Here is a 72,089-nt window from a genome sequence, read left to right as displayed (position 1 = left end):
TATGTTTAGAAGTGGTCAATTCAATTTGTATTTAGAAGTGGTCAATTCATAACTAGTGTAGATATAATTGTTGAGAAGACAATACTGAATTAGTCTCATAGTGATGTTAAAATCGAATTTGTGTCATTAATTATTCAATTCGGGATTCGAACAGTGAGTAGAATGTATTGAAATTTGATTATTTTAGTATGTGTAATCCTATTATTTCTGTCTCTTATTCAAACTGATGGAAAACTTCATAATAACTTGGTCATTCTTCTATGATTTGGTTGATCTTAGTAGCCTTATGTTGTTGGCATGTCTGTTAATATGGATATTTTGCTACATTTCTACTTTGTAATAAAAAAACTTTTGACAGTTTTTCTGATTCAATCTTAATTGAAAGTTTACAATCTGAATAAAAGAGCTCTTCAAATCTAATGTCAGTTTTTGCTTTGTGTCTACTAGGAGATGAACACAGATTCGAAAAAAAAATGATCTTTCTGTTTAGCTTGGAACAAACTAATGAATGGTTGTTGGTAGAATGATAAATCGCATGGACTGGGTTATTATCGGTAAATCCGATATTGACCCAACTCAATAAGGCCAAGTCTAACCCAATCTGAAACGATTGGGTTCTTATTGAGTCCCAACCCATTAATTTTGTGTTTGTTCACGTCGGGTTATCGTATCATGTCAAAAATTGACAGCCTTACTGTTAGTAAGTAGCTATACGATTTAGTTTGACACGATACAATAATGACTTTAAACATGATATTACACAATTAAACTATGATATTCGTAATCTTGATACACAGATCCATTAGAGAATGCTAGAATGTATCTGATTAACATACTTATGTTATTTATCAAACAACAAAAATGTTCTAAACCTACGATTCTAAATTGGGTCCTGAAGTTCTACACGTTCTTAGTTTTTTCGAGAAATATATACTCCTTCCGTCCCAAGTTACTTGAGTCGTATTCCATTCTGGGTTGTCCCAAGTTACTTGAGTTATTTCTTTTTTTGGCTAAAAACAAAACATCTAATCACACTTACTTTATTACTCCCTCCGTCCATGAAATGTTGTCTAATTTGGTCATTTCGGTCCGTCGGTGAAATGTTGTCCATTTTGTTTTTTTTTTCCATTTTTGGTAAATGGACACTACTTTCCACCAACTCATTACACTGACATTTTATTATAAAACTAATATATATTTTCCTTTACCCTCTCTACTCTATTACTTTATTCTCTTTTCTACTTTATTTTATTCATTAAACACAACTTTTTTAAATCTCGTGCAAAAAATAAACGTCTCAAGTAACGTGGGATGGAGGGAGTATATACTTACACCTTTGACTCAGCCATAAACTTACTCTTTAATCTATATCATTAATCTAGTTCATGTTTCTTTCACCAAATCCTCCAATTCAAATGCAATGCAATATTTTGCTGCTCGAGTCTGACTATAAATTAGTAAGAAGTAAAAGGTCACATATTCAAGTAGATGATATATTAGTCATGGAGGATGTAATCAAATGATAACTAGCTTAATGTGATAATTTTGATAACACGTTAACTCAATATATTAAAAATGTCAACACGATGACATGATTATGTCAACTATGTCATTGTGTTGATATTTGTATATTTATATTTGAATGTGACCAATACAAAGACATATTAACATACCCATATCAGTATATTGACATTTTTAATATTCTGAATTGACGAGTTATCATAGTTATCACATTAGCTAGTTATCATCTTAACACGACCCTAGTCGCCAAAACATATAGATATATTATTATGTATTATAATTGTTAATCCATATTTAAACTATTCATCGTAATAATAAATATAATAATATAACTATTATTATTTGTAATTAATAATTTATTATTTTACATTATTATTTTACATTATTATTTTTTATAAAAAAAATTATTATATTTTTAGTTTGGTGTTTAAATTAAATATAAATTTAAAATCTTGATATTTTCCAACACGGGAAAGTAAAGTTACTAGGAATCATATTCCTGGGATTCATTTTCACAGAAATTTCCTTGACAACTTTACTTTCCTGTCAACCAAACATGGCATTAAAGTAATGCGCGAGATTGAAAACGAGCACAGATCTATTAGGGGTAATAGATGTCGATTCCTTCTTATTTTGAAGAATTCAAATTTTAAGATATCTTAATATTTGTAACACATAGTATCACTTAGAGTTAAGTTTTTTTTAATATTTATGTCATTTAAATCATAAACTTTGGTTGACTTTTAGTAAGTTTCACATCTTATAAAACCAGCTACTTAAATTATACTCCTACTAACTTTTACTCCATATAATAATTTCCTATACAAATAAAATTTGAGTGAACTACAGTAATCGTCCCTAATCTTGTCGAAAAGTGCACCAATGGTCCCTAAAAAAGTTTTATAGCCTATTTGGTCCATAAAAATTACATTTTTAGTACCTGTCGGTCTTTTATACCCCTCTGCATTTGAAAAATCTCCTAAATTCCATGGAGGGCATTTTTGGTATCTGGAAATTACAATTTTTGTACCTCTTCAATCATGCAATTATTTTAGACATACATAAAAGCACATTTTACAACAAAAATATTTTCTTTTGAATTAATTCACTTAAAATTTTTAAATAATTACTTGAATAATGTATAGATTAAGCTTCATAATAAAAAAAATTACTATAGTTCACTTTAAAAATTTTAGTAAAAAAATGTTACTTGCAAGAGTTTGCTTTAATTTATGTTAGATATAATTTACTTTTAATTATTATATTTAAAAAATATTCTTCACTATACTATATTTAAATATTTAAGTAACATTTTTTAAATAAAAAATTACTATAATTCACTATAATATTTTTTTCTCAAATTTAGAAAATTTTAGTAAAATTTTAAGTAAAAATAAATCCGACAAAGAATTTTCTATAATTCACTTTAATATTTATATTTAAAATGTTACTATTAAATATAATATTTTCTTCGCAAACATGTAGATTAATATGTATACAAAATAATATTTAATTTTAAAAATAAATAAAGCATAATTAAAACATATGGTTTCTTATTAAAATTTTTGAAATCATAAAGCATCAAATATTATTTAAATGAAAGTATAATTGAGTTTATAAAAGAAAATGGCGATGGAAGAAAAAATGAAAAAAATTAAAAGGAAAGTAGAAAGGTCCAAAATGCCCCAGAACTTTAAATATTCACACTAGTGGTGCCTAGGGTTACTTTAGTCTTATCGTACCAAAAATGATATAAAACTTTTTTAGGGACCATTGGTGTATTTTTCAACAAGATTGGGGACTTTTAGTGTAGTTCACTCATAAAATTTTGATGAAATTTGTTATTTAATTTTTTGTTAACTTCTAATTAATTTAGCATTGTTCTACATTATGGTGGTCTATTTTTAGATAATTATTACTTCCACCGTCCCAACTTAGTTGGGATGTCCCAATTAAGTTGAATCATATTTTTTTTTGCTAAAAACAAAATATCCAATCACTCTTACTTTATTCCATCACCTTCTTTACTCTCTCTTTAATTTTCCTATTTTATTCATCTCTCCTACTTTTCAACACAATTTCTTAATCTCCGTGCCCAAAAGTTGTGACTCAACTTAGTAGGGACGGTGGGAGTATGTAATAGATGGAGATATAATGACAAAAAAGTATAAAAGTCACAAAAAAATTCATCAAAAATTTAGTTGTATGTGACAATTGAGAAATATACAAAACTTATGATTTAATTGGCTAAAATTTCAACACATTGTCAACACAGGAGTGAGATCCAATGTTGTGTATTAAACACAGCAGGAGGTGCTGTATATCAAAACGCATGAGAAAAGGAATGAAACGCAAGAATAGGCTGAACACTATTTCTTTTTCTTTTTCTTTTTTGTATTATAACATTATAAATCCAAATTAGCCTATAAATTAAACAAAAAAATGCAAACATTACCTAATATCTGTAGTTAGAGTAAGAAATAATAAGTAAAGAAAAAAATTTGTAATACCCGCCCCTTTATTACCCTCTTTCGTTATGTTTAATGTCGAACTAGAGATTTATCGCTCTCTTGTTTCGTTGAATTAAATGGAAACTCATTGCCCCTTTGTTGGTACTTAATGTTGTTAGTTCACAAAACTAGAGTTAAAGTAATAATCAAACGAACTAAAACAATTTAACGAATGTTTAGGAAATAAAATAGACGTAGTGAAAGGAAAACGATGATTAGTATCTCAAACTAAAAGTGCTCGAAAACAAGATACATTAATCTATATGATCGTTTCACATGTGATTTATGAACGGAAAGAAAAAAAATGTGGAATACTATTGTTCATGAATGGGCCAAAGGACTAGGAAGCTAAAAATCTTATGCACAACTTTGGGCCTCTTTTTCTCCTGAGCCCAACTCACACCACCGCGGCCCTACCGATCGACCTGTCGGCCCAGGACAGCGGGCCCACGTCGCGGACAGCAGCGGGACAGCCAAGTTCTTCCCCAACCTGCAAGACAACAAATTTAAATGACTAGAGAACAAGAGAAATAAAGAGACTTTTCTAGGAGAGAAGAAACAACACCTCATTTCCAATAAGGCAAGTCAAACCTGCCACCTCTCCTCCACAACAGCCCCTGCATACCACCGATTCACAATCTACACAATCAACCAAAAGGAGTAAATGAGTAGTCCTTTAAATCCCAAGCTAAACACCAAGATACATTAAATTAGAAGTGCTGCAGAATCATAGAAAGGGAGATATGCTGCATATAGAAAACAAAATGGGAAATCAGCCCCATTTAATTCTCCCAAAGTACACCAAGACTTGTCTATAAAAACCTCTTCATACTCATCAAATTCCCCTCCCACACACTTCGAAAATTTTAGCACTTGAGAGTTAAATTCTGGTTTAGTGCTCGAATAATTAATGTTAAGAAATGGTACGATAATAAATTCAGAAATGATTAATAGACCCCAGATTTATCTCAATGCTTGAATAATTTGCATATGAGGTAACGCTCTCTTGACTACAAATAATTTTGTGAGTCTCCACATAATTGAATCTCTCGATTTAATTAATGCTCAAGGACTTTCTATGAGATAAGAAAAAAGAATAAAATGATCATGCATTTAGGATGCATTCACGATAAGTTACTTGGCTTCTTAAGCCTAATTAAGTATTATTTGTTTTTTTTCTAAAGGGGCGTCTTCGCACGTCGTTTAAGACCAAATCAAGAAACTTTTCGGCTAAGGAAATAGCTTTTGAGGTGGGCATTCTTTTCAAAACGTGATTTTTAGTACGAATATGTGAATCTTTCCTAAACATGTTTGTCATGCCATGTTTTGTTTTTACGATTACCTATCTGCTTGGCTATGCCAATCATGTTAAATCGAATTCGGGTTCCAGTAGGGCTGCAAACCCTACTCGGACTAGTGTACACATATGGGGATCGTGAGCTAACTTTCGAGTTGGCCGGTCCAGTGACCATCGTGGAATGTGGCCACATTCCCGGTTCACATACGTTCAGATATGGCATCTATGTTTATGTGATTGCGCAATCAATTTTATGAAATAAAAGGAAATTTTAGTGACTCGGGCCTTTTAAATAAAACCCTGTGTTCACTCAACTGTGGCTGACAAATCTAAATGAAACTTATATTTTGGCACTGTGTCCACTGAGTACATTAAAGTACTCAGCCATGCATGTTTCTTTTCTAACGTGTAGGTTGAGCGTGAACGAGGAGGCGAAGGTGTTGAGCAACGGAAATTAATGGGAAATTTTAGGATGTCCAAAGAAGTGTGTCTTCACACATACTTCTTTGTCTTGGTCTCTTCCGCTGCTTTAGGATTTTGTACTAGGAGTTTATGAACCTAGTCTTTGTACTCTGACTACATTTTGACTGTGTATCACATTCGTCTTTGGAACTAATGTTTTGAATTTGACTTATTCATTATGTTTATCCCTTTATTTTTAGACTATTTATTCACGTTATAACTACGCTCACTAGCACTAGGGAGATGTGGTCGCGACAAAAATATAAAAAAGCAATATAGTAATTATAAATTTTATTTAATATAGAAATTTAAAATGTCATAATATCATTAAAAAGGGAAAAAAATGGAAATCGATGCTTATAAAAATTGTAATGAGGATATCAGATATTGTATTTATGTTTACTTTACTTATTAATTCTAACTACTGATATTAGATAATGTTTGTATTTTTTTTGTTTAATTTATAAGATAATTTGGATCTATATTGTTATAATACAAAAGAGAAAAAGAAAAAGAAATATTCAGCCTATTCTTGCGTTTCATTCTTTCTCTCATGCGTTTTGATTACACAGCACCTCCTGTTGTGTTTAATACACGGCAGAGGATCTCACTCCGTCAACACAACACCGTTGACACTGTGTTGACGATTTTTGTTGAAGTTATTTGTCATTTGTTGATATTTGCTTACAGTCCAGATCATAATTTATAGTTTGTACAATATATAAATTTGCATTTGATTACATCCATAGTATACTACTATCTCTGTCCCTGAAAGTTTGTCCCATTTTTTCATTTCCGTCTGTCCCACAAAATTTGTCTCATTTCACTTTTTACCATTTTTTATAGTGGACCTCATATTCCACTAACTCATTCTTACTCACATTTTATTATAAAACTAATATATAAAAGTAGGATTCACATTCCACTAACTTTTTCAACTCACTTTTCATTACATTTCTTAAAACTCGTGTCAGGTCAAAGTGAGACAATATTTGAGGGATGGAGGGAGTATGACTTAATTATTTAATTTATTTTTTATTTATATAATTTTGAGAGTGTGTGTGTTAGACTTGAATCCTTGAACTTGTTAATAATAAATTAAAGTATACACCTTTTAAATATTCCTTTGAGAACATTAATTATTTCTATTTAACTAATTACACTAGGATTAACTTTGAATATCCTTAAAGACCTTTTCAGTAAGTTACTTGATTTATATTGGGATGAAAGTGAAGAGTCACGTTATTATCATGAGTGAACTGGTTATTAATCTTTAACGTTTTGGGTAGTGATACCACATATTTCTAAAAAAAATAAAAAAATAGCGCCAAAATGTCCTAACGTTTAATATAATCACGAATAATGTTTTTCAGACTAAAACACTCTCAGGTCCTATAAGGGCATTTTTATCACTTTATTATATTGCTGACATATGATTTCTGCCACATTTCTATCAGCAATTTCTTATGTGATTTTTTAATAAGTTCTGGTACTTCATACGTAATTAAAATTTTATCATTATTTACACTTTCTAATTTTTTATAATATACAGATTTATCATTATCTGCATTAATTAGTATGAAAATAATAAAATGAGACCATTTCTTCCTCATAAAACTCATTTTCTAGTATTTTTCCGTGTTTTTATTTCCTTTAACTTTTCTTTGTTTTTTACCTTGCTTTACGGATTAATTTTATTTATTATTAAAATATCATAATTTTGCGGTATTAATTTGTAAATTTACATTCTCTTAATTTCAAATACTATTATTAATAAAAAAAATTCATCAAGGACTAAATATGCTAATACCACATGCTTGAATATTTTCAAAATGTTATTCATATTTCAATTTTATCATAAACAAAAAACTATACAAATTTATATCTAAATATTGAATTTTCATATGATGTTAAAAATTTTAGTTTGAGCTAAATTAAAATTCTCAATAAAATATCAATCATATAAATTATCTTAAAGTTAGGCTTAGAGTAACAAATTAGTTTGATGATATATAATGAAATAATATTTTAAATATCAGTGTTTTCAAGAAATTGTTACTGTATCATTTAATTAAATGTGAAATATTTTTTATTCTATGTAATATTGATTTAGATTTTATTGCATAAATAACTTCACTTTTCCATATTTTTCGTTGTTTCTCAATTAATTTCCTACATGATATAACTAGTACTCCCTCCATCACGGATTTTACGATATGTTAAGAAAAGTAGGTAGAAAAAAATTTGTTCTATATGGGTCTCAATTGTATATATTAGTTTTAAATGAAATGAGAGTGGAATGAGTTAGTGGATGGTGGGGCCTATTACCATTTAAAGTAAAAATGAGCCGGAACTCCTATTCGTGGACGGACCGAAATGAAAAAACGAGATTCATATTTGCGGGCAGAGGGAGTAAATTGTTACCATTAACTAGAAATAGAGAGATACGAGAAGTTTTTTTTGTGCAAATATTGATAAAACTTTAACCACGTATGAAGTACCACAACTTATTAAGAAATCACATAAGAAGTTGCTGACAGAAATATGACAAAATTCTTATGTCAGCGAATCTAGGGATCGCCAAAATTGCACTTTAAACCATTTAGGCATTTTCATCCGAAAAGTGGCTAAAAACACTACATTTGTGATTAATATTAAACATTAGGGTCCCATAACACTATTTTTTTGTTAGGGGTCTATGTTGTCATAACCAAAACGTTAGAGACAATTGAGGCAGTTCACTCTATTACTCCATCCGTCCGCCATTAGGAGTCTCATTTAAGGGCGTCAGGGGTTTTAAGAAAGGTTAAGAAAAGTGGGTGGAAAAAAGTTAGAGCATCCACAGTGGATGCCCGATCGCCCGAGATCGGGCTCGGGCGTCCTCGGGCATCCACTGCAAGCGCCCGTGCCCGAGTCGCGCGACCGAAAGATCGGTAATGCATTTTTTATTAGCACTATAAATACCAGCAAGTATACATAATAGGAATAGTATAGCTAAAGGTCAGTACCGGATATCGATCACGGGGAAAACAATCACAAATTGGCTACCTCCTACTAAAACTCAATTACTATTTGGAAAACCGAAAGATTTTGAGAATTTTGAAAACAAAGAACAATTTGAAAGCAATAAACAACTAGATGCAAATAAATCACGGAGATAAAAGTATAGAGATAAGGGAATTTCAGGGATGTCCGTTCACAGTTATGGTTATACAAGGTCCAACTACAATAACCTAGCACAGTTCTTACTTTGATAGGACGAGTCACCTAGTTTATGCTCATGCGATACAAACATGGATTACTAACATTAGGGTTGTCAATCCTAAATATGTAACTTCTAAAAGCTCCTAAGACCCTTGAAAAGTCCTCGCTCTCAATTAACAGTGTCATTTTAAAGGAAGCTAATTGTAGTGTCTACTAAGTGGATCTAACTCGCCAACCTCCTCTCACGATTATGTAGCAAGCTATATTAAATCATTCAAGATTGTGTCACTCAATCATGAAACATCATTGTTCACTTAGAGAAGAAACAAAGTAAAAACAGAACGGATATTAAATATAAAATGAATGGTATAACCAAAGTCGTTACTAACACATCCCTAGAATCCTATGAATTTAGTTACACATGATGTAATAATCTAAAGACATAGATTTAAGGGAAAACAATTGGAACATAAAACTAAAGGAAATAAAACCCAAAGGTTGAATCCTTTTAGCTTTGATGCTCTTGAATCCTTCTTCAACTCCTTACATAATGAAGCACTCTAACTTTTAATCTCTAGAAAATATGTTGCAAAAAGAGGATACTAATAATGAAGCTTGAGGGGTATTTATAGGGGAAAAATCGCCCCTCTCAAATAAGGAAAAAGGTTGCAAAATATAGTAAATCTTGGAGAGGAAATTAAGGTAAATCTGCTCAACGCTCTTTTGTGGCGGACCGCCGCACCATAGCCAGCGGTCGCCACGCATTTCCCGGCGATCGTCAGGCGTGTCTTCATTCCATGCTACAGAAGTGGCGGCCGCTGAGCGCCGGCGGTCGCCGGCAGTGTTGCGGCAGTTGCTGGACGCTACCTGAAACTCCAGATTTCCTACTTCGCTTTTTGACTCCCTTTTTAGGCTCAAATATGCACATTTCTCACAAAACATGTCAAAATACAAAAATGTATAAAATATGCACATAATGGACATGTAATACAACTTTGACATTAAAAACGGTCCAAATAATTGCCTTAAAACCGTGCAAAATCCGAGTGTATCAACTCCCCCAAACTTACATTTTTGTTTGTCCTCGAACAAAACAATAAAGACACAAGAATAGACGCACGAAATGCACAAGGACTAGACGTCGTAATTGCCTCAGAAGATGAAAGAAATAGATCAAGCACGAATTAACGCAATCAAATCAAGCAAGGCTTATTAGTGCACTTTCATTACTAGCTTGTAGAACATCTTGAATTCATGCACTCACATGTGGCAAACTTCCAAAGATGAGAAGTGTTCTCTCACTCTCAAAGTGTATAAGGTAATGTGTATAAGCACTCAAATCATGCATCATGCAAAGTTTACCATAGGCTTGCTCAAAGTCTAATCTCTCATCTACTAGATGTGATTAAGCATCAAAAGTCCAAAAGGTCTTTATTTTTTGTTGTAATGTAGGCTCTTTGATAGGTGAGAAATATTTGGCTAAAAAGTAACTTCAAAAATAAAATTATCCCAAGTAGAGTAAAAATAACTCCACTTTTCTAATAACCCAAGACACTTTTCACACTTTATTTTTCTCCTTCAACTCACTTTCCAATCCTTTGATTTTTTTTTCTTTTCACAACCTTTCTTTCTTTTTTCTTTTTCTTTTCTTTCTCATAAACATCATTTCTAGATCAAACACACATTTTGAATTTTTCTATTTCACAACTTGCACTTTTCTATATTAAGCACACTACTTTTTACAACTTTCCTCCTTATCTCTCCAATTGCTTTACAAAAGATAATAAAACTATACTAACCCAAGGAATTGTCCCCATTTAATTTGGCTTCCAAAGAATAGGCTTAAAGGCTCAAAATTGGCTCCAAAGGGAAGAATTTGAGAGGGTCGAAAATTTGGGAATAAAAGTAGCTAAGAAAAGATAGCCTAACATCCTCCTAAATCAACTTAAATACTATGTACACTTAGGCAGACTAGGAGCAAGTTCTAGAAACATATACATGCATGCAGATAAATCACACATGAAAGAAATTAGGCTCAAATCTCACAAGGTATAAGCATGATTAAAGGCGAACAAGCAATTCACTAATTATGCACCTTTTTACCAAACCATCAAATCCAGTCGTCAAGCCATACTTAATCAGAGATGAAAAGAAGTTCATATCATTGGCAACTCGGTCTAATGTGTCCCTACGCATGCATGTTTCTAAGTTCTTCATGTTAAGTTCAGGACATGGATTCACCTTTGGGATTTTTAAAACAAAAACTTAAACTAAAAGAAAGCTAAAACAAAAACCTAAACTCACGGTCCACCACTTCATCCCCCCAAACTTATTTACAACAAATTGTAAAATACGTTTGTAGAGTAAGTAGGGACGTGAGTAAACTACTAAAAATAAAAACATACCTTGAAATTTTCGCGTAGTGGCTGGACGAGACAAAAATTCAAAAATATCAAAAAATTGCGGCTGGAATGCGGTGAATGGCCAGCGGTCCGCTGGACGTCTTCAGCGGTCGCTGGGATGAAGTCAGAACAGTTCCAGTGTGTGGCCAGCGGGCCTCTGCGCAAGCGCCAGCGGTCGCTGGCCGGAGTCCAGAAACTGCGAAAAATTTCAATTTACACAAAACAAAATTAAACTAAAAAATAACTTAAAAGCTTAAAATAAATGGTTGGGTTGCCTCCCAACAATTGCTTGTTTTACGTCTTTACCTTGACGTTCTTTGAAGTTCATGAGTTATCCCTCATCGTTAGGATTCCTTTGGATGCCTTTGTACCAACACTCTTAGTCTCGGCCACAGCGAATGGGACCAACTTGTTGGTAACTTTCTTCCACCATTTGAATTTCCCATTGCCGGTTTTGATGACATAGATTTCAAGGTCGACTAGAGGTGGAGTCTTCTTCTTATTTTTCTTGGGTTTTTCCTGCAAGGGAGCCTTAGTTAACATAGGCTTGCTCTTTTTAGGAGCTTGAGGTAAAGTATTAACAATGAAAATAGAAGGGTTAGAAAGATCTTCCCCTTCTAGTGGCCAATAAGGCTTCGACATGTCAGTCATCACGACCACCCTGCATTCATCTTCTTTCTTTGCTCTCCTCGTCTCTTCATCTTTTAGCATTGCACTCTCGATGTAGTAAGTTGACTTTCCTCCATGGTCACTTATTGTGATTTCTCCTCTACTTACATCAATAAGAACTTTGCACGTGGCTAAAAAGTTTCTGCCTAAGATTAGATGAACTTTTTTGTCAACTTTCATGTCTAAAACAAAGAAATCGGCGGGGAATATAAAATCATCAACCTTTACCAATACATCCTCAATTACCCCTACCGTCTTTGTTGCAGTATTGTCAGACATCCTTAAGCAAACATCTGTGGATTTGAGTGGCCCAATGTTGAGCTTCTCGTAGTACTCCAAAGGCATTATGTTGATGCTAGCTCCAAGATCACAAAGAGCCTTGTCTACCTTACCATTCCCAATGGAACAGCGAATGATGAATTGGTCAGGATCCCTCTGCTTGACAGTCCTTTGTTTTTGGATGATTTCACTACAGTGAAGAGGTAGCTTTAGATCAGATTTCTGGAGCTTTTGCTTCTTCATCACCGCCTCTCTCAAGAGCTTGGCATACCTAGGTATTTCCTGCAATGCATCAACGAGAGGGAGGTTAATATGACATTTACAGAACATATTCAAGAACTGTCGAAATTGCTCTTCAAGATTGAGTTTCTTTTTGGGTTGGAAGGGCATGATGATTCCATTGTGTCGCACAAGCTGATCAGATGCTGACTCGTTCTCAGTGGCCTGCTGACTTTGTTCCAGCGGCCCGCTGGGCTGCGCATTCTCCTTGGTTTTTGTGCCCGAGGTACTGGCTTCGGACAGTGACTTCTTTACATCCCAATCCTTGTTGATATCGGCAACCTTGGCAGCAGCCTTAGCTTTATCCTCTTCTGCCTTCTTTTGGACTTGATCCATTTGTATCTTAATGATGGACACAGTGGATGCAATAGTGTTTAACCCAATTTCGAGCTTGGTCAGTCTTTCCTCTGCAACTCCAATCTTGGCCTCATTATTCTTTCTATCCTCAAGCAATACCTCCAAGATCTTTTGGATTCCAATCTCATATTTTTCTTCTTTTGTATGCGGCTCCACTCCTCATTCGTTGCTGATTTTGAATCCTGCATGAGATTAGACAAAATTGTGATTATTAACATGAGATACATTTGGATGTGGGTGATTTCCACAAGAATTATTAAAACTACCACCCCCTGATTAGGGCGATAATTAGTATTATAAAGCTTGTTGGGATCACCCCCATTTTGGACATATTTGACATATTTGCTTCGAGCTTCTAATTTTTCAAGTCTTGCTTTGATGAATGCCAATTCCTGAGATGTGTCATTTCACATGGTCTCTTCACTGCATCTACCTTCTCAGCTTTATGTTTTTCCTTGGACCAACCCCGACTGTTGATGGTTAATTCCTCTATCACCTCCATAGCGGCAACTCCTCATTTTCTCAAGAATCCCCCATTCGCCCCTGAATCCAACAAACTAGAATTTTTTTCGTTAAACACATTATAAAGGATTCCTACCTAATGGTCTATTCCAAAACCATGGTTTGGGCATTTGCAGAGAAGAACTTTGAATCATGCGAGAGCTTCATATAGAGGTTCGTCGTATCCTTGCATGAATTGAAAGATCTCACACTTCAGCTTTAGGATGGTGTCAGGCTGGTAGTACTTGTCAAGGAAGAGTACCACTAAATCCTTCCAATTGGTGATTTTCTCTGCAGGTAGACAATCATACCATTCTTTAGCAGCATCAATTAAGGACAAGGGAAAAAAGTCTTACCCTCACAATATCATCATCAACACCGTTGATCTTGGTTGTATTAGCTATTTCCACGAACTTGGTGAGATGTTGATTTGCGTCCTCAGTGTTCTCTTCCTGCGAAGGAATTTTGTTCAACCCTATTGATCAAGGGTATCCCCAACTTGAAGTTATTGGCATCTATCTGCGAACCTGCATGAATGTCCACAATGTTACCATGACTAAACATATTCATAACTAGAACTACCTCCCTTGCACGTTTTTCTTTTTCAGCCTTTGCCCGAGCTCTCTCTGATCGCATCTCTTCCTCCTCCTTTCGGAGAGCAACGATAAGATCATGGTTGGTAGGTTCCCCCATCTTGTTTCCACCACAATTTATTTCTCAAAACGTGCAAGTATGCACAGCCTACATAAACTACTAAAAGAAAAATATAAATGAAAATAAAATAAAATAAAATAAAATAAAATGAAAGCAGTAAAATCCAAAGTAGCAAAATAATCCTTTCAAAGATATCAATCACGTAGTGAATGTATTCTCCGGCAACGGCGCCAAAAACATGATGCACTTTTTATTAGCACTATAAATACCTGCAAGTATACAGAGTAGGAATATTATAGCAAAAGGTCAGTACATGATATCGATCCCGGGAAAAACAATCACAAATTGGCTACCTCCTACTAAAACTCAATTACTATTTGGAAATCCGAAAGATTTTGAGAATTTTAAAAACAAAGAACAATTTAAAAGCAATAAACAACTAGATACAAATAAATCACGGAGATAAAAGTATAGAGATAAGGGAATTCCAGGGATGTGCGTTCACAGTTATGGTTATACAAGTTCCAACTACAATACCCTAGCACGGTTCTTACTTTGATAGGACGAGTCACCTAGTTTATGCTCATGCGATACAAACGTTGATTACTAACATTAGGGTTGTCAATCCTAAATATGTAACTCCTAAAAGCTCCTAAGACCCTTGAAAAGTCTTCACTATCAATTAACAGTGTCGTTTTAAAGGAAGCTAATTGTAGTGTCTACTAAGTGGATCTAACTCGCCAACCTCCTCTATGTAGCAAGTTATATTAAATCATTCAAGATTGTGTCACTCAATCATGAAGCATCATTATTTACTTAGAGAAGGAACAAAGTAAAAACAAAATAGATATTAAATAGAAAAGGAATAGTATAACTAAAGTCGTTACTAACATATCCCTAGAATCCTATGAATTTAGTTACACATGATGTAATAATCTAAAGACATAAATTGAAGGGAAAACAATTGGAACATAAAACTAAAGCAAATAAAACCCAAAGCTTGAATCCTTGTAGTTTTGATACTCTTGAATCCTTCTTAAACTTCTTGCACAATGAAGCACTCTAACTTTTAATTTCTAAAAAATACTCCCTCCGTCCCAGACTACTTGCACTTATTTCCTTTCTGGACGTCCCATGTTATTTGCACTCTTTCCATTTTTAATAAAAATTATCACCTACAGCCGCAATTGTTGACTTTGCTATACACTCATTCCTTAATCTCCACCGAAAAGGAAATGTGCGAGTAGTCCGGGACGGAGGGAGTATGTTGCAAAAAGAGGATACTAATAATGAAGCTTGAGGGGGTATTTATAGGGAAAAAACGCCCCTCTCAAATAAGGAAAGGGCTGCAAAATATGGTAAATCTTGGACAGGAAATTAGGGCAAATCTGTTCGCCGCTCTTTTGTGGTGGACCGCCGCACGTTGGCTAGCGGTCGCCGCGCATTAATCCGAAGCTTCTGACTCTTTGGTGGCGGTCGCCGAGCGTGTCTTCATTCCATGCACAGATTTCTCGAAATGGGCTGCTACAGAAGTGGCGGCCGCTGAGCGCCGGCGGTCGCCGGCAGTGTTGCGGCGGTCGCTGGACGCTACCTGAAACTCCACATTTCCTACTTCGCGTTTTGATTCCCTTTTCAGGCTCAAATATGCACATTTCTCACAAAACATGTCAAAATTCCAAAATGTATAAAATATGTAAATAATGGACATGTAATGCAGCTTTAACATTAAAAACGGACCAAATAATGGCCTTAAAACCTTGCAAAATCCAAGCATATCAATCGGTTACACCTATCTCGAGCCCGATCCATCGGGTGCCTGATCGGGCATCCATTGCAGCCCCGCGCCCGAGCCTGATCTCTTCGGTTTTTTGCATTTTTAATTTTTTAAAAAAAATTCTTTAAACCCTAATTAAACCACTATAAATACCCAATCCTCATTCACTTTGCACACACCAAAACTCTCTACTCTACTCTACTCACTTTCTCTTCTCTTTTCTCATTTTCACACTTTCAAGAATGGATCCGAGCCAATTCCCAAACCCCCATGGTGTCGACGATGATATGCCGATGTTTAGCAGTGGCGGCGGCGCATGGTGGCCCGGCCACGAAGACTACCGGGTCGAGACCCCTGGATCTGTAGGATCCTCTTTCGTTTCGGACTATGAGTTCGATCCGTTCTTCAACACCGGCGTGTATCGGGTTGAGGACATGGAGCATAGTTGTGGGCAACCTCCTTCCCCTAAGCCACCGAGGAGGAAGAAGAAGATGGCGCGGAAGGAAAAGGCGCCATCCATCCCAGTCCCACTCCCATCCAACGAGCCCAATGAAGAGTACGCAACAGGGCATACTAATTACGAGTTGGAGGAGTACGTGAAGATGGCTCAGTGTTGGGTTGATATATTGGAGGATTCGATATGCGCCAACAACCAGACTTCGTCCAGGATGTGGGATCGCATTGAGGCCAGATACAACGAGGTGAAACCAAGTTGGGCGTACAAGCGGGCCAAGGTTCAGCTGCGCAAGTGTTGGGATCGGATCAAGCTCCATGTCAACAATTTCTGCTATATCTACAACAGGAACAGGGACGAAAGGGGCAGCTCTGAGAGCATGGAAGATCTACTCAAGAAGTCGATGTCTGAGTACCATTCGCAGTTCGGGCATTTCAAGATGTACAACGTTTTGCTGATCATGAAGGACAAGACGAAGTTCAACGGAGGGATACCGGTTGGATCCTTAGCTGCAAGCGGATGAAGAACACTGCCACTGGCTGTTACACGAGCAGCGGCCCATCTCCTATGGATCTGAGCGCTGAGCCGGAAGGGAGTTCCGGCATGCCTACGTCTACTTTTATACTCCCATTGTCACCAAGGCTGCCAAAGCCCAGGCCAAAGGGAAGGAGAAGACGGTCGTGTCTGGATCGGCTCCCACGCAGGCTGCGCCTCTTCCGTCTGCTCAGTTCATGGCCTCAGCGATCGAGGAGTTCGGTGATTTTCGCGAGGTGGCTGAGTATAGGTTTATACTTGACGCACTAAACAGCCTTCATCAGGAAACCGATCCGGAAAAACGACAGAGGACTGATAGGATGATCAAGAATTTGAGCCAGAAGTTAAATTTAGATGGCTAGTTAGGTTTTTTTTAAATTTTGTAATTTAGTTTAATGTAGTTTTTTTAGCTAAGTAAGATGTAGTTTTTTTTAATTAAGTAATGTAGTTTTTTTTGCATTTGTGGTGTTAAATATAATATATTTTAGTATTTTAGTAATTAAAAAAAATAGAAAATAATAATATTAAAATTAAAATGAAAAATGGATGATGGATATGCCACCACTAGGGCTCCACCATTGCAGAAAGAAGGGGCATGCTGATGTGGAAACCACTAGGACTCTCTCTCACTAGGGCATCCATTGTGGATGCTCTTAGTGGAACAGGGGTCCCACTTGTATATGTTAGTTTTAAATGAAATGTGAGTGGAATGAGTTAGTGGAAGGTGTGACCCTATTACCATTTATGGTAAAAGTGAACCGCTATTCGCGGACGTACTAAAATGGAAAAACGGGACTCCTATTCATCTACAAAGAGTGTATTATTTATGTTCCTTCTCGTTTATCTTCATTTTCGACGGACAAATTTATGGATAACAACCTTTGATCTATACCTGATTTTCGAAACTATTAATACTAATTACAATACGATTAACATATCCTTAGGGCATCCACAGTGGCGCGAATGTCCCGTCGGACATCCCCGCGAACATCCCAAAAACACCTCCTGCCACGTTATAAGGACTTCCCACTGCACAGTGGCGGACATCCCCAAGGACATCCCGACGGACTTTCCACAATAATAAAAATTCACAAATTCACCAAATTACGGAATTAAAATTTTGACACGAATACGGAAAAAATGCAACCACTTTATTTTAAAAAAAAGTTACATAATTATTAAAAAAAACATACATAATTTCTAAAAAAAATACATAGTTAAAACAAAAATACATACTTCAACGAGCCGTATATATTGTTGGTTATTTTAGTGTCATTGGATTAACTTGATTGATCAATATTGTCATAATGAGACATTATATAAGTTTGGAAGTGCAGAGTGCACGCTTGTTTGAATTCATTATGATTAGACGGGAGTTCGGGGGCAGCGCCCCCGAGTTGCGGGGTCCAAGGGGCAGAGCCCCCGGCTGGGGTCGAGCTTGGAAATTTTTTATTTCCATCAAAGTTGTTGTGTAGAAAATTCATCCGAAAATATAATTTCTGATAGTCGAAGGACTGATTTACAATGTTCGAAACTCCTTAAAAATCTCTCTAACATATATAGAGTTTTTTAAAAAAATAAAAAATAAAATAAAAAATCGAGACGTCCTTCGTGTCAATGCAATGGCGGACGTCCCGGGAACGCCGCGGAACTCCGGTGTCCGCAGCGGACGTCCGTATCCGTGCCTCTCTCGCCTAATGGCGAACGTCCCGCGCGGACGTTTGGCAAGCGGGTCGGACGTCCTCCGGGACGGCCGCCATTACGGATGCTCTTAAAGACCTTTTCAGATAATTTTGCCGGTCGGACGTCCTTCGGAATGGCCGCCATTGCGGATGCTCTTAAAGACCTTTTCAGATAATTAGTTACTTGATTTATATTTGGATGAAAGTGAAGAGTCACATTATTAATATTATGTTCCTCCTCGTTTATCTTCATTGGACAAATTTATACGGATAATAACCTTTGATCTACACCTAATTTCGAAACTATCAATATTCCTACCCTTGATCTATCGATCAATATTCTCATGCCAGATTTTGCAAAAAATTCCAAACCAATTAACCATATTATTAAAAAGTTAGAAGAGGAACAGACGACTACTGGATTTCCTCAGCAGTTTAATCGACTCCATTTAATAGTAGTAGTACATAGATATGTAGATGCATGCGAATTAAAATTAACAATATTCTAGAGTCTCAAAATTCAATGACTTTCTATTCTAATCTTTAAGGCTCTCTTGCTCTATATATATGCTTATTGTATCATTTGATTCTTTACTTAAGCATAAAAAGAAGCATATATTAATTTTACTACTAATCTACTATACATTCATCATCGTAAAAAGGGTGGAAAAGGCGGTGCCATTATTCTCAACTACATGAGAACGGTAAAAAAAATGAAATCCTCATTCGACCCTCATTTTCTTGATCTTTACTATAATCTCGAATTAACCTAACTCAAGAACCATGACACCCTTGTGAACTAACACTCAATCAACATTAACACCCTATAAATACAAAGAGAAAAACACCAATTATTTCAACAACAAAAAGAAAAAAAGATGGCCCTCAAATTGGTAGCAGCCACCATTCTCCTCCTCCTCCTCACCCTCTATCCCACCTCCCCACAAGCCCAATGGCTCCCCCGCCGCTCCCCCTCGCTCCCGGATCCCCCGAGGCCGCTCTGCGTCTCCCAGATCGCATTGGTGAACCGTGCGTGCGGACAGCTTCCTTACGCACAGCTCCCTACACCATCTGGGGAGGTGGAGAGCAACCAACACCGGCACCACCATCACCACGAGCGGGAGGAAGGGCACGTGGAGACGGAAAAGGAGGAGGAGTGCTGCAGGTGGCTGAAGGAGGTGGACAATGTTTGTGTGTGTGATATGCTGGTGCATCTGCCGCCGTTTCTGACTAGGCCCGTGCACGAGTACAAGGTGGTCGTCGACGACGGCTGCGAGGTCAGCTTCGGCTGCGCCTCCAGGCTGGTTGGTTAACTTCTGATGGTTGATCAACAATTAAAGCTTTCTTGTTTCTATGCAATATTTATATAGTGTGTCTTCATTTTCTATCTTAATTTTAATAATGATAGTAATATGTACCAACAAATATTCCACTTATATCGTAGTATTTTCTATAATTATCTCGTGTATTTGACAACATACTACTCCATATTACCAATGTAGAACATGCACGAGTTAATTGGATGAGATCTCATTATCTCATTGCTTTTGTATGCGGCGATATCCCACTAATATGTCTGTCTCTATCCGTGAAAAAATGTCACATTTTAAAAATGTCCTCACAAAGCTAAAAACCTAAAAAAGGAAAAAAAAACTAGAAAAAAAAATCATGGATTCCGCCACACCCTCCACCGCCATGGTATCCTCCTTCCCCACCAACGCTGCCACCACCATGACATCTGATACGAGCATATTCCTAAATTATCTTCATATCTTATTATTCATTTAGCATTGATTTATCTTATCTTTTCCATAGTTAGTTATTGATTCTCCATATCTTTTGTTTAGGATATTATTATATTTGATTTACTAGATTTTGATAGGATATAATTGTATCCCCACATATTATAAATATGTGTAGGAGACCATATTATTCATTCAAGAAATAAAATACTTTCTCTCATTCTCTTTCTTTTCAAACGTGCAAAACGCACAAAACTCTAATTTTGACGCCGGATTGATCAACGGGTAAAAGCTTCCGCGACGTTCGACGCAAATCTCCGAGTTAAGGAACTTCATCCTTAACAAGTGGTGCTTTCATTTGGTTCTCATCTTCCGAATTACTGTTATCATGTCACGTTATGTGAGTAATCACAAATTAGGCATGCCGGCTTTGGACACCGCTCGCACGGCGGAGTTCCAACATGTTTATCATCCGCAACACTCAAATTGGAGTGACTATGAACTTAGTGGTCAGCCACGGTCATCTCAAATTGAGTATTATCGTTGGCAGCCATGCCATCCACCCTCGCAATTGGAGTCGCACGTGGGGGAACTTCCGGTGCAGCCGCGACCTCCACCGGACCCACCCAACGGACAGCTGCCGTATGCGCCGTCCTACCAGGCGACAACCCACTTATTGGGACTAGCCATGGCTGCGCCAGACCACCTACACCGCCTACCACCATCACCAATTCGGCCAACCTCATCCGCGCCCCGAAACAGACCCATATCAGTGGTCATCGTTGTACGCTGATACGAGAATATCTCTACGAATATCCCCAAATCTCTCTTATTTAGTTTAGTATTGATTTAGCATATATTTCTCATATATTATTAGGATCTTTATTTTCTTGTTCTCTAAGTTATGGTAGTCTTATAAATAGGAGGCATTGTATTCTTCCCATTCAATCAAGAAATATCAATTATCCTTCTATTTTATTTTCACGCTTTTATTTCAATTTCGTATTGTTCTTGGTTTGATCGACGGGCAAAGCTCCCGCGACTACCTTTAATCCCTCCGATGATTGCAATCGCGGCGCCGGAATCTTGTTAAGAGAAATCATCTCTTAACAATTAGTGCTTTCATTTCGTGCTCATCCTCCATCTAATAATCTGCATCCTTCATCCATGAATCCCAACGAGGAAATCCTTCTATCTTCACTATGCGACCGGATAATGGCTTTCTGCATCAGGTTAAACAAGAGGTTGGATGCGGCTGATCTCTGGGTTGCTGAAATCCAAGCATCGCGACAACCCGGGCATGAGTCCTCAACTTATGAACAGCCATGGATGCCTAGTTACTGGGAGATATGACCACCTCCGTTGCCTGATCCGGACCTCCCATATAATCTCGTGGCACCCGATCAATTGGATGGGCAGCAGCACTCCTACAATCAGCCGCCGCACTTGCCCTACAACGAATCATACGGACAGTCGTGGTACCATCCCTACACCGACACTGATCCGTCATGGGGTAACTCTTTCAACTACGGACTTAACCCTTATCAGCAACCAGGCAATGTCGGACAGCCATACCAACAGCCCCACAACCCTCATTGGTGTCCGTCGGCGTCGCCTCAACAACTACAACTGTCTCATACCCGACGCCCGACCTGCTAGGATCCACCACAGGCGCGACAGCCATACGGTTGGGAACCGCAAGCTCGTCCCCTCAAAACTTTTGAATGGCAGCGTCACCAGCATCCCTGCAGCCAAGATTCTGAGCCCTTCCGGCAGCTGCAAAACTCACGCCCGAGTGCACATCCCTGGTAACTTGATTGCACGGTGTTCTCTCCACCGAGTAACCACCACTCAGTAGCGTCGCTGCCCGCTGCTGTCCCACAGCCATGTCAGCTATCCTGCGGGCCTCCAACGAGTCCCCACCATTCAGCAACAGCCCCGCTGTCTTCTGCTGCGGCTGTCCCTCCACCAGTTGCTATTTTCCCTTGTGCAGCCCCGATGTCAGTGGAGCGGAAGAGGAATTGTTGGAAGATGAACCGCCCCAACCCGATTACACCCTTATGCAGCCGATATTCGATTCCGTTGAGATGAATCGAAAATCTAAGATTTCCAATATTGAGTTATTTGCTATAATTTGTGAAGATCGGGAGGTGGATCAATCGGGAGTTACTAGTGATGATGTAGCTAAATATATGGAAGAGGAGCATTGTGACAATCTGGAAAGTGTGCTTTCAATGGACTCTAGCTTAGAGACAGAAATGGATGCACTTGATCATGATGCGTCTGATGTATCGCGTCCTTCTTCCATTGCTCTGCTTTGTGATAATCATGGAGTTGAGGAGGATAGAGATGTAAGCCTTGACTACCGACAAGTTCCATCTTTTGAGAAAATATATCCATTGTGCGGCTCTGATGCTTTCTTGCCGGTTATCGAAAGGGATTTCAAGGTTTTGCTTCAAGGAAATGTGCATGATAGGTTGGATATTTTGAAGTTGAGGAAGATGATGAACTCTTCTTTGTTAAAAGAGGACAAAGATGGTTTCTATGTGGAATGTGGATTTGCATATCATAATGTTACAAGTATGAATTATCGTTCAGCATTGCTCGACGCAGATGCACGGTTGATCCCTCCCCGGATGGACAAGCGTTGTTTGAGCATTCGTGGTTGCGTTGACGAGATCCCCGTTTTAGCGTTGAATTATCGCTAGCCCGCCTTGGTAATTTTTTATGGAGATAATGAAGGGAGACGCTCAGCTGTTCGGTGTGCGTTTGATCCAGGAGGAGATAGATCTCGTCAAGCTTATGTTATCAACGACTCTCTTCTGTGCTTCTTCATGTTTCCACCTCGAGGACAAGGTGGATTTTAACAGAGGGTGAGTTGATACGAGAATATCTCTACGAATATCCCCAAATCTCTCTTATTTAGTTTAGTATTGATTTAGCATATATTTCCCATATATTATTAGGATCTTTATTTTCTTGTTCTCTAAGTCAGGGTAGTCTTATAAATAGGAGGCATTGTATTCTTCCCATTCAATCAAGAAATATCAATTATCCTTCTATTTTATTTTCACGATTTTATTTCAATTTCGTATTGTTCTTGGTTTGATCGACCGGCAAAGCTCCCGCGACTACCTTTAATCCCTCCGACGATTGCAATCGCGACGCCGGAATCTTGTTAAGAGAAATAATCTCATAACATACGCCGCCCCAACTACTGAATATGGACAGCCACAACTACCGCCCTTCTCCGACAGACCACACCCATCCTATGGGCTGCCATGGTTTGGCTCTCGAGACGAGCAACCACCATACACTGCAGCGAAGACCACCGCACCGCCGCGATCCACGTTCGCTGGTCAGGATCTGTACCGCCATGTACAGTGGCAGCCGCCCGACCATGTAGAGTGGTCGCCGCCATGCCAGACCCGCCCACAACAAATCCACTACTACCAGCCGCCGTTGTTATATCCACAACCTCCCGATCAACCGGATTGGCAATGTCTCCCACGTGGTCCAGTGACGCCGGAGTCTGAACCGAACCTAACGGTGGCTGTCTTGGCTTCACAGCTCGAGCGTTTGACTGCTACTGTCAAGCAATTGACGTCTCGGATGGATGCAAACAAACGCTGCCTGGGCGATCCACACGCCGCGACACGACCTCCACCAGACCCTACAGCCAGTGTCATGTACACGGAGCCGGTATCGTGTCCCCTACCACAGATGACCGCCGCCGCCCCAGCTGATCTCCATCACGATCCATCTAGAAGCTCGCTGCCTGTTGTCGTTGCTATCCCGCCTCCACCAGCCACAATATCTATGTCGTGCGACTCCAATTTCGGGTATGACTCGATGGAATTAATTGTCGTTGATAATGATGAAGAGGAAAAAGATGTCATTCATTCTAGTGTTGATGTTAGTGGACCAATTTATGGTAGTAAAGATGGCATAGATGATCCATGTAATGTTGTTTTTACTTGCCGGGAACCTATACATGTGGTGGAGCATAACAGGTTGGATATTACAATGTTGAGCAACAAGATTGATTCTTTTTTGTTGAAAGAGGACGAACATGGTTCCATTGAGGATATGAAGAAGGTAATTGCTTGTGTATATGTGGTTTGGCATGTTGGTGATGTTACAAGTATTAATCATCGATCAACTTTCCTCGACGCTGATGCACGGTTGATTCCTCCGTGCAATGACATGCAATGTTTGGGCATGCATGGATGCGTTGACAAGCTCCCTATGTTAACGGTAAATAGTCACACGCACTATCTTCGGTCGAGGCATAAATCTAGTCAACTAATGGATGACTTCTCATATCTCAGCGGTAAAAGAAGCATGGGAGTAATATTAAAGATGACAAGAGCACTTGTATCCCTTCTTACAAATGTTGCTCATCAACGAATTCATGGAGTATGTTCTCATGAGGGGAATGAAGGGGATAATGATACTTTGTTCAAGGTCTGGAAGGAGTTTTCTGGAGTGACCATCATAGGTGCTGCCAATGCAAAATCTTGCATTCTAGAGGAAATGGCGAAGCAATTAGCTGCCAAACCAGTCACTCTAAAGCTGATTGGAATTATTGAGCTTAGGATGAGTGGGAGAGTTAGCGGCGTTACTAGATATATTGATGAGTTTTTGGAGTTTTTGTGGATGCTTGTCTTGATGTGCCGAGGAATGAGAGAGTTCGTGGGTGTATGTATACATTTGATCCAAGTGGTGATACCTCGCCAAAGCTTTTGGTCGCAACACTCTTCGTTTTGTCGTGGTTTCCACCTTGAGGACAAGGTGAATTTTAACCGTGTGGGAGTTCATATGAGCATATTCCTAAATTATCTTCATATCTTATTATTCATTTAGCATTGATTTATCTTATCTTTTCCCTAGTTAGTTATTGATTCTCCATATCTTTTGCTTAGGATATTATTATATTTGATTTACTAGATTTTGATAGGATATTATTGTATCCCCACATATTATAAATATGTGTAGGAGACCTTCATATTATTCATTCAAGAAATAAAATACTTTCTCTCATTCTCCTTCTTTTCAAACGTGCAAAACGAACAAAACTCTAATTTTGACGCCGGATTGATCGACGGGCAAAAGCTTCCGCGACGTTCGACGCAAAATCTCCGAGTTAAGGAACTTCATCCTTAACAACATCCCTCATCTCCTCCACACACTAAAACCTTGAAATAAAAGCATATGAAAACTTACGCTATACTCCAGATGAGAGTGTCTTTTCTGATACACTCTTTGACAGATATCAAGTTATATTAATGAACTGATAATTACTATTTTTAGAAAAACAACCCTAAAATTTTAACCTTTATTTCAGTTTGCTGAAAGAAATTTTCACCTTTTCTATTTTTTTATTCTCAAACTTGAAAAGTGGAATTATATATTCATTCTATTTTAATTTTTTTTGTTATCAGAATGTACCAGTTTGAGAAAAGAAATTTTCATCTTTTCTATTGTTTTTCTTCTCAAACTTAAAAAGTGGTATATTCATTCCATTTTAATGTTTTTTTTTATCAGATTGTATTAGTTTGAGGAACGAAATTTTCATCTTTACTATTGTTATTCATCTCAAGCTTTAAATATGGTAGTTATATGAGTTTACCTCTTCATTTACCTCTCCCCTTGGAGATGCTCTTATCAGATTGTATCGAATGAAATTTTGGAGCTAAAAAATTCATCTCACTAAACTAATACTCCCTTCGTCCCATTAAAGATGACTCATTTTCCTTTTTAGTTTGTCCCACCCAAAATGACTCATTACTAAAAATAGAAACCCTTAATTCACCCTCTTTTATTTTATTCTCTTCACCTAACACAAAATAAAACTACATAAAATCTCGTGTCGTCCAAGGAAGGGATTATCTTCCTTGGGACAGAGGAATTACTATTAACCAAAAAAGGAAAAACGATAAATCATAATTAACATTTTTCATTAAAGAAATCGTAATTCTCACCAAGAAATATGGTAGACAACATCCAAGCACCGGTGAATCGATCACTAGAAATAAAACTAATTGTGGAAAACAAAATTTTGTAATTTAATATTCCAATTTGAAGTAACGAAAATGGAAGAAGTCAATAAAAGATATGATTTGAAAACTAGAAGATCGTGCAAGGGCAAATTTTGGGCCAACACAACTCTATGATATTTATCTTAAAGAAGTGAACACTACATCCAGGAGTATTTATACACCACAAGTCAACAATGACAAATTACAATCAAAAGTTGGCATTGTCTTGCTGCTAATTACAAACAATCAAAAGTTGGCACAGTCCTGATGCTAATTACAAACACAGTCCCACCTTCATAATTGATTGGAACAACGCACAAATTACAAACAGATGTATGTATAAGACTCTAAAACCACCCTTTATAGATCACACGAAGGGAGAAGATACGAAATCATAACAACATTTACAGCTTGCATCAAACTATGCCGCAGCATGAAACTGATGCTAATTAACCCTAATGAAAAAACCTATGCCAATTTCTCTCATCTGAGCTATTTGAACCTACCGGGTAATTGCAACTTATGTTAGTCTTTGCTTAACGCGTCTGCCATTGGCATCACTTCCGTCTAGGGCATCTTCAGTTCCTTGCTTGCCTGTGGCTATTGAGTGTTCGTTCATCCTCGCAACATATTCCAATAAATCAGTTAGAACATTAGGACAGCTTTCTTTCAGGTACTCAAACCCATCTGTCTGCATTACAGCTGCATTGAAGGGAAACCAACCCATTAGTTACATTAAATAGAAGAATACCCAAACTCAACTAAAGCACACAGTAAATTTCAATATCTTGATAAATGACTGCATATAAGAGCTATAACAACCCAACAAGATGAGGCTTATCATTTTGTGAAACCATATCCAACTCAATTCCTTCAAAAACTATTTTACTACTATGTTTTATGAGAATAATGAAGTGGAACCTGCGGGCTAGTAAATTGATGCAATGTGTCAATAAACAGCGGATCTTAGTGACTCAGACAACAACTATCAATAACTTCCTACCAGCAAAAAGGAATAATATCTTTTCTGCATTCCACAATCCACATATATAGGATATTCACAGCTCACAAGTAAAATAATTCATACAGCTCAAATTGATTCACAACTAAGAGTTGCATGTTCAGAGCATAACAAAAAAAAGGCAAGGAAATTAAAATTTGATACCAGAAGAAGACCAAAGATAAGCAATTAGAACCATTATAGCAAATTAGCAATCCTCCTGCACTATTTAATCTGGGAAACTAGCATGCACTTCCTTAGGCTCAGACTCGACACTAAGGCATCGTTTGAAAGCTATGTTACAGCGAGATAGTGAGACTTATCCGGGTTAAACTGTGTGTGTGATAGCTACGTTACGTTTCTGTGTGGCCCGTGTCTTATATCTAGCCCGCATAAAGCCCACTCAAAAGCTTATGTTTCCACAAGAAATGTAACTACCACATTTGTTATGTTACAAATCTGTTCTCGATTCTTGTATCCAGATAGTAATAGAAAAATACATTTTTACCCTCCATTTTTTAGCCTTAATCAGAAAATAAGAAACGCCTCAACGTAAAGTCTTATTCTCAAACTCTCCGCTGGTGACAGAGAGTTCGTCCTCTACTCAATCTGCTTCTCTACCGACGGCTATTCCATGTGACTCCATCTCTAAATCTGTGAAGGTTATGGTGTTCTACAATTTTTAAAACTTATCTTCTTCTTCTAAAACTCTTCCCAGACAGAGAGCTCTTCGTCTTCTCAATCTGCTTCTCCACCGACAGCGATTTTCGGCGACTCCATCTCTCAATCTATGACAAATCTGCTCTTATCTTATTCAACTGATTCAATTTTTGGCTTCCATTCTATTACTCCAGCTTCTTAGCAATACCCACTATCCATGTGTGCATTTCAACAATCCGCCATTCCATTACTCCAATTTCTTAGCAATTCATAATTTGAGCTACTGATAACAAACCCCAGATTGTTTTGAGAATAGAAGATTATGTACATGTTGTGAATCCCTATGGATTTAGCTAAGTCCCTCAATTTTCTAGCAACGGTTTGATAGAAAAAACTAGCTAAAATACAGAGACAAATTTGGGGATAATCCTCTGTTTCAGTGGAGAAGGCAATGAGTTTCGGATGTCCTTTAATTATATCTCGAAAACTCTTTGTATCTATTACTATATGTCAAAGGAAACATTCATCGAATTCAAGAACACCAAAAAATTTAGTATTTTGTTACATTTGCAATATTACATTCTTTTCGCTGTGAACTGATTCAATTTTGGTTTTATCTATTATACATCATTCTACTCATTACACTGATTCAATTTGTGTTGAATTTGCAATAGCTCATTATTTTCGCTGTCAACTAATTCACTTTTGGTTGTATTTGCAATACCTCATTCTACTCATTCCTCGTTCAATTTGTATTTACTTAATTTTGGTTGTATCCACTGCTCCATGCCATAAAGAATGGGGATATTTTTGTCATTAAGTAAAACTAATGAGGATAATTTAGACAATCATAACTATTTTCCTTAATAGTGACTTATAGCACCAAACACCTAAATGGGATAACTCACATTTATCTTTAGTTACCAAATACAAAATTAAAATAAGTTAACTAGTTGAAACTATGATAACTATCTATAGTTGTATCATGTCTAGTCAAAACATAACATAGCTATCAAACGATGCCTAATTAGTTACAAATAAGCATTTTCACTTATGTATAAAGCTAAAAGCAAATGCATGGGAAATACATACCTCTGAGATTTTCAGGCAATGCAACAAATTTGAGACAGACGGCTTTTAGCTGGAAACAATGGTGCTGTTCTGCCAGTGCCAATGTTGTTGCAACAGTATTAATAGCTACATCCTCACAGAGTTTAGCCTCGCAGAGCAACCTGAGCCTATCTAAACCATACCGATCAGCAGCAGCAAGTAGGTGCTGAGACATCAAGGTTGAAGCCCATTTTGGGTTCATTCCAGTAAGCTCTTCCATATCAGGTAGTGAGTCCCAGTACATAAAATGAAGCAACGCCTGCAAGGTAGAATGACATAGGGGTTACAGCATAAGGACAATTAACACAAGGGGCATATACCCAGCTCAAATGGTAGTTAATTAAGTTCATTTTCAAGAGCTGGCAGAAAACACGAGGCAAATACCCAAAATATCATGTTAATAAGAAACACAATCCACAAGTATCCTCAAAGTTCTTACTATCTTCATAAGGATACAATTCTCCCAGGCCAAAAAGAAGCAAATCAAATAATTTACCCATTACAGGAACTGCCTCACAAAAACTATGTTGAAGCTATTTGAAAATAGAAGAGCTTCATAGGTATGTAGAGAAAGATAAGCTACTCACAGACTCTACACATCTATAGAGTTAACATATATAGCTGCAAAAAAAATAAGTAGAACTGCAGCACCTGAAATCAAGATGAATACAAATAAAAGATGAATACAAATAAATAAACAGATAGAAACGCTAGTTAATGAAGCTTTAGGATACCCTTTTTTAGCTTCTAGGGTATTTGAAGACCCATATGACAAAATTTGAAGTAGACAAATATATGGAAACACATTAACACAAAGATATTGAACAGTTTTTGGGTGTGAGAGAAGTAGCAAACTACCTTAAAAACTGGTGCCTTCATGTCCTCAACTTTTATACATCGTGTGCTCAGATCTTTCATTGGACCATATAATTGAGCCCTGAATACAGGAGACCGGCCTGCAAGTACTAATTTGTGAGCGGAAAAGGTTTCTCCATCGACTTCAAAATTTACATCAGTTCCTTTCCACTTTTAAGCAGCTTCCCGAATTGCTGACCAATGTCTGATGGGGGTAACGGGATACAGTAGATCTTAGGTCCCTCTGTGCGAGACTTGACAACACCAACACAACAACGAATTTGAAGACAATTATCTTTTAGGTAGTCGGAAGTTTCCAGAGCACTTCTTTTGAAAAAGCGCTTATAACCCCTGCAGCCAAAAATTATAAATGTATGTTAGACTGACTATTTCCCTCATTACTATTCAATTTATGAGTTTAAAACAAGAAGGTTACATATATAACTATATACAACAGAGAAAATATGCAAGAGGGAATTCAATTACAGCTTTGCATAAGATACTTAACTAGATGATGCTTGTCAGATAGAAAACCAAATCAGACAACTTATGACTCTTCTCCAGGTGTGCCCCATAGCTGCGAGCAACAGCTTGAGCAAAGTAAATACAAAATAAAAAGAACTAAACAAAAAGACTAGGCTAAATTAAAGCAAGAATAGAAACATAGGCAACTATGCTTAGATAGACAGCAGAGACATAACAGCAAAGAACAATGAATGTATGGCTATGAAGCTCAGAGACTGAAACCTTGCATCCCTAAGTTATAATTTCACCAATAATCAGACAGAACAATACACTAAGCAACTGCATCTAACGTATATTCTGGTAAAAAATTCTTAAACGCTAAGTGCTACATATGTTCTTCTTTTCAAGGCGACTTGCACCACGAAGTTTCATATTTCAGCAAAAGGCCTTACAGAAAAACCTTCACGTGTTGCTTCCAGCCCCACATCAATGAGAGGACACATGTTCAGCATTTTCCTCCAAGGCAAGACCTTTCACAAGAAAACAAATTGACACCCCGAAATAAGGAGAAAACGTTGTGAATAAACCACCAACCATATCTTCATATAGGAAAATAAACCACCAACCATAACACCAACATCTAGTAGGACTGCAACAAATTAACACAGGAGACTACACAAGCAAACGTAATTCCAGCGTGAACAAGACAATTAAGCCAATGGATATAATAAACCAAACACGAGAAATAGGAAAGAAAACCCACCACATGCTGCCTCGATATTTAAGTGTGTAAGGCCCGCTCTCCAACGCCCTGCTAAAATGGCTATGCACCTTGTGCCTCTCTCTCCCACTCTGATCGAGCAGAGTAAGCTCAAAAAGCGCCCTAACATCGGTTCCCTCACTCGCCAAAGCGATGAAAAGCGAGACGTAGGTGGAATTATCCTCCGCGCTCTTCCCATCGGGGTAGAAATAAATCGCCCAATCGTATCCGCCAACCATAAACGTATCCGACGCTACGTACTTCCCAATCCCGATTCCCTTAGAAAGCGAGTACCCCGCGATCATGAACTCGTGGGACCCGTTAACGGTTTCCGATCTCGACGTTGACGTGGTCAAAGCCGGCTCCGACGGTTTCGATATCTCCAGATTAAACCTTCCCATTCCAAATAGGTAGAAGAGGAATGAATTAATCGGGGAACTTTGGGTTGAATAAGAATTGTCAATAAAAAAACAATTTGGGGAAATAAGGACAGATCTGAGCTGAATTCGGATGATTTCAACAGCGCTTAGACTAAATTGGTGGATACGGATAAGGGTAAGTGAGGAGGGAGGCGATTGAGCGTGAATCTAGCGTCTTGATCGTTCGAATTTAATTGGAATTTGGCAATCCAGATAGGTGGGATGAAATTCTAGGGTTTTGGGGAGCTTATTAGAGAGAGAAGATTTAGCTGACGAGCTCATGCCAAAGTATATATTAGTAGTGTAACTTGTGGTATAAATTTCAGTTTGTTTACTTTATATACTCCCTCCGTCCCGTGCTACTCGCACGTTTGCTTTTCGGCTCGTCACAAAGTCCTTACACTATTTATAATTAAGTTAGAATTAATGCATTTAATTAATATGTTAGTTTAAGTTAAGAGCTCTTTTATTAAGTGATGTCTCATTACACCTAAAATTCTTTTTTAATTACACAAAAAAATCAATCCCAAATTTACGGCCTAAAATGAAAAGTGCGAGTAGCATGGGACGGAGGGAGTACATGTGTACTTCAAAAATTTGTTGAAAATAAAAAAAATTATAAAAAAATACTATAATAAATTTATTTTATAATTTTCTGAATAATGTTAATCTGAATGGAGTCTCATTATTCACAAATACAGTCTTAAAGACTGAACTAGAGACCAAATTTGGGCCCTTAGATCTTAAATTTGATGGATTAGATGAAATGATGTAGTGTTAATTTTCGCAGTTCATTATATACACAAATTACTTCAACACGGGGGTACTTACGTCATTTTGCAATTGGGGTAAAAATTTTAGGGTTAAACACATCCAAACAATTTACTCTAATTCACATTCACGCCTCTTCTTCTCCCCAGAATCTCTAAATCGAGAGCTGATTCATCTCATCTTCAAATCTCCAAATCGAGTTGCCGAATTTGATAACAACAGTCGCTGAGTTCAACAACTACAGCAGCGAATTCATCTCCATCTTCAAATCCTCAAATTGAGTCGACGAGTTCGACAACTACAGTCGCCGAGTTCAACAACTACAACAGCGAATTCATCTTCATCTTCAAATCTCCAAATCGAGTTTCCTGAGTTCGACAACTACAGCCGTCGAGTTCAACACCTGCAGCAGCGAATTCAAATCTGACACAGATTCAAAAATGGCTAAAACAAACAACTCGTCGAATGAAGGCACGCCGATTAATTTATTTTCCGGTTCTATTCAATTAGTTTATAGGCATTCAATTGTGATTCGAGCATGAAGAGACATAGTAGAAGAGGAAGGCAATCTAAGGTAAGAGATGGTTGCTTGGAATTGTGTCTTTGATGTGTTCGTAGAAATGTTTCAAAGAATGTAGAGGTTTGATGATTAAGTTGTGTGTTTTTTTTGTTATTTATGTCAGCTGTTCTGGCCCTCCAGTACGATAAAAATATGGCTGCATATTAATTCTAATGTTTATGATTTCAATGAAGATGAAGTGGACACAGAGAGTGAAGATGATGGTATAGCTTATCATTCATGTTTTTTGCTTTATCACTTTGTGAGCTTTGCTTTTGGTTTCTGACATGACTACTGTTTTTGAAAGCTTGCTCTTGTAAAAATGAATCTATTATGCTTGATTAAACATGCCCACGGTTCACGAACCGGCAGTTCCGGTTCGGAACCGCCGGTTCCGGTTCGGAACCGCCGGTTCCGGTTCGGTCGATGGCGGAACCGGAACCGAACCGTGAGGCTATTTCACGGTTCCGGTTCCGGTTCGAAAACCGGCGGTTCCGGTTCCGGTTCGGAACCGCCGGTTTTCCGGCGGTTTTGGCGGTTCCGGTTTTCGAACCGGCGGTTTCGCCGGTTCAATTAATTTTTTTTTTTTTTAAATTTGAAATTTGGCTTTATACAATAAATCGGAACAAGACAATGCATAATTCAAGCACAAATAAGATGAATAAGGAGAAAATGAAATAAATTTTATTGATTTTGAGTTGTAACGGACAACGATACATTACAATTTACAATACATAAGTATACAATACAACAGCATACAACAATATAATATAATTTACAAGTGTCGTCGCCTCGTGGGACTCGGAAGGTAAATAAAAAAAACATGAAATGGGGGGGAAAAAGGAAAAATTGAAAAGGGCTTGGGATCAACTTAAACTTTCAAAGTTAAACTTTTCAAATTTAAGTTGAGTTGCCTACGTATCCACAATTTTATTGAGGAATCAAAGCCCACGTAGTTCTCTTACCTTAGGATCAACCATTTTTTCTTGCAAAATGTTGCCCATTTTCTAAGCAAACACATATCAGCACGCCATATACACATTGCTGCATTTCTAATAGGGGCAATTTGATCTTCCAAAGCAATCAATGCATCTCGAACACACATAGTCAGAATATTATTCAAGCATGGAAAAAATTAGCACTAATAGATAGTTTGTTCTGATTTTTTCCATGATAGATGCTTGAATAATGTTCTGACTATGTGTGTTCGAGATGCATTGATTGCTTTGGAAGATCAAATTGCCCCTATTAGAAATGCAGCAATGTGTATATGGCGTGCTGATATGTGTTTGCTTAGAAAATGGGCAACATTTTGCATGAAAAAATGGTTGATTCCGAGAAGAATTGTACTTGAAGATCATTAAAATATATTCCCCATTTGATAAATATCTTATTGGTAAAAAAGTGGGTATCTTTGAGGCAGATGGTACTGGAACACAAATGTATATATGGAATCTGGATGATACTTCAAGATCATATATAAATTTGTGTTCCAGTACCATTTGCCCCAAAGATATCCACTTTTTCACCAATAAGATACTTATCAAATGGGGAATATATTTAATGATCTTCAAGTACAACTTAGCCGCAACAACGATACATTACAATTACAAATAAAAAAACATGAAATGGGGGGAAAAAAAATAATTGAAAAGGGCTTGAGCTCAACTTAAACTTTCGAAGTTAAACTTTTCAAATTTAAGTTGAGGTGCCTACGTATCCACAATTTTATTGAGGAATCAAAGCCCACGTAGTTCTCTTACCTTGCTTACCTTTTTGGTCGGCTGTGCTCGCCGTTCACCGCCCCCCGTCGACTCATTGCTAATGTTGAGTGCCCTCGCTTCTGACCTCGTCATCGCCATCGGAAGAAAATTCTTCACCATCACTCTCTACACGGAAGTCGAAATCCGGCTCTTGTGCTCTCATGTCCGCCTTTGCCCAATCGTCAAGTAACATAGTGGCTTCCATGTTCTTGGCGGAGAGATTGCTCCTTTTGTCGTCTAGGACACAACCGCCGACACTAAAAGCTTGTTCAACGGCGACGGTGGAAGCGGGAACGGCGAATATCTCCTTAGCCATGATGGAGAGTATCGGAAACTCTTTGTCATGTGTTCCCCACCAATTTAGGACGTCAATTTGTTGAGTAGGAGGACCTGCATCTTGAAAAATAGAGCTCGATTCCAAATATATATCTAATTCACTAGTCGCTCTAGTCCTATTGGTTGTAGTACCGTATAGATCTTGCAATTGTGATACTACGTCGGGATCAATCATGATATTGGTAAAATCCCCTCCACCAAAATCAAATGTAGACGGACTAGGAGGAGCACGTACCTGGTGAGCGGTGTTATACCGCATTTCATATTCCGCGTAGAGAGAACGAAATGCACTATCTAACCTTAGTTTGATTTCATCAACATCCGGAATACTTAGTTCGAAGCATTCTCCTCTTGTCAAGCCCATTTCGCGGAGTTGAGAAAAATCCAAAGCGTGCAAACAACCATAGTACATGTCTAAAATTTTATAAACACCATGCAACTTCCACTTTGGATCCAAGCATTTTGCAATCAAAAACACATTTGGAATACGTGAAAAATATTTTAACCATTTTTCAACCATGTAAAACAAAATAGCCTTCAACTCAATGAATTGAGTATTTTTCACACAAGTTTTAAAACCAATTGCCACATACATGCAATGCTCCAAAACGCGCACAGAAGTAGGATAATAAACACCGGATAACTCAACAGTGGCATTTTTGAAAGCGCGGAATAATCGAAATAAATCCATGCTGTGGTCCCAACAAGCGGGTATCAAAATCAAATCAGAAGGAACATGAGGACAACTTCTATAAAAATCACATAAATACTCAATGTGGTTCAAAGTCGACTCCAACATATCATATGTCGAGTTCCAACGAGTTGAAACATCCAAACGAAAGTTGGTGTACCTGCATTGCTTACCATGACAATATCTCTTCCAAGCTCTACCAATAGGAGCTTTGTTATGAATCAACTTCACAGCAGTTCTAATAGGATCAACATACTTTTGCCACAAATCGATCGCATCTTGAACACACAAATTCAAAATATGGGCAATACATCGCACATGAAAATATTTACCATCAATAACAGGAGAACATGCACTGATTAGTTCATCTATGCTAGCAGTGTTAGCGCTAGCATTGTCAAAACCAATTGAAAAAATTTTATTGATCAATTGAAATTCATTCAAAACTTGAATGATCAATTGAGCAATTGCTTGTGCAGTGTGTGGTGCGGGAAATTCCCGAAATGCAATCAAACGTTTGTTTAAAGTCCAACTGTGATCAACGAAATGCACAGTGATGCCCATATACGAATTTTTACAAAAACAATCAGTCCACACATCAGAACAAATAGAAACTTTATGCCCTAAGTTAATAATAAACGTACCTAATTACGCCTTCTTTTCCATGCATTGTCGAACAACGGCCCGAGTCATTGAAGTTTGACTCAATTTTCTTGCAGCGGCATTATAAACTTGCCGCATACTCGACTCAAAAGCATCGTTATCAAAAGCATTGAATGGAAAATGGTTCATAACGGCAAATCTAGACACCACATTAAGAGCATTTTTGTGATCATATTTCAAAAGAGTATTGCTACACGTACCTGATGTTTGGGATGAACCCGTCCCACTCCCGGTCCTGACTCCAGGTTGAAAGTTGAGTTGAGTTTGGGTTGGAGCGATACCAAACTCGACCGGATGCGCTTTCTCCATGTGACGGGTAAATGTACCGTATCCTCCACCCCTTCGGAATGTGTATACGTTTTCGCAATAGTTGCAATACACATTATAAGTGTTAGGATCGTTACTATCTTGTACCTTCTTGAAATGTTTCACCATGATGTTGGAGGTTAAAGACCTTTCAGCTGGTCTAGGAGGTTGAGGAGGTTGTCCACGACCACGCCGACTCCTTGGTGGTGGTGGGGGTGGCATTTCTTGAACCTCTTCTACCTCCTCCCCCTCCTCCTCGTCGTCGTCATCATCATCATCTTCATCAACATTCACAGGGGTTGGACTTTGTTGGGAATAGGCACCGCGACCGGGAGCACCACTACCGGTACCAACATAAGCATCGCCTTGGTATTGAGAGCGAGAAAGAGCAATAGCATGTGCCACATCTTGCTCTTCTCGAGCCTACAAAATAATATTTGTATTGTAAATACAAAATAAAATTATGAACAATAATGTAATGTAATTCAAAATTAATTAAATTAGTAGATAATAAATATTAACCTGCCACGCATCCATGTTCATTTGAGAAATTTCATCAATAACGGATCTCCGAGATGGCCTCTTGGCCTTTCCCTTTCCCTTATCAACACGACCTTCTCGGGATGAAGACATATTGCTATGTAGAAATGTAGAAATATGGAATAATATTTTTTTTTGTTTTAGCAATTGAGAAAGGAAGACAACTTATAGAACTACGGGAACAAGTATAAGTGTATAACAATGCGTAATAAGAGTAGCACTTGCGTAATTAAATGGAAGCACAATAGCACAAATGAGAAATTGGAGACAAAGAGAGAGAATTGAGAGATTGAAGAGAGAAACTCTTATTAACACAAGAGTGGGGTGAATGTAAATGAAGATAGGGGGGGGGTATTTATAGATAAAAATGGGGGGGGGGGGAATGGAAGAATTCGAATTTGAAATTTGAAAAAAAAAATTTGAAAAATCGGCAAAACCGGTGGTTTTTGGCGGAAAACCGCCGAAACCGCCGGTTTCCGGGCAAAACCGCCGGTTCGGTCAACGAAACCGTCTGCAAAAGCTGCGTCATGTCGCCTCGTTTCTCGCGCCGCAACCAGAACCCCCTGAACCGGCGGTTAACCACCGGTTTTCACGGTTAACCGCCGGTTAACCGGCGGTTCACGACCGAAAAACCGCCGAAACCGGCCGGTTTTTCAGCTAAAAAGCTGCCGCCGGTCTGCCCCATCACATGCCTTGAAAAACGCGCCTGAACCGGCGGTTCAACCGGTTAACTGCCGGTTCCGAACCGTCCGGAACCGCCGGTTCGGTGACGGTTCCGGTTCGAAATATCTTGAACCGGAACCGGACCGCGACCCGAATTCCGACGGTTTCGGTTCGGCGGTTAACCACCGGAACCGGAACCGGTGGGCATGTCTATGCTTGATGATCATGTCGACTTGACTAGTGGATTTGAATATGCTTCCTCAAACAAAACTACAGCAGCTGATCATTATTAATTAATTCATAGACAGTGAAAAACGCAGGGAAACTTGGTTTTTCGAATGTATATAGCATTTGTTTGATCAAATACTGGAATGAAGTAAAATCGTAGTCCAATGAAGTAATAATGTTTTAGAATGAAGTAAAATCCTACTAGAATGAAGTAAATATCTATTCATTTTCAATTTATTACATACCGGAATGATTTGTGTTTGTTATGATTTTTTGACTAACAACAGTTAGTTTTTAAATTTTATACCAGTTTCTTGTTTTATTTGCCAAATAAAGTATATGCCCAAGCCTGGTCGTAGATGTGCCAAATGAAGAAATAAAGGATTTGTCCAAGCTTGGTCGTAGATGTGACAAATGCCGCGTGGTTGGTCGGCATGATTCAAGGAATTGTAACAAAACAAATTAGAAGAAGAAGCAAATATAAGTGATGAGTTGCTTTATTGATATTTGTTTGTTAGCATATTGATTTTCTAAAAAATGATGTGATACATTTATTTGTTTGTAATTTATTACTTCATTCCAATATGTTTGATAATTCATTCCAATAGTTAACTACTTCATTTTGGCACTTTATTACTTCATTCCACTTTGAACTTGAATCTTTTTAAACTTTTTGCAAACTTTAAAGTGAATAGACTGTATAAAGTGTTTTATTCATATGTTAATATTGAACCTATTCATTTAAAGATAACTATATGTGCCTGCATTATTAAGGTATTTCCACATCCTCGGTATTTATTATGATGTATTCGTATAGTTTGTGATCGTTTAAATTTTTGGAGGTAAAATAAAATATCATTTCAAAAGCACATAATAATTTTACGAACGAAGTACGTTTTTTGCATTTTGTTTCATTATTTGTTAACCTTTCAATCTCTTTCCAAACAAAATATATAGCATATGATTAATATTATCGTGATAAATGTTCTGTTGGACAATCATTTATCAATAGTTCTTGTCTTGTTTTATATTGACTCAAAGTAATGAACAGACGAAATGAACTAAATCATTTACGAAGTGAAGTTTATAAACCAATGCTATAAAGGATTCAAGTGAAGATCAGGAAGAGTAATCACTACTTCATTTGTACGTGCATTTACTTCATTTAACAAGTATATCACTTCATCACAATAGCTTTTTACTTCATCGAACTTCAGGTGGGTTATTAGTTCAGTTCATTACCTTATTAAATGAGATTATAATTTCATCAATTAGGTTATTTAGTCAATACAGGTACAAGTCCAACTGCGCACTTATACATAAACACAATTCAGTTCATATTACTTCATTACATGTGGTTATAACTTTATTGAATAATTCTTTGCAAACTACGCATACAACACAGTTCAGTTCATATTACTTCATTACTTAAGGTTATAACTTCATCAAGTGCGTTATTTGGTTCATTACAATATTAATTCTTCACAAACTATATATACAACACAGTTCTCCATCCGTTCTTCCCCACTCTAAAAAATTCCTTCAATCTACCGCGATGATTTCCACCAGAAATCCTTCAAAATCAAACCAGATGACGATTTACCAACTTTCTCCTACTATGGAAATAGTTGGCTATTTTGGAGAAAATCCAAAGGATTTTAGTTCACACATACTAATAAATTACTGGAATGAAGTAATAAACTACGACAATGAAGTATTGAACATACAAGAATGATTAATAGGCAGGTTCAGCCTTAGCATACGGATACATCATAATAAAGAATAAATACTTCGTTAATAAAACACTTCATATAGTCTATTTGATTTAATGTGTGCCAAAAATTTAAATAAATTCAAATTCAAAGTATAGTGAAGTAATAAACAACTGGAATGAAGTACGAAACCTACTGGAATGAATAATTTACTATATGGAAATAAGATCATCAGTTCTTCTTCTTCTTCTTCTTCCTTATCTTGTCGCAATTCCTTCAATCAAGCCGACCAACCTCGCCACATTTGACACATTTACAGTCAGGCTTGGACATATTCTTTATTTCTTTCTCAAGTCGTGAAACTTTCTGACTACTTCAACCCTTGCCGCTATTTGAATGAAGTAATCGAACAGAAAACGAAGTAATAACCTAGTCAAATGAAGTAATAACCCAGGTGAATGAAGTAATAATCTAACTGAATGAGATTATAGCCTAGGTGTTTGAAGTAATATATAAATCTAAATAATGACGATTTCCAAACTTTCTTCTCCACTCAGAAATGCCTCCAATCAATCGCAACGACTGAAGAAGGTGACGTTGCTCTAGTTCGGTCTTTAAAAATGGTTCGACATTGATAACCATTATTAAAAACTATTAGATGTGATTAATGGGTGGATGAGATTAATGAGTGGATGAGATTTGGTCTCTAGTTCGGTCTTTAAGAATGGTTCGACATTGATCACAACTCTTAGCTTTAATATTTAGATTTACTTCAAATTAAATTAAATATTAGTTTTGCAAGAATATTACTCATTTTGTCCCATTAAATATAAAACGTTTTCCCTTTTAGATTGTCCTATTAAATAAAATATTTCCTAAAATGTAAATAGCATCATCTCTACTTTCTCATCTCTCCTACTTTATTCTCTCGTCATTAACTCACAAAACAACATTTCATAATCTCTTACCGAAAAACAAATGTTTCATTTCTAATGGAACGGAGAGAGTATTATCTAGCAATAAGAAAGAAAATATATGAAGACTTTATATAAAATTTTAACATGATTTCAAGCATATTTATTAAAAAAAGATTTTTTTCTTAAATAATTAGCAAATATTAAAGTTAAAATTTCATTTTTTTTAAATTGTTGCAAACTGATTAATATGTAATTTATTTTAAATCAACATATTATAAAATCAATTGTCAATATAAAATGTTTAAAAAGTTTGATTGTATACGTGGAGTCCAATTCATATACGTTTATCACTATTCTTTATTATTAATCTCAACAATAATATTCTCGTTCTATATTTACAATAATACCACTAAAACATCAAACTATTTGTTTTCTTTTTTATTTGGTAATTACTTTTTTTTGCTTTTAATTTAATACACAAAATAAATTTACTCAAAATTCTATACTCCAAGTTTATGATTCGGTAATAAGCATAATTAAAGTTCTAATAAATATGGCAACAGTTAGAACTTAGAAGATTCCAGAACCAGGGTAACGACAAAATCTGAATTTCCACGAATCGCAGCCACATGAAATTGAAACTTGAAACCCTTTTCTTCAGTTCCTTGATTTTCTTGGTGACGAACAGATATTTGGAAATTTGACCATTTGAAGAAAAATGGTGTTGCATGCATGATCATTCATGGGTAGAGATACATGCAACGAGAAATGCCGAGGGAATATGGAGTTCGTAGGCAGTTATCCAGCTGGCGATGGAGTTGGTTGAGTTAGTTATCCAGCTGGCAATTAGCTGACGTGGTCAAATGATACGCAACGCAAGATGCTTGACGCGGAAGGAGTATAAAAGGACGTCTTAGCTCATTTTAGTAGTAGTTGATGACCTTGTTGTTCATTGTTGTTTCCTACTCTAGATCGTGGATCTATTGTAGCCTTATCCTCTTACTTACCTTCATTTTGTATTCGAGAACATTATCGTGATCAATACAATTCCTTTAGTTCATCTTAGCTCGATTTGTAATCGTATATGCAATTGTGCTGAGTATTGTGGAATTATAGTGAAGTTACGATCAACATTGGGAAGTCACGAGCTCGGATCGTAACAAGTGGTATTCAGAGCAGTCGATCTCCGGAAACTGGAACGGTGACGCGAGGCGCTGAAATGGAGAAGAAAATGGCGGATTTGATGGATCAGAAGTTAAGTGAGCGTGATCAAGTCATACAAGATCAGGAAATCCAAATTTTGGAATTGAGGCAAGCAATTGCTGCGATTAATTTGCAGAATCAGAAAAACAACGCAGCAATGGATAATGGTGAAGGATGTAGCGAAGGAAAATCAGATTGGGGAAGATCTACTCGATATGAGTTTCCTAAATTTGATGGTGAAGGATTTGAAGGTTGGATGATGAGAGCTGAATATTTTTTTCAAGTAGCAAGGGTACTGGAGGCGGAGAAAGTGAAGGTAGCAGCAATTCATATGGAAGGAAAAGCTCTCCAATGGCATAGAGGATTTTTGACTCTACATGGAGATGAGGCGTCTGTTGATTGGAGATATTACATCTCATGCGTAGCAGCTCGCTTTGGAGCTCATGCCTTTGAGGATCCGCTTGCAGATCTGAGGAATCTCAAACAAAAAGGTACACTACACTCATACATGGATACTTTTGATGAGCTATATCCTAGAGCTGGTATTAGAGAGGATCAAGCACTTAGTTTCTTCTTATCTGGACTCATTGATGAACTGCGAATGCCAGTAAGGATGTTTAGACCTAAGAGTTTGGCTGAAGCTTACTCACTAGCTAAATTGCAAGACTTAACGGTGAAGGCTCTGGGACTTAAACCTAAAGGAATGCAGAGTAATGCTTATCCTAATAGCAGCTATTATTCGAATAGTAAATCTATGGCAGTAACATCTACTAGTAAACCTGTGGTGAATACTAATACTTGGAATGGGGGAATTAAGGAACCTAATCGCCTAGGAGGTGTGCGAGCTAGTACAAATCTATCACCAAAAGAATTAGATGAAAAGAGAGCTAAGAAGGAGTGTTTTTGGTGCACTGAGAAATTCACTCCAAATCATCAATGCTCTAAAATAAAGTCTTATGTTATACAATTAATAGAGCTTGAGGGAGTAGCAAGCTATGAGGAGCACGAAATTAATGAGGATGACACAGAAACAGAAGAGCAGCTTGACCTCCAACTGTCTTTACATGCGGTTTGGGGAAAAGATGGACCTCAGGTGATGAGGATTCGAGGTGTTTGTCATAAGAAAATCTTGAAAATACTGATTGACACAGGGAGCACTCATAATTTTTTGAGTACTAAAGTGGCTAAAAAGATTAAATGTCAGCTTACTACTGTTAATTCCAAGGCTGTGGAGGTGGCTAATGGCCAACTATTGCAGTGTAATCAGAAATGTGATAAGCTAGAATGGGAAATGCAAGGGTCTCGATTCCATGCAGAGGTTTATTTGATTCCTCTGGAGACTTATGATTTAATTTTGGGTGGAGAATGGTTATCTACATTGGGTGAGATCACATGGAACTTTAATAAATTGAGTATGCAGTTTGAAGTCTATGGAAATAAAGTGAAATTGCAAGGTGAATTATGGTCACCAAAATATGATCAACTCCATTGTTTACATGTCTTTAACCAAACTGAGGTGGATGAAGAAGAGAGAAAGCTCAGTCAGATGATACATAGATGGTGATATTAGATGCTGTTATGGAGTGAGTACAGAGGAAATTTGGCCAAGTCTCAGCTCCATACTGTTGGAAAATGAGAACATCTTTATGGAACCAGTGACTTTACCACCTCAACGAGAACAAGATCACAAGATTGTTCTAAAAGAGGGCTCTGATGCAGTCAACATAAGACCCTATAAGTATGCTGCTAAACAGAAAGATGTGATTGAGACAATGATTGCTGAAATGCTTAACTCAGGGGTTATAAGGCATAGTGAGAGCTCTTTTGCTAGTCCTATTGTCTTGGTTAAGAAGAAAGATTCCTCATGGAGAATGTGTGTTGATTACATAGCTTTAAATGCTATTACAGTCAAAGACAAGTATCCAATACCGGTTATAGAGGAGCTTTTGGATGAGTTGGGTGGTGCTAAATGGTTTTCTAAGATTGATTTGAGATCTGGGTACTGGCAAGTTCGAATGAGACCAGAGGATATTCATAAAACAGCTTTCAAAACACATTCGGGTCACTATGAATTTGTGGTGATGCCATTTGGTTTAACCAATGCTCCTGCCACTTTTCAAAATCTAATGAACACTGTGTTCAGAGATTACTTGAGGAAATTCATCTTGGTTTTTTTTGATGACATATTAATCTACAGCCGAAGCATGGAAGACCATGAATTACATCTTAAAATTGTGATGGCTTTGATGAATGAACATAAGCTATTAGCCAAGAGATCTAAATGTACATTTGGTTGTACAAAAGTTGAGTACTTGGGCCATGTAATATCTGCAGAGGGAGTATCTACTGATGAGGGAAAAATTGAAGCTGTGAAAAATTGGCCTAAACCAAAATCCATCAAACATGTCAGAGGCTTTCTGGGATTAACTGGGTACTACAGGCGATTTGTGTATGGTTATGGGGTCATTGCACGGCCATTGATAGATTTAACTAAAGACACAACTTTCAGATGGACTGAAAAAGCTCAGGAGGCTTTTGAGAAATTGAAGACTGCCATGGTAACTGCCCCTGTCTTAGCCTTACCTGATTTTTCTAAAGAATTTGTGATTGAAACAGATGCTTCTGGAGTGGGAATAGGAGCTGTGCTGATGCAGGAGAGGCACCCCATAGCTTTCATCAGTAGAGCTTTATCACCAAGACATCAGGTTCTTTCAGTTTATGAAAAAGAGTTGTTAGCTATATTGATGGCAGTTAAGAAGTGGTACCATTATTTGCAATGTAAGAAATTTATCATCTTGACTGATCATCAAAGTCTGAAATATCTAATAGAGCAGAAATTAACCACTCCTACTCAACAAGCTTGGATGACTAAGCTTATGCAATTCGACTATGAGATCAGGTACAAAAAAGGCAGTGAGAACACAGCAGCTGATGCCTTATCAAGGGTGCCTGAAGCCATGATATTTGCTCTAACTTCCTTTATGATTCCTCTGGAACTCATTGCAAAAATTAAGGAATCTTGGGAGAGTGATCCACAAATTCAGGTTATACTACAAGCAAAACAACAGGATTCTGCATCTCATCCTAAATTCAGCTTTGTAAATGGAGAATTGAGAAGGAAGGGCAAGCTAGTGATTGGTAATGACTTACTTTTAAAGGCTCAAATCTTATCCTTGTTCCATGAATCTGCTATGGCTGGTCACTCTGGTGTATTGGGAACCTACAAGAGAATCTCTGCTCTGTGTTATTGGCCAAAGATGAGAAAAGATATCAGAGAATTTGTGAGGGTTTGTGTTACTTGTCAACGTTATAAGCCTGGTAATACTTCTCCTGCTGGACTCCTACAGCCTCTGCCTATGCCAGCTGCTATTTTTTCTGACATTACTATGGATTTTATTGAGGCCTTACCAAATTCACAAGGAAAAGATACAATATTTGTGGTGGTTGATAGGCTCAGTAAATATGCACATTTTATGGCTCTGTCTCATCCATTTACTGCTAAGAGAGTTGCTGAAGTATTTCTGGATTCGGTTTTCAAACTTCATGGAATGCCTGCCAAGATTGTGAGTGATCGAGGTGCTATTTTTGTTAGCTCATTCTGGAAGGAACTGATGTCCTTACTGGGGGTTGAATTGCTCTACTCTACTGCCTATCATCCTGAAACCGATGGACAATCTGAGGTTGTAAACCGATGCCTCCAATGTTACTTGAGATGTGCTATGGGAGAAAAGCCACATTCTTGGACTCATTGGTTGGGATTAGCCGAATATTGGTACAACACTACTTACCATTCTAGCATTCAAATGACACCATTCGAGGCTCTATATGGGTTCCCACCGCCCTTATACGTCCCTTATTTACCTGGAGACTCAGAAGTCGAAGCTGTGGACTTGGCTCTGCGAGATAGGAAAGATATGATCTCTGTTCTGAAACGAAACATTCTAAAAGCAGCTGATCGGATGAAGAAGCAAGCTGATCGTCATAGGAGTGATAAGGAATTCCAAATTGGTGATTGGGTTTGGTTGAGGTTGCAAGATTATAGACAGCGCTCGATCAGAGGACGCCACCAGAAGTTTGAAGCTAAATTCTTTGGTCCGTATCAAGTTGTGGACAGGATAGGGAAGGTTGCTTACAAGTTGAACCTTCCTACATCGGCCACCATTCATGATGTGTTCCATGTATCCCTCTTAAAGCCAGCAGCTCCCCCAATAGGGCCAGCAACCGATCTACCTACCATTTCTCATATCAATGATGCAATTCCACAAGCTATTTTGGAAAGAAAAATGGTCAAGCGCCACAACCAAGCTGCGACAAAGTGGTTGATCCATTGGAAAGGTAAGTCCCCTGCGGATGCTTCTTGGGAATTTGCCGACACCATTAAGGAACGTTTTCCATGGTTCCTTGAGGACAAGGAACCTTAAGAGGGAGGTATTGTTGCATGCATGATCATTCATGCGTAGAGATACATGCAACGAGAAATGCCGAGGGAATATGGAGTTCGTAGGCAGTTATCCAGCTGGCGATGGAGTTGGTTGAGTTAGTTATCCAGCTGGCAATTAGCTGACGTGGTCAAATGATACGCAACGCAAGATGCTTGACGCGGAAGGAGTATAAAAGGACGTCTTAGCTCATTTTAGTAGTAGTTGATGACCTTGTTGTTCATTGTTGTTTCCTACTCTAGATCGTGGATCTATTGTAGCCTTATCCTCTTACTTACCTTCATTTTGTATTCGAGAACATTATCGTGATCAATACAATTCCTTTAGTTCATCTTAGCTCGATTTGTAATCGTATACGCAATTGTGCTGAGTATTGTGGAATTATAGTGAAGTTACGATCAACATTGGGAAGTCACGAGCTCGGATCGTAACAAATGGAGAAACAAAATTCTGATTATTGAAATCAAAGAAGAGATAGATTTGGGCTTGATGGCTTCACACAGTTGCCCTCCTGGATTGGGGGCTGTTTTCAATCCTGAACATCCTTCCACCAGCCTGCCAAAGGTATACTCAATTTTCATTTACTATTTTTACTATTTTATTACTTTCTATCCACAATTTAGGATTTTTTTCTGTCTTGATCTAGAAAGAAATGAAATTCCATGAATTCCATGAATTTGATGTAGTAAAGATTATATTTTTGTGTATTTAGTGTATCTAAAATGATGGGGGTTTTGTTGAATTTCAATTTCAATTTCAATTTGAGAGGAAGCTTTTGAGTTTGAATAAAATGGGGTGAATCAGATTAAGTGATTGGTGGGATTCTTCGATGAGGAAGATTAGAGAAAGGACTGAAACTGATGTTGTATTTGATTTTGATCCAATAATTAAGCTTCAAGATAAATGAAGAATGACTACTAATGATCATCATGCAATTACATTTGTTTGAATGAATGGGGGCGACTATGCTTTGACTTGCTAAGGGTTAAGCTTTCATATTCATACAAGTGATGATCATTTGTATAGTCGGCTTGTTTCCTGGTTCGACCTGGCTTCCCTTACCTGCAAAATAAAAAATAAAATAAAAAAACAATCTTGCTAGGCATCTTGTTGTTTTTTTCATTAGGTGTAAACTCTAGTAATACTTTTCATTTCTCTATTCGAAGTCATTTCTATATTGAAAGATGGCATGATTCGTTATATTACATAATTTCCATGCACACAGCACATAGCAATACACTACCGAATAGGTGAAGTGAATATTTTTTTCTGATTCCTTGCGTGTCTCCAAAGAGATGGAACTTTTGACAGATCCCTTTTACCTTATTGTTTCAGGAGTTGCACCGTTTTCTCCAATATCACAGTCCAAATCAAGATCTTGTAAATTCTAAGTCCTTCAATTTATGCCTGCAGCAGAAGGATGAATTGAAATTCTCAGGTGGACTATTAGACTGTAACGACTTAGTCTTGAAAAACTCTGTAAGCTCAACACTCATTGGTGTTCAAGGTTCGCGGCTCTCTGATTCTCTGCTTTCAATGCATGAATAGACAGATTTTACCCGCACTCATACAATCTTAAAGTTCATAAAATAATAAACCCGTCTTTTCTTAAGCCTTATATTCATTTTTTTCCAATATATTAGTGCTTAACATCCTTCATTGCTCCATCAGAGTTGTAGAACAGTAAAATATAGATATAAGCGGAAAAGTAAATAGACATAGTAGAGAAAGTAGTAGTGTATTTGGTGTAGGTGTTGGTGTATTTTATTACTCAACATAGGCCACGTATATATAGTAGAAGAAACTAAGCTAGGCTATGTCATATCACCGATGTGGGACAGAGTACTAATATTCTTAACACTCCCCCTCAAGCTGGAACATCTATATTGTCCAGCTTGGTACAACCTTCTCAAAAATGTTTTTTTCTATGACATCGACAGCAATAGTAGTAGCTGAAACTATAGGGCAGTAGTAGTTGCAGCTGTTGCATAAGTTGTAGCAACAGCTATAGGGCAGTTGTAGCAACAGTTGTAGCAGATAGCAGATGCAGAGCAGTAGTAGCAACTGCAGTAGAGTAGCAGATGCATGGTAGTTAGTGTCAGCTGTAGCAGAGTAGCAGCTGGACCGTAGTTGCAACTGTAGCATATGCAGGGTAGTAGTATCAGCTGTAGCAGAGTAGCAGCTGTAGGACAGTTGTTGCAACTGTAGCAGAAGTAGCAGATGCTAGTATTGACAGTTGCAGCAGAGTAGCAACTGTAGAGCAGAAGTAGTAGATGCAGCGTAGTAGTGACAGTTGTAACAGAGTAGCAACTGTAGCAGGAGGACAACTGTAGGAGTAGAATAATAACTGCTGACAAGAGAGCGGGTAGATAAAAAGCAAGTAAGAGCGCAGACAGATAATAGCGCAGAGCAACGGAGCAGGAGTAGAACAGCATGCAAATAATAGCACAGAATGCAGCAACATAAAAACCCTAGTTTGGGCAGAGTAGCGGAGTAGAGCATAGCATAGCTGTAATTTCAGAAAGATTGGTATAGCAGAATTATAATAGTGCAGAATGCAGCAACGTCAGAAACCCTAGTTTGGGCAGAGAAGGGCAGAGAAGAGCAGTTGTGCAATATAGTAGTGGTAGAAACCCAAATTTGGGCAGAGTAGAGCAGCAACACCGCAAACCCTAGTTTGGGCATGATTGCGCAGTAGAGCAGAACAAAACATAATTTTGGGTAGAGTAGAGTAGTGACGGAAGAGCAGAGTGGGGATAGTAGAGCGGGCAGTGGCAGAAACCCTAATTTAGTTCTTTTTTTTTGAAACCCTAATTTTCTAGATACGGATTCGAATCCGCTCTGATGCCATGTAGAACAGTAAAATATAGATATAAGCGAAAAAGTAAATAGACATAGTAGAGAAAGTAGTAGTGTATTTGGTGTAGGTGTTGGTGTATTTTATTACTCAACATAGGCCACATATATATAGTAGAAGAAACTAAGCTAGGCTATGTCATATCACCGACGTGGGACAGAGTAATTATATTCTTAACAAGAGTATTAATAGAATACTGTTCATCTATTAGTTTGTCGAATCAATAGATGGGCCATATTAGTAGTACTGAATTGCTCTATTTCTAAGGCAGATGTTCATCCAGAGTCACTACTCTTGGGCTTCGGAATTGCTGAACAATGCACAAGACATGAGAAAATATTGGAGTTGCTTGCATCGGGGTCAATTGAAGTAGAGAATGGTGTACTAGATCTGTCTATGCTCTATGATATGATGGGGCCTCGAAAACTCAAAACTGATTCAGCTCAGCAACCATTGACATCTTGTGGCGAACGGTGTCTTTGTGCTGCTGAGTCTCTTGTTTACCCATCAAGAGAACTATACATGAATGAACCAGTATTGAATGTAGTGAGAGACAGGAGCAGTTGTAGAGAGCATACATTGCAGCATATGAGAGATGATATGACTCATGTGGTTCCTGTCATTTCTGACCTTCATTTCTCGAAGAACACAGTTACGTCTAGACGACGGGCAATGCTGGTCCCTTATTTTGAATGGTAACCCCCTCATTTCTTTACTTGGCCCTGCATAACTTTGTGTTTACACATACATTTTATTGGGCTGGTTTGAAGATTAGGAGAAGTTGAAGCATAATTTGTATAAATAGTTAATTACCCATCGATGCCTTGAAGTACGAAACTTAAACTCTAGAGGAAGACAACTTTGAGTTAATCAACTATGACTCTGAATTCCTTATTTGTTTGTCTTCCCTAGTGAGTTCAAATAACTTGCTAACTAACTTGATATCTTAAAAGATTTAGGCCTTTGTTCTCTACATCTTGTAATGAGTTGGTTATTGGGATTTTGAAATGCTTATTTTACTTTTACTATATTTGAGTTGTATAATATTTTTATCGGCTATCATCCTTGTGGATTCTAATAAAATATATGTAGAAAAAATTTCCTTAATTCTCGCATTCAATTTTTTTCTAGGCGGAGAAGAGGGCGTTCTAATATGGATCCATCAAAGCTTGTAACAGAGAAAGTTGAACCTCTCAATAGGTAAGAACATGCTTTTATCTGAATTTGTGTTTGTTCAAGGACGTTATATTTTATGAATGTAAACGAACGACAAAACAGCAGCATTCATATTACAATTCGTGTATGAAAGCTTTCGTCTTGTTTGGTCAGTCATGTAAATGAGAAGGTGAAGATCTCACAGAAGAGAAAGGCCAGTCCCAAACCGATGAAGGAGAGAGACATCTCATGCAACAGCTACCTTTATACCTTTATGCATGTGAGAGTCTGCTTTCCATAATTGTAGTCAGGAAGCAGCAGGGTAAGAATGCAATCACCTCGTTGAAGAAATCTGGTCATCAGCTCAATGATCTTCCGACCGGTTTTTCTGCCAGCATTGCTGGAACTGGTGTTGCTGTTCTCGTAGGAGTTGTCTGCAGAGTTTTGTGCAACCAGGTGCCATTCTGCGCATCAAAACTTTTGAGCACCGGATTCGGGTTAGGGCTAGTTTGGCTCTCTTCAGCTGTGAATAGATTGAGGAACACGGTTATCTCTATCAGCAAATCTTCTGGGAAGTTGGGTGCTCACGAAGAGAAAATGATGGATCGATTGGATAGAAATCTGAATGATGTTTGGTTCCGAGTAACAGCAGTGATGACGGTTGCAGTGCTGCAGTTGGCTTGATCGAGAAAGGCTCTGTATTTTTGCTTTCATGGACTTATGCATGTACTAATAGCTCGAACTTGAATTGGTTGACAATATATATCGAGAAACGCTAGCCTTTCCTTGTGTAGTCGGGTCACGGTAACTATTTGCAATCATAAGAGTTAGGGCATCCACTGTAAGGCGGACACTTCCAATAGCTCCGCCACTTTTTTTGTCCACAGCCCCAGTAGTTTATTTGTCCGCGCCCACAAAAAAAAGTGTCCGCAGCTATAAGGCAGATATTCCAATAGCCCTAAAATTTTTAGCCACTTTTCATTTTATTTTTTTGTTTATTTTAAATCAATTATAATTAATATTATCGGAACGTAAATAATTAGAAAATAAGGTAATTGGGACCAAGTATTCGTTGTATTGGAAACAGTAAAATTATACAACGAACAATTAAAAAAAACAAATTTAATTTTAAATAATCTTCAATTATTTAAAGGATTTGTCTCCAAAATTACTGACGCCCCTTCTTCCTGCTGCTCCTTTCTCTCTCCAAAAACGTGTACTACCTACTACTTCTTTCTCTCCTTCTTCCTTCTCCAATCTCCCCCTCTCTCTAAAAATGTCAAAAAAAAAATCGCCAGATCGCCGCGCCGGGCGGATGTGCTATAGGCAGGCGCGCCGAACGCGCACAGGCGCGTCCTCGCCGCCTAGTCGGCGAAGGATGTTCCGCCCCAAAAAATTTGTCCGCTACGGGCGGACGCCCAGCCCACTATAGTCAGCCGCGGCGGCGGCGGTTCCGGGGCGGCCGACGCGCCGCCCCTATAGTGGATGCCCTTATATGCTCCATAACTAAAAACAACGTACTAGTTTTACAAAAATAACAATTGATAGTTGTTGATATTCTTACATTTAATTTTTCACCATCTTGTGATCCACAAGAATCATAACTTCCCACCATCCTCCTCCACAAGAATCATCACCTGGATCGGGTGAGCTATTACTTGGTCGGGTAACATCTTGGCGAATATGAGAGCATCACCTGGATGATGTTAGGTTTGGTATACTGAAAAGCATGTTTCGAGTACGAATAGAATCTTGCTTGTATACGTAAAACTCTACAATCCACTTTTAACCCGATTCAGTATTATTCGAGCAGTTTGCGCGAATAGACTCTGTGATGATTTGAAACCTAATCGCGACTCAATGATGAAGAGAGCTAGCTACGGATTTTGAGTAAGAGTATTGAGCGAGAGAAATTTGTGAGTGTTATTCAATCAATCTCAGAATGGATTACAAAAGTCGCTTATGTGGAATGCAGAAGAGTACAATTACATTCTTAACAACACTAACTAATTTCCAACGGCTAACTAATCTGATGGCTCAAATTGCATCTATCTACTAATCACAATCGGACGATGCCTGAAACACTTGAGCATGAGATAAGCTCATTGTTGATTCCTCCGTATAAAACTCACTCAAATAGCATTAACCATTGAGCTATCACAAGTCACAAACTCCACTTTGATTGCTCAAACATCAATCTTCTCCAGCTTGCACAGATTCACTAAGTTCATGCACAGCTGGAACTTTTCCTTCGGCAAAGGTTTTGTAAGCATGTCCGCAGGATTCTTCGAAGTATGCACCTTAAAAACCTTGACCTTCTCATTCTCTATTTCTTCCCTGATGAAGTGCAAGCAAACGTCTATATGTTTGCTCTTCTCATGGTATATTTGATGCTTAGCCAAGATCAGAGCACTTTGGTTATCACAACCAATGCTGACTGCCTCATGCACCAGACCAAGATCTCCCAGCATACCTTTGAGCCAAAAGCTCTCTTTCACAACAGAGGTGAGTGAGATGTACCCAGCCTCTGTGGTAGATAAAGCCACCACACTCTGAAGGTTTGACTTCCAGCTTACAGCAGAGCCATACATTGTGAAGACATAGCCTGATTGAGATTTTCTGGTGTCTATGCTACCAGCAAAATCTGAGTCACAGAACCCCATCAATATATCTCCCTTGTAATCATCATTACCTTTGAACAGAATCCCATAATCAGTTGCACCCTTAAGGTATCTTAGCAGCCACTTTAAAGATGCCCATTGTTCATTTCCATGATCTGACATAAACCGAGATGTTACACTAATAGCTTGTGAGATATCTGGTCTAGTACTTATCATAGCATACATTATGCTACCAACAATGTTAGCATAAGGGATCTTCTGCATTTCTTTAGCCTCACCTTCAGTTTGTGGTTTTTGAGCAGCAGATAGCTTGAAATGAATAGCCATTGGAGTTGAGACTTCTCTTAAATTCTCCACCTTAAATCTTTTCAGCATTCTGGAGATGTAATCATTCTGTGTTAGCCACAGCTTCCTCATCTTTCTATCTCTCATAATATTCATACCAAGAATCCTTCTTGTTGCTCCTAAATCTTTCATCTCAAAGGCTTATCTCAAATCATCCTTCACTTCATGCACATCACTCATCCTTTCCCCGGCCACTAACATATCATCAACATACAGCAATAGATAGGCTACAGGGACCCCTTTCTTCTTTCTGATGTATACACAACCATCATATTTAGATCTGACAAAGCCATTCTTCAGCACATAAGCATCAAAGGTTTTGTGCCACCGCCTACTTGCCTGCTTCAAACCACAAATACTCTTTTTGAATAGACAAACTTTGTTCTCTTCCCCTGGCTTCACAAATCCTTCTGGTTGTGACATGAATATAGTTTCTTCCATATTTCCATAAAGGAATGCAGTCTTGATATCAAGCTGCTCCAGCTCCCAATCTCTCTTAGCCACAAGGGCTAGCAACATTCTGATGGAAGCATGCTTTACTATAGGTGAGAAGACTTCAGTGAAATCAATACCTTTTTCCTGTGTAAATCCTCTAGCCACTAATCTGGCCTTGAATCTTATCTTATCCGAAGCCTCAGATGATGAAGATTCAATCTTCTTCTTGAAGATCCACTTACAGCTTACTAGCTTTCTGCCACCAGGTTTCTCAACAAGCACCCAAGTCCCATTTTTCAATAGAGACTCAATTTCTTCTATCATGGCTTTCATCCAACTTTCCCATTCCTTGTTGTCCATGGCGTCTCTATATGTAGCTGGCTCTAAATACTACACCTCCTCAGCTACACAAAGAGCATAGAATAATATCTCTGAGTCAGCAAACTTAGCAGGCACTTTGGATACTCTTTTAGATCTGTCTCTTGCAAGCATCCAGTTTTTCAAATCCTCTGGACTGCTCTGAGGTGGTCTTTCTGATTCAGTTGTGTCAGCTCCAATATCTGAGCCCTCTGACTCCACCTCAGATTCAATAGCACTTTCTGGTTGTTCATCCACTGCAACTTGTTGAGCTTCCAGAAAAGGCATCTCAGATTCAGTGAATACAACATCTCTACTCACCACAAGTTTGTGATTTCCTGGTTCAATGCACCATAGCCTATATCATTTCACACCTGGCTGATACCCTAACATTACACATCTCAATGCCCTGGGATCAAGTTTTCCCTGCTTTAGGTGAGCAATGGCCTTGCAGCCAAAAATCCTCAGATGATTGTACTCAGAATTCCTTCCATACCATCTCATGTCAGGGGTTTCCCCATTTATGCTAAATGAAGGACACATATTCAACAATTTTACTGTAGTAGAAGTTGCTTCAGCCCAGAACTTCTTTTCTAATCCAGAGGCCAACAACATACATCTGACCCTCTCAAGAATTGTTCTATTGGCCCTCTCCGCCACCCCATTTTGCTGTGGGTTTAGAGGCACGGTTCTATGCCTCTTGATTCCTCTATTCTTACAATAGTTATCAAACTCTTTGGACAGAAATTCAAACCCATTGTCTGTTCTAAGGCTTTTAAGCTTAACATTTTTCTCTCTTTCTACCTCAACACACCAGTGAGTAAAGCATTTAAAAGCCTCTTATTTATCCTTTAAGATGTAAATCCAACACTTCCTAGAGAAATCATCTATAATACTCATGTAGTACCTTCATCCCCCAACAGAGATGCCCTAGCCATTTATGCCATAAGCTCACAGTTTCTTATTTTACAATGTGAACCTCCTCATGTACAATCTTCTGGACAGTGGCAATCAAATAGTATATGCTCCCTCTTCTTTCAGCAGTCATGACCACTTTCTTATTCTTCATCACAGTCATGCTCCCATTTGCAGAGGAGAATGTGCAGCCTTTTCTTTCTAGAGATCCAAGAGATATTAAGTTTCTCTTGACCTCCGGAATATATCTCACATCATGTAATTTCTTGATGGACCCATCCTGCATCTTCAATCTCACAGATCCAATCCCCTTAACATGACAGACCACATTATTTCCCAAAACCACAATGCCTGTGCATTCTTGAATCTCCTCAAACCAGCCCAGATTTGGACTCATATGAAAACTACAACCGGAGTCCATTATCCATGAGCCTCCATTATGTTGAGTGCATCTGGAGAATCTTTTTCCTCAACACAATCAGTGGAGCTGGAAGTCTTTCCACCACCATTTGCTTGTTTTCTCTTCCAAGCATAACAATCTTTCTTTAGATGTCCTGGTTTTTTACACCAGTGACATGACCGAGTTTCATTTTGATCATTTGATGAAGACTTTGAGGTTTCTGAATCTTTCTTGACAAACTTCTTCCCCTTAAACATTTTGACACTAAGGCTTTCTGGTACAGGATCTTGCCCCTTCTCATTTGATTTGTGCAGATCTTTTGCCCTCAAGGCAGATTGCACTTCAAGTAGCGTGATAGTCTTTTCACGCCCATACATGATCGCATCACGAAGCTGATCATACGCCTTTGGCAGAGCATTGAGAAGCAAGATCGCCTTGTCTTCATCTCCAATTGAGACATCAATGTTTTCAAGATCATCCACCGCTTTGTTGAAGTCCTCCAATTGCTCAAGAACACTCTTCTCTTCCAAGAAACGATAGGAGTAGAGGCGCTGCTTCATATAAAGCCTATTGGCGAGCGACTTCGTCATTTAAAGATCTTCTAACTTCGCAAGAACACCAGTCGCGGTGGTCTCCTTCGACACTTCTCGGAGAACCTTATCGCCCAGACTCAGAACAACAACGCTATGCGCCTTCGCCTCAATTTCAGCCTTTTTCGTGGGTGTTTTTTCATCAAGATCGACCTTCGGTTTATCCTTGCTTTTAGCTTCCAGTTCCGACGAAAGCCCCTGCTGAATCAACAACGCCTTCATCTTCACACGCCAGAGGCCGAAGTCGTTCTTGCCCGTAAACTTTTCAGCTTCAAACCTAGAAGCCATCTCTGATTCTTCGTGAAAACAAATTTCAGATTCCTAACCAAGATTCAATCGATTCCCACCGGACGTCACCAATTGTCATGATTTGAAACCTAATCGCGACTCAACGATGAAGAGAGCTAGCTGCGGATTTTGAGTAATAGTATTGAGCGAGAGAAATTTGTGAGTGTTATTCAATCAATCTCAGAATGAATTACAAAAGCCGCTTATGTGGAATGCAGAAGAGTAAAGTTACATTCTTAACAACACTAACTAACTTCCAACGGCTAACTAATCTGACGGCTCAGATTGCATCTATCTACTAATCACAATCGGACGGTGCCTGGAACACTTGAGCATGAGATAAGCTCATTGTTGATTCCTCCGTATAAGTCACTCAAATAGCATTGATCATTGAGTTATCACAAGTCTAACAGAATCAATATATTATTAAATTGTGTTTGTTTGTGCATTTATAAGATGTTGATTAAACATTTAAATGTATAAGAAGCAAACAAAGTCTAAGTCTTTTGCTTAGTAGACTGGTTGTGGGCGACGTCCACTTTATGGTAACACAGTCGGTTCTATGCAATGCTTTGCAAAAGAAAAAAGAAGAATTTCACAACCCAGATAGGCTTAGACTACCTATCGTGAAAGGTTGCAATGTCAGTACGATTATTTCTAAGCCTTACTGAAATAAGATGACGTTGGTGTGGTATAACACTGAATGGATCTAACAGCAAGACATGTCTTTATGCTATCTACTGAAAGACTAGGTCTTGATAAATAATTATTTCTTAATCTACATACGTTAGCATTGAGCATACGGTATTGATTATGTACTACTTTGAATTATCAAATGGTGTGGGTTAAATTTAATTTGTAAAAAGCTAATTGGGTGAGGCCATATCCGAAACCTTCCATAGACCCCTGACTGGGCCTAATATGTACTTAATATAAATAGGAGAATAAATGAGACAGAAAATATACAATTTTATTTTATGAAATTTTTGTCCCTCTCCCTAAGAAAGTAGGAGACGGAATTTTTCAGCGCTCCTCCTCCGTGAGGAATTTCTGTCTTCTTTATTCGAGTCATAGTATTTTGATAAGATCAGTCCACACTGATTTCGAGATACAGTTTGGGAACCAGTTAGAAGATCTGTGGTCTAGTATTGAAGATCTTCGTGGAGAAGGTGCGAGCAATCGACAATTCTTTGGAGAATCAAATCGGTAACTCTAAACCGTAGAATTCATGTTTTAGAATTTATATTCTTCAAAAGCATGAATAATTTGCGTTCTAGCTGGCAATTATCTGTTCAACATGTGAATTGATTAATCCCATAATCGGTCAAATAGATCCTTATCTGATTTATTTGTTTTATACAAGTCTTCCGCTGTGCAAGAGGCTCCAAACCCCAGCAGACGAGTGGTGTATGATGTAGTTAACCACTCCGCATGGTACAACACATTTAAGTGAGATTTTATAAGTTCTTTTTGCACTTGTCATTTGGATTCGAGCTCCAACTATAAATACTCTTTTGTATGTCTTTCTTTTATATAGTTTTAGATCAAATTCAAAACTTTTTTGTTTGCTTTCTCTCAAGGAAGAACATATATATACAATTTTATATGGAGTAAGGGCCAAAAGTGTTTCTAAACATATGACGATTTTACGATTTTGGTCCTTAACATTACGTTTTGGGGTAACATGTAGATTTTTTTTATTAGGGTTGTCTCGATTTTATATTGATTATGGTTGTCTCGATTATTGTATGTCTCCTCGATTTTATATTGATTAAGGTTTCACTTTTGGGGAAAACATGTGGATTTGTTGTTTGCTATGGTCGCAAGTAGGCATGCACAAGGGTCATGAACCGCCGGTTCCGGTTCATGAACCGGCGGTTCAAGGTTCAAGAAATGCTTGAACCTGAACCGGCCCGCCTAGCTCCCGGCGGTTCCGGTTCAGGTTCAAAAAACCGCCGGTTCATGAGGCGGTTCAAAACCGCCGGTTTTTTGCCTGAACCGCCGGTTCCGGTTCATGAACCGGCGGTTCAACCGAAATTTAAAAAAAAAAATTATTTATAAAAATTGATTTTTATATTTAAAAACAATTTTTACAAATAAATGAATACTAGAAATTCATAATTGCCCATATATTTTTGATGGGCTTACGAATTTATGAAACCATTCTTGGTTGTTTCTCTTTTATAGAGACATCCTAGAATGTTTTATGTTTTACTTTCGATGTGGGACAAAATCATTCTTGGTTGTTTCTCTTTTATAGAGACATCCTTGAATGTTTTATGTTTCACTTTCGATGTGGGACAAAATCATTCTTGGTTGTTTCTCTTTTATAGAGACAACCTTGAATGTTTTATGTTTCACTTTCGATGTGGGACAAAATATGTTGAAGTATTTTCTTTTATAACTACATGTTTAGAGCATTCATTCATCTTTTTCCAATGTGGGATACACAACTTTCTTTTGTCTTCTACTTTCTTCATGTTTTGTGTGATGTATATAAACAAAATTATAATTCAAATATATTCTTGATTGATAAAAATAAAGAATTATTGAGAAATATGATTTGTACATAGAAAATATTTATTTGTATAATAATTATTGTTAGGTTTATACAATTTGTATAAGAATTATTCTTTCAATGTATAATATTATTTATTAGTTAACATATACATAAATTTATAAACATAAGCAAATCATTAATGATAAAGAACTAATGAATAATAGTTTATGAAATAATATTTGTTGTTAAGTTATAATAATAGAAGATAGAGTATTAATATAGACGAAAAATGATGGACGATCTATTATAAACTTACAAATAATGACTTTTATTCCACCTTGAAAGAAAGAGTAACACATCCAAGAATGTGTAACTATAAAAGAGAATAATACAATATACTATCTTCCAAATTAAATCAAATCCAATATACTCTCATCCAAGTATTGACATTTAAAAATCAAATCCAACTTTAAGTATGGAGTATTTTTTTTTGTCTTTTTAGTCTTTATTATGTATAAAATGTGCTTAAACAAATTTCAAACAATAAGGTGAAAAATTACAATTTTATTGATAATAAATTTGAATAAGACTAAAAATTACAACTTATAATGAATATATTTTATTTATAAAAATTAATACACACTACTTAAAGTTAAACCTTTTGATTTTTAAAATATCAATACTTAATATTGGACTTGAGCATTTAAATTGGAGGAGAGTGTATTGGATTATTCTTTTTTATAGTTACACATTCTTGGATGTGTTACTCTTTCTTTCAATGTGGAATAAAAGTCATTATTTATAAGTATATGATAGATCGTCCATCATTTTTCGTCTATATTAATACTCTATCATCTATTATTATAAATTAATAACAAATATTATTACATAAACTATTATTCATTAGTTATTTATCATTAATGATATTATTACATAAACTATTATTCATTAGTTATTTATCATTAATGATTTGCTTATGTTTATAAATTTATGTATATGTTAACTAATAAATAATATTATACACATTAAAAGAATAATTCTTATACAAATTGTATAAACCTAACAATAATTATTATACAAATAAATATTTTATATGTACAAATCATATTTCTCAATAATTCTTTATTTTATCAATCAAGAATATATTTGAATTATAATTTTGTTTATATACATCACACAAAACATGAAGAAAGTAGAAGACAAAAGAAAGTTGTGTATCCCACATTGGAAAAAGATGAATGAATGCTCTAAACATGTAGTTATAAAAGAAAATACTTCAACATATTTTGTCCCACATTGAAAGTGAAACATAAAACATTCAAGGTTGTCTCTATAAAAGAGAAACAACCAAGAATGATTTTGTCCCACATCGAAAGTGAAACATAAAACATTCAAGGATGTCTCTATAAAAGAGAAACAACCAAGAATGATTTTGTCCCACATCGAAAGTAAAACATAAAACATTCTAGGATGTCTCTATAAAAGAGAAACAACCAAGAATGGTTTCATAAATTCGTAAGCCCATCAAATATATATGGGCAATTATGAATTTCTAGTATTCATTTATTTGTTAAAATTGTTTTTAAATATAAAAACAATTTTTATAAATAATATTTTTTTTAAATTCGGTTGAACCGGTGGTTCAAACCGGCGAACCGCCGGTTTTGAACCGCCGGTTCACGGTTCAAGAAGGCCCTGACCCTGAACCGGCCCGTTGGAACCGGCAACCCGCCGGACGGTTCAAACCGCCGGTTCCGGTTCATGAACCGGCGGGCCCGAACCGGCGGTTAACCGCCGGGCCGGTTCGGTTTGTGCACACCTAGTCGCAAGCATGAGTTTGACTGGGGTTTTCCAGATTATTTAGTGTTTCTAGATTGTGTTGTGTGTGGTTGTGTTTTGGTGAACCGTGAACATGTGTGTTCTCCGATTTTTGGGTTTATAATTCATTCTAGACAGGTTAGTATGGTATGTAATGTATGTGTATGGATGGTTGTTGTCTTCATTTATGAATGATTGTCGCCATTTAATTCCAAATGTATTCGCCACTATTTATAAAACAAGCCGATTGACAATGAAACACAACAATCACAACCATCTCTAATTGTTCCCTTTGAAAATGTATAACTCCAACAATCTTTCGAAAGCGGACGTTGAGAAGATCCTGGAAAAATTATGTACTACTTTGAATTATCAAATGGTGCGGGTTTTTTCGTAACCCAATATTCCTGATATATTGGGTAGTGGTCATTAATATCCAGCGGTGCTAGGATTGCTATTATGTTGAATCGTGCGCGAGGTGAGTCTCGTTTGATAATGTCCTCAAGAGGAGCCCGAACAGGGTTTTATTATTCGGAAAACTGGACAGTTGAAATTTAATTATTCCGTGAATAATAAATAAGTGTTTTCTGCTGAGTCCACTCTTGGAATAAATAAAATGTTGATTAATTAAGTCCATAGCAGACATTAATTAATAAATGGACATTTATATCTTAAGCACGGGAAATAAACAATAACCATAATGGAAACATGGATTACTTGTAATTTCAGATTTGGATGGGCAGTGCAATATTACTTCTGTAGTGGCTGCTCGTAATATTCCAATATAAGCTTATATTAAATTGTGGGTTCAATTTAATTAGTAAAAACCTAATTGGGTGAGGCCATATCCAAAACCTTCCATAGACCCCTGACTGGGCCCAATATGTACTTAATATAAATAGGAGAATAAATGAGACAGAAAATACACAATTTTATTTTATGAAATTTTTGTCCCTCTCCCTAAGAAAGTAGGAGACGGAATTTTTCAGCTCTCCTCCTCCGTGAGGAATTTCTGTCTTCTTTATTCGAGTCATAGTATTTTGATAAGATTAGCTCACACTGATTTCGAGATACAGTTTGAGAACCAGTTAGAAGATCTGTGGTCCAGTATTGAAGATCTTCGTGGAGAAGGCGCGAGCAATCGACAATTCTTTGGAGAATCAAATCGGTAACTCTAAACCGTAGAATTCATGTTTTAGGATTTATATTCTTCAAAAGCATGAATAATTTGCGTTCTAGCAGGCAATTATCTGTTTAACATGTGAATTGATTAATCCCATAATCAGTCAAATAGATCCTTATCTGATTTATTTGTTTCATACAAGTCTTCCGCTGTGCAAGAGGCTCCAAACCCCAGCAGACGAGTGGTGTATGATGTAGTTAACCACTCGGCCAGGTACAACACATTTAAGTGAGATTTTATAAGTTCTTTTTGCACTTGTCATTTGGATTCGAGCTCCAACTATAAATACTCTTTTGTATGTCTTTCTTTTATACAGTTTTAGATCAAATTTAGAACTTTTTTGTTTGCTTTCTCTCGAGGAAGAACATATATATACAATTTTATATGGAGTAAGGGCCAAAAGTGTTCCTAAACATATGACGATTTTACGATTTTGGTCATTAACATTACGTTTTGGGGTAACATGTAGATTTTTTTATTAGGGTTAGTCTCGATTTTATATTGATTAGGGTTGTCTCGATTATTGTATGTCTCCTCGATTTTATATTGATTAAGGTTTCACTTTTTGGGAAAACATGTGGATTTGTTGTTTGCTATGGTCGCAAGCATGAGTAATTGACTGGGGTTTTCCAGATTATTTAGTGTTTCTAGATTGTGTTGTGTGTGGTTGTGTTTTGGTGAACATGTGGGGTTTATTCTTTTTTGTTTTCTAGGCGTGTGTGTTCTCCGATTTTTGGGTTTATAATTCATTCTAGACAGGTTAGTATGGTATGTAATGTATGTGTATGGATGGTTGTTGTCTTCATTTATGAATGATTGTCGCCATTTAATTCCAAATGTATTCGCCACTATTTATAAAACAAGCCGATTGACAATGAAACACAACAATCACAACCATCTCTAATTGTTCCCTTTGAAAATGTATAACTCCAACAATCTTTCGAAAGCGGACGTTGAGAAGATCCTAGAAAAATTTAGAAAAAAGTGCACTCTTTTCGCTCACAAACAATGTAGATATTCCCCCTTTAGGTTTGCCATGACTTTTGACATTTCGGAGTGAAGCAAGTTTCTTGCAGTTGCAAGACTCCGTACCGGAATCGAAGGTCCGTCACCCACCACTCTTGTCGGACCCTCTGTTGTAGGTCGAACACTCCATACCTAACGAACTTGAGTCACTGCAATACCTAGGGTTCTTCAATACATCACTGAAAGAGGAAAACAGAAGAAGATGAATTTGGGCATTTTGTGAGAAACACGTTTTTGGAAGAGATAGATAGATGAATCTTATATTTACTTTATTTTGTTTTGAATATTAAATTTTTTTTTTTTGAAAAAATTAAAAAATTAATCCAAATGCTTAAATGGGTCAAAATCGGGTAAACACCTTACTATTACACGGCGTCGTCCATTTTGAACTAATTCCAGTCCATTTTGAAATGTGTGGGGTGCAATAATTTTAAACATAATGCCGGGAACTAAAATTATAAAATCGTCATATGCTTATGATCACTATTGGCCATTACTCTTCCATATACATTATTTGATGTTTTTACTTTTTATCTCAATATAGAAAATTTGTAGTAACAGAGAAACTACGACTGAGTTTCCCATTTCCTGTACAAGAATTTTATTTTTGCATTAAAATGGCTATATATCTTGAAACAAAGCCACATCAACAAGAATTGGAATATAACAGTAGCATCTGTAAGCTCTATAAACATATGCAAGTATCTATCTGTAATCAGCGTGTGATACAACAGAAGACCGAAATATACAGTGTGCGGAGCTTCAAATAGGCAAAACTTCAAGACTTTCAAGAAATAAAATCTCACAACCGAAGATCAAAGCTCATCTTTTGTTGAAGATGTTTGATAACAAGCTTCATCCCAGTAGTAGGGGAACTTTAACCTCGTAGCTGTGTGTGGCATATTCCAATCATCGTATATGAACCTAAAACCAAAATTTATAAACCGTCAAAACACAAACTACAAGGAGCAGCAGATTTACATCTCATCATAACCACATTATAAGAGTATTATGAGCGTCAAGGGATCCCGCAGCTTGTCTGATATTGCCTCGTAAGAAATATCTCAACGAGCACATAGATGCCCAACAAGAGTCGGGGAAAGATCACTTCTGTGCAGATGCCTAACTTTAGAAACAAAGCAGCTACCTTTAAAAGGGCTCTGCCCAATACATCAAAATGGATTATTTCTTGATGATAGTGTAACCAGAGATTAATACTCCGATGCATGAAGTATATCTTCATAAAGTAACAGTATGAACGACAATTGAACATACTTGATGGACTGATGGTGTTCTAGAAGTCCAAAAATCTAATGCAGCGAGTAGTGAGTCCTATCTATTGGCAATGAGACAGAGTACGTTGTAACGTACACTTTAACCGGCGGTCTAGATATAACAACCAGAAGTTGCAAATCCTCGTGTTCATCTGTGTTCCACACCTGCATATATAATCACAGTCGGAGAAAATGAGAAGGAATTTTATTCAAAGTGGGTAAGGGCCAATCAGCATTATTAAAGTCAGATATTGAAGAGCTATTGAGATTTAAATCAATTTTTCAGTGGACATGAGAAAGCACAGAACAACATCCAGTAAAGTCAAGACCCCAAATGCATATTTTTATCGTAAGTTAAATAATCTTGTACATGAAAGACAGCTTCCAACTCCAAACACATAAATATTTATCTTCTCAGCATCAACTCATCACCCCTGACTAGCTAATCAAACCAGCACTGATATTTTTATCAAGAATTGCACATATCTTCGATTCTTCTATATTCCCCACTATGATTCGAGTTAAATTACAAAATCCACTATGCAAAATTGCAAGTAACAACAAGCTCATTGATTCGCTGATTATTGCCGATATGCTATCAGAACCCTGTCCAGATACCAACAACAACAGTATGCACAACTCCAAAAACACACCCTGCTGCTTTAGCATAACACGCGTAACAACCATCACCTAAATCCATGAGGGCGATATTCATGACAACAGAAAACCAAACAAGCCAATATACCTGATGAGCATCATTCACAGGGACAAAAAATGTACTATTCTTGAAAATCGGAAATTCCTGAGGACTGCCTGGATAATTTTTGTGTGAATTTGAGGCAAGATAGAGTGTGCCACTCCCTTTCAGAGCAACAAAGATTTCCTCACATGAATGCCGATGAATCGGTGTATGAGCACCCGGAGCAAATGTCTGAAGCCAAACCTCAATCTGCCAAAGGCATCATTCAAACAAAGCACACCTATTTCAAATGTGAAAATTTAAATAACTAGAAACTGAAGAATCCTCATTCAAACAAAGCACTGAGATCATCATACTATAAAACTCAAATAAGATGGGAATTAGAAAAACCCTAGTTCAATCATAGCACTAAGACCATAATTACTCAATAGAATATAAAATTGCGGAAACACAAAAGCGTAAAAACGAATTAATTGAGCTATAATTACCTCCTTAAAACCGTGCAATGCAGAACCCGCAATGGTGATGTGAGATAAACCCTGCCTACCATAGTTATCCAGAGGAATTTCACTTATATTTCGGACTATCGGAAATCCTGCAATTCAACGATATGATTTATAAGTTGTTGATTAAGTTGATGCACGCAATCTAAGCGCTTACCATTGACTGCACAGGAAGAACCTTGGACAGTGGTAGAGAAGTGAAGTGCGATGAAGAAAGGAATCCAAAGAAAAGCCATCATCTTCTTCGGCTTAATTTTAAAGAAAACAAGGAATTTATAATTATTGTTTAATACTACTCACTTCATCTCATTTCTTAAATATATAAATTATTTTCTTTTCATTTGTCACTTAATATATGTACTACCAACTTTTAACTTGTAGATTGCAGTAGTACTAAATTTCACACAATAATTTTTTTGACAAATAAAAATTTGTGTATTTTGTTACAACACTATAAAAGCATCCACAATGGCAGCGAGTAGCCGATCTTCGGCGCTCACCGGTTCGCTCGCCGAATGATTGTAACCGGCGAGCGCCATTTCGGCGAAAAAATCGGTGAGCGCATGCCGATTCGCGAGCGCTGGGGGATGCGCTCGCCGCCATTGCAGGCTCCGGACCGGCGAGCGATTTTTTTTTTCGAAACACTATATATACGCGCTTTGCACGTCATTTTCATTCGCACCAGCCCGGGTTTTAAATAATGTAATTTTTTTTAAAATTAATGTATTTTTTTTAATGTACTTTGTTTTAAATTAATGTATTTTTTTAATGTACTTTTTTAATTTAAATAATATTATTGAATTTTCCTGTATCTATGTCGTAAATTTAATTTCGTAATTTGTGTGATTGTCAATTATATGTTTTATATAATTAGGAGTGATGTGGCTAGGCTATTGCTGGGTTATTTGTTTGTCCTGATGATGTGACTGGAGGATTTTTAGTGCTGATGATGTGACAGGAGGAGTTTGTGACCGGGCGAAAGCCATTATGGATGCTCTAAATATAAACAACGTCGTTTAGAGGAAATGACAATTAGATGACGTAGACATCAAATTCCACATTTATTTGCAACGATGTGATACATGACGCATGTTGTGCGACATGCATTATGGATTCAGTTCTTAGGGCATCCGCCTTAGTAATTGATTTTTGGATGGCCTGTTTGTTGGGCTCTTTTTCCGTCCAAATTTGGATCACAATAACATACCGCAATAAAGCATGGCACACTTCCTGCATTGGATTGTCTAGGTGCGTCTCTCTGAACGACCAGCAACATAAACATCACTGTGAAAGTGTGTCCATGCAAACTACTGATTTGATCGAGTGGTGGAGCCGAGCTGCAGCTCAAAGAAGAGATCAAGAAATGAAGCTCGGCTTTGAGCTAGCTCGGCTAGAAAGGAGTTCGGCTAGAAAGGAGTTCGGCTAGAAAGGAGTTCGGTGAAAGGAGTTCGGTAAGCTCGACTTACCGAGCTGGAACTAGCCTGGAACTAGCCGAGAAGAAGAAGGCAGAAGAAGGAAGCTCGGCTTTGAGCTGGAACTAGCCGAGAAGGAAGAGTTCGGTTTTGAGCCGAGTAGCGGTTATAACTAACTTTGGGAAATAGAGTTAGTTGGATTTTATTTCTTGATTGCATCTTGTATAAATAGCTCGATAGAGCTCAGTAGTGAAGTAGCAGAATTACACCATATACACACACACCCAGAGAGATTAATTCTCAAGATAGCGAGCGGTTGTGAGCGGTAGAGTGTGAGTGTGAGTTCATTGTAATTGTAAAGAGTTCATCAATAAGATTCCGGTCATCTTCTCCGTGGACGTAGGTGGTTTATCACCGAACCACGTTATATCGTTTGCGTGCTTTATTTTCTCGATTACGTGTGTGAGATCAGCGGCAACGCAACCCAACAGGTGGCGCCGTCTGTGGGAATTTCCCAAAGGAGTTCTTGATTGCTTTCTGGGATAGTTAGGGTCCAAGAATTCCGGTACTTGAGCTGATCTTAGCGATTGCCCACCGTCTGTTTGAGAAATGTCTACAGCTAAGTTTGAGGTGGAGAAGTTCACCGGGAAAAATGACTTTGGGCTGTGGAGGTTGAAGATAAAGGCCATCTTGATGCAGCAGGGCCTATGGAATATCTTGAAGAATGAAGTCGATGCCGAGAAAGAAGCGGAGGTCGATGAAAAAGAGAAAGGAAAGCTTCAGGATATGCAGTATAGAGCCTACAGCACCCTAATCTTGAATTTGTCAGATAGGGTTCTGAGGGAAGTCTCCAAAGAGGAGACAGCTGCGGGAGTATGGACAAAACTTGAGTCATTGTACATGACCAAGTCCATTACAAATCGTTTACACCTGAAGCAGAAGCTCCTTGCATTCAGATTCTCAGATGCGAGAGGAATTACAGAGCAACTTGAAGAATTTGGTAAGTGTGTAGATGATTTGGAAAATATCGATGAAATGATCAAGGATGAAGATAAAGCCTTGATGCTGCTGAATTCGCTTCCTAAGAGTTTTGAACACTTCAAGGATGCGGTGTTACTTGGAAGAGAGTCCAAGGTTACATATGAAGAAATTCATTCAGCTCTGAAAATGAAGGAATCGCATAAGAATGATTATTCCACTTCTACTAGACAAAATGATCCAGTGGCTGAGAGTCTTTTCTTGAAGAAGGGTCAGAACAAGAAAGTTTCAACAAGAAGAAACAAAACAAAGATAAGGCTGAGGGAGAGAGGGAGACTAGAAGCTGCTACTATTGCAGAAAGCCGGGTCACTTGAAGAAGGCATGTTTTGCTTGGAAAAGGAAACAAGAACAAGCGATCAATGCAGGTTCAAATACTGCAGATCTTGCTCAGGAAGTGGAGGCCAATGAGGCCTTGAATATACTCTCAGGGGCAAGAATTGAAGAATGTTGGATCATGGACTCGGGTTGCTCCTTTCATATATGCTCCCACAGATCCTGGTTTCAAAAGTTGACAGCACACACAGGATCAGTAATGTTGGGGAATCATCAGACATGTGATGTTAGAGGGATTGGAGAAATCAAGCTGAAGGTGAGTGATGGTAGTGTAAAAACTCTCACAGAAGTGAGGTTCATACCTCAGATCAAGAGAAACTTGATTTCTTTAGGGCTGCTGGAGTCCAAGGGCTACAGGTTTGAGTCCAGTAACGGAGTGCTCAGGGTGACAAAGGGTCCCAGAATAGTCATGGAGGCCAAAAGAAAGAATAGCCTGTATTACTTGGTGGGTGAAACCGTGATCAATGCAGCAAATGTTACTCAGTCAGAGAGCCTGGATCTGTGGCATGCTAGACTTGGGCATGTGGGGGAAAAAGGCATCAAGGAGCTTGCTAAGCTGGGTGTAATGAGGCTGGGGACATCAGAGAGGCTCAACAAATGTGAGTCTTGTATTCTTGGAAAGGCAAAAAGGCTACCATTCTCTGGTGGAAAGCACACTACAACAACTCCCTTTGTATATGCTCACAGTGACTTATGGGGGCCTTCTCCAGCAGAATCCATAGGTGGAGGTAAGTATTTCATATCTATTATAGATGACTATTCAAGAAAGGTATGGGTTTACATCCTCAAAGAGAAGTCTCAAGCATTTGAGAGATTTAGAGAATGGCATACTAGATATGAAAATGAGAAAGGGTCAGTGCTGAAGTACTTAAGAACTGATAATGGGATGGAGTTCTTATCTACTGAGTTTGATAGCTTCTGTAAAATGAAAGGGATAAGAAGGCATAGGACCGTGCCAAGGAACCCTCAACAGAACGGGCTGGCAGAGAGGATGAACAGGACGTTGCTAGAAAGAGTGAGATGCATGTTGTTCTACTCTGGAATGCCAAAGAAATTTTGGGCAGAGGCTGTTTCTACTGCAGCTGATCTGATTAACAAATGCCCCTCTTCATCAATTTCTAATGAGACTCCTGATCAGAGATGGTATGGAACTTTGGGAGACTACTCAGGCTTGAAGATTTTTGGGTGTGCGGCTTATGCACATATCAAGCAGAATAAGTTGGAACCAAGAGCAAGAAAATGTGTGATGTTGGGATACCAAGATGGAGTGAAGGGGTATAGGTTATGGAATATGGATGAAGGGGGTCAGAATATCATTGTGAGTAGAGATGTAGTGTTCGATGAAGGAGAACTGTCATTCAAGAAAAGTAGAGCACCCCCTGGTGGTGACAGTAGCTCTAGCATACAAGAGTTTGAGTTTGATGAGAAATCTGCTTGGTCTGATGTTGATGAGGATGTTGGAATCTCTGAACACCAAGAAGAAGGTGGAGCTTCCAGTTCTCAGTCAGATGAAAACACAAGAGGTGGAGATCCATCAAATCAAGGAAACAGAAGAAATCCAAGAAGGAATGCAGGCTTGCCCAGCAGGTTTTCAGATTATGATATGAGCTTCTTTGCTCTTTGTGTAGCAGAGGTGCTCATGTTCTCAGAGCCTTCAACCTATGAAGAAGCCATAAAATGCAAGGAAAGTCAGAAGTGGATCAGAGCCATGGAAGAAGAAATAGAGTCCTTGTTGAGAAATGGGACTTGGATTTTGGTGAATGACCCAGGGACTCAGAAACTCATAAGTTGCAAGTGGCTATTTAAGAAGAAGGTTGAAGTTGGGGAAGTTGAAAGCATAATGTACTTGATGATATGTACAAGGCCGGATGTGGCTCATGCTATAAGCGTGGCTAGCAGGTACATGGCTGATCCGGGTAGAGAACACTGGATGGCTCTGAAATGGATCTTGAAATATTTGGGAGGATCTGTTATGATTGGTTTGAGATTTGGTGGAAAAGCATGGTCTGAAAAAGATGAGATTCTTGTAGGCTACTGTGATTCTGATTATGCGGCCAACTTGGATAATAGGAAGTCCCAAAGCGGCTACATATTCACTTTGTTTGGTACAGCCATTAGTTGGAAGTCGAATCTACAACCGGTGGTCGCATTGTCCACAACTGAGGCAGAATATATTGCACTAACAGAGGCCGCAAAGGAGGGAAAATGGCTACAAGGAATCTTACAAGATCTGGGGATAGAGCTGGGAGCAGTAATGATTAATTGTGACAGCAATTCAGCCATATGCTTAGCCAAGCACCAAATGTTCCATGAGAGATCTAAACATATCGATGTAAGGAGGCACTTCATCAGAGACGAAATTCAGAGTGGGAAGATCAATGTGGTGAAGGTTCCCACTGAAGAAAATGCCTCAGACATGTTAACCAAGTCACTACCAACTTTGAAGTTCAAGCATTGCTTGAAGTTGGTGGAAATTGTGGAATGTTGAAGTATGGAACAGGATTGAGAAGGGAATCTAGATATTGATGGAGTTTTGCAAGGACAGGTGGAGATTTGTGAAAGTGTGTCCATGCAAACTACTGATTTGATCGAGTGGTGGAGCCGAGCTGCAGCTCAAAGAAGAGATCAAGAAATGAAGCTCGGCTTTGAGCTAGCTCGGCTAGAAAGGAGTTCGGCTAGAAAGGAGTTCGGTGAAAGGAGTTCGGTAAGCTCGGCTTACCGAGCTGGAACTAGCCTGGAACTAGCCGAGAAGAAGAAGGCAGAAGAAGGAAGCTCGGCTTTGAGCTGGAACTAGCCGAGAAGGAAGAGTTCGGTTTTGAGCCGAGTAGCGGTTATAACTAACTTTGGGAAATAGAGTTAGTTGGATTTTATTTCTTGATTGCATCTTGTATAAATAGCTCGATAGAGCTCAGTAGTGAAGTAGCAGAATTACACCATATACACACACACCCAGAGAGATTAATTCTCAAGATAGCGAGCGGTTGTGAGCGGTAGAGTGTGAGTGTGAGTTCATTGTAATTGTAAAGAGTTCATCAATAAGATTCCGGTCATCTTCTCCGTGGACGTAGGTGGTTTATCACCGAACCACGTTATATCGTTTGCGTGCTTTATTTTCTCGATTACGTGTGTGAGATCAGCGGCAACGCAACCCAACAATCACTCTAGCTACGTCTGCCAAATGGCCAATGTCATGAACGCATGTCCAAATGCATCTCACTCAATAAAAAATAGACGCAGTTTTGTCATAAGAATTTTAATATATAATTAATAAAGTAAAATAGATGGGACAATAATTTTAATGTATAATTATTAAAGTAAAATAGATGTGAAAAAAAGTAAGAGAGTTGTTGTGTTAATAGACTATATTTTCTATATTATTATTACTCCCTCTGTCCCCCAAATACTGTCCAATTTTGACCCGGCACGGGTTTTAAGAAATATAATTAAAAGTGAGTCGAAAAAGTTAGTGGAATGTGAGTCCTACTTTTATATATTAGTTTTTTAATAAAATGTGAATAGAAATTAGTTAGTGGAATATGTGGTTTAAAAAGTGAAATAAGACAAATTTTGTGGGACGAACGGAAATAGAAAATTGGACAAACTTTCAGAGATGGAGAGAATAGTATTTAAATGTTTAAAAATTTTCATATTTAGAAATTAGTCTAATTTTGTGAACGATCCAAAATAGTAAAATTGGTCTATTTTTTTTTGGGCTAAGGGGTATTTTCCAAAGTTAATCTAGTTTCAATCTTTTCTTACTTCCCCTGTAAATAGCAGCTACTACTACTATATAATTACTCCTAATAAGTTGTGTATAATTAATTGACTAAAGTCTCATTTTGGCCCTTAATATATAGCGATTTTTTGATTTTGGTCCAAACACATTATCTTTTGAATTATTCGGTCCCTCACAAAT

At 37.7% G+C, this 72,089-nt stretch overlaps 5 protein-coding genes across 5 annotated transcripts; 2 read left to right on the top strand and 3 right to left on the bottom strand.

Annotated features, from left to right (window-relative positions):
- Positions 1-11,720: 11,720 nt before the first annotated feature.
- On the bottom strand, positions 11,721-12,959 carry LOC121810611. The gene has a single exon (XM_042211371.1). It carries the CDS (start codon positions 12,957-12,959, stop codon positions 11,721-11,723), a length of 1,239 nt encoding a protein of 412 aa, XP_042067305.1.
- Positions 12,960-19,457: 6,498 nt separating this feature from the next.
- LOC121810610 lies at positions 19,458-19,892 on the top strand. The gene has a single exon (XM_042211370.1). The coding sequence runs from the start codon at positions 19,458-19,460 to the stop codon at positions 19,890-19,892; it is 435 nt and encodes a 144-aa protein (XP_042067304.1).
- A 6,581-nt stretch (positions 19,893-26,473) lies between these two features.
- LOC121742619 (BTB/POZ and MATH domain-containing protein 2-like) lies at positions 26,474-31,924 on the bottom strand. Its single transcript, XM_042135817.1, is given in 5 exon segments — positions 26,474-27,064; positions 29,115-29,391; positions 29,991-30,154; positions 30,157-30,338; positions 31,216-31,924. Coding segments are annotated over 5 exon segments (1,203 nt in total). The 5' UTR covers positions 31,614-31,924; the 3' UTR covers positions 26,474-26,882.
- A 17,653-nt stretch (positions 31,925-49,577) lies between these two features.
- Positions 49,578-51,118, top strand: LOC121810609. The gene is made up of 4 exons (XM_042211369.1): positions 49,578-49,974; positions 50,411-50,479; positions 50,609-50,652; positions 50,742-51,118. Exons 1-4 carry the CDS (start codon positions 49,676-49,678, stop codon positions 51,116-51,118), a joined length of 789 nt encoding a protein of 262 aa, XP_042067303.1. The 5' UTR covers positions 49,578-49,675.
- A 12,420-nt stretch (positions 51,119-63,538) lies between these two features.
- LOC121742671 (auxin-binding protein T85-like) lies at positions 63,539-65,667 on the bottom strand. Its single transcript, XM_042135876.1, has 5 exons — positions 65,547-65,667; positions 65,375-65,481; positions 64,932-65,135; positions 64,284-64,351; positions 63,539-63,836 (listed from the first exon to the last, which is right to left on the bottom strand). Exons 1-5 carry the CDS (start codon positions 65,626-65,628, stop codon positions 63,728-63,730), a joined length of 570 nt encoding a protein of 189 aa, XP_041991810.1. The 5' UTR covers positions 65,629-65,667; the 3' UTR covers positions 63,539-63,727.
- Between the last annotated feature and the right edge of the window lie 6,422 nt (positions 65,668-72,089).

Source organism: Salvia splendens, chromosome 7 (assembly GCF_004379255.2).
Source record: "Salvia splendens isolate huo1 chromosome 7, SspV2, whole genome shotgun sequence".
NCBI classification, from domain to species: Eukaryota; Viridiplantae; Streptophyta; class Magnoliopsida; order Lamiales; family Lamiaceae; genus Salvia; species Salvia splendens.
Note: the sequence above shows the minus strand (reverse complement) of the source record. Positions and strands in the feature narration are given on the sequence as shown.

Coding starts and splice junctions, on each gene's coding strand:
- LOC121810611 (XM_042211371.1), bottom strand. CDS start 12,959: ATGGATCAAGTCCAAAAGAAGGCAGAAGAGGATAAAGCTAAGGCTGCT.
- LOC121810610 (XM_042211370.1), top strand. CDS start 19,458: ATGGCCCTCAAATTGGTAGCAGCCACCATTCTCCTCCTCCTCCTCACC.
- LOC121810609 (XM_042211369.1), top strand. CDS start 49,676: ATGCTCTATGATATGATGGGGCCTCGAAAACTCAAAACTGATTCAGCT. Junction 49,975..50,410: donor CTGGTCCCTTATTTTGAATG/GTAACCCCCTCA, acceptor ATTTTTTTCTAG/GCGGAGAAGAGGGCGTTCTA. Junction 50,480..50,608: donor AAAGTTGAACCTCTCAATAG/GTAAGAACATGC, acceptor TTGTTTGGTCAG/TCATGTAAATGAGAAGGTGA.
- LOC121742671 (XM_042135876.1), bottom strand. CDS start 65,628: ATGATGGCTTTTCTTTGGATTCCTTTCTTCATCGCACTTCACTTCTCT. Junction 65,136..65,374: donor CATTGCACGGTTTTAAGGAG/GTAATTATAGCT, acceptor TGCCTTTGGCAG/ATTGAGGTTTGGCTTCAGAC. Junction 63,837..64,283: donor TCTAGACCGCCGGTTAAAGT/GTACGTTACAAC, acceptor TTTTGGTTTTAG/GTTCATATACGATGATTGGA.